This window comes from Rattus norvegicus, chromosome 8, assembly GCF_021556685.1.
Source record: "Rattus norvegicus strain SHRSP/BbbUtx chromosome 8, alternate assembly SHRSP_T2T, whole genome shotgun sequence".
Classification (NCBI taxonomy): Eukaryota; Metazoa; Chordata; class Mammalia; order Rodentia; family Muridae; genus Rattus; species Rattus norvegicus.
In genome coordinates this window covers 61,953,543-62,025,631 of record NC_141541.1, presented here as the reverse complement: position 1 = coordinate 62,025,631, position 72,089 = coordinate 61,953,543, and the positions used below count along the sequence as shown (strand labels likewise).

The 72,089-nt window shown below is 43.5% G+C and overlaps 1 protein-coding gene and 2 long non-coding RNA genes across 5 annotated transcripts; 1 reads left to right on the top strand and 2 right to left on the bottom strand.

Moving 5' to 3' along the window:
- Positions 1–22,143: 22,143 nt before the first annotated feature.
- LOC120094163 (uncharacterized) lies at positions 22,144–26,662 on the bottom strand. 3 transcript variants are annotated; one of them, XR_015628212.1, is made up of 3 exons: positions 26,327–26,635; positions 24,077–24,817; positions 22,144–22,860 (listed from the first exon to the last, which is right to left on the bottom strand). It is a non-coding gene; the product is annotated as an uncharacterized LOC120094163 (long non-coding RNA). The 3 variants fall into 3 exon arrangements; XR_015628213.1 differs by having other exon boundaries at positions 23,420–24,817; positions 26,327–26,631; XR_015628214.1 differs by lacking the exon at positions 24,077–24,817 and having other exon boundaries at positions 26,327–26,662.
- Positions 26,585–27,814, top strand: LOC120094162 (uncharacterized). Its single transcript, XR_015628211.1, has 3 exons — positions 26,585–26,814; positions 27,316–27,451; positions 27,648–27,814. It is a non-coding gene; the product is annotated as an uncharacterized LOC120094162 (long non-coding RNA).
- An 18,456-nt stretch (positions 27,815–46,270) lies between these two features.
- Sln (sarcolipin) lies at positions 46,271–50,511 on the bottom strand. Its single transcript, NM_001013247.1, has 2 exons — positions 50,489–50,511; positions 46,271–46,545 (listed from the first exon to the last, which is right to left on the bottom strand). The coding sequence occupies exon 2, from the start codon at positions 46,469–46,471 to the stop codon at positions 46,376–46,378; it is 96 nt and encodes a 31-aa protein (NP_001013265.1). The 5' UTR covers positions 46,472–46,545; positions 50,489–50,511; the 3' UTR covers positions 46,271–46,375.
- Between the last annotated feature and the right edge of the window lie 21,578 nt (positions 50,512–72,089).

Sequence of the window (72,089 nt, the reverse complement as noted above, 5' to 3'; positions counted from 1 at the left end):
ACCACACCCACTTCCACCCCTGCCTCCAGTCCCTAAGCCCTGGCAGCCCCTAATCTGTTCTCCTCATCTACTGTTTGATCATCTCAAGAGTCAAAAATGGTGTTACACAGTATGTATGGGGGGGGGGGGTTGTGTGTTCGTTATTTTAAATTATGAGTGTGTGTGTGTGTGTGTGTGTGTGTGTGTGTTATTTCCTTCCATGAAATATATGGTACCCATAATCCGAAGAAAATTATAGTTTCGTTTAAATAATAAAATGATACTCTCTAAGAGAGCAGGCATAGCCTTGGGAGTCTAAATTTACGCCTGTTCTTTGGCAAGGAAGAAACTGTCTTCAGCAATCAGGCTCAGGAGTGGGAGCCAAGCCTAAGGAGATCCCAGTAAAAGTCTTGGCAGACAGGAGCCCTAGGCGGGTGCTCACCCGGATCTGCCTTTGCCCAGCCATTTTCGTTAGCTCCAGCTTCTCAACATGGCTGACAGAGAGCGCTGGGTTTGCCTTGTTAGGTTTTGTTATTACTGTTATTTTTTTCAGTAATAATCTCAGGCAGCGAAGTGAAAATTCCGGAAAGTTCGTCCTCTGCCAGCACCTCATAAAGTGTCAGGATAATGACACCATGAATATGTATGACTTGAGATTGTCACTGCTTCCTGGAATGACAATTCGAGCTCAAGTGACTATATTATTCATTCCCCTCTCGCTGCTCAATCCCGCACATTCTGCTTTACTTCAACCCTGAACATCGAGCCGAGGTCCTCTCAGTGCTGAGTCCCACACACCCTAGAGCAGACTCGTTTGTGTCGCTATTGTGTAGGTGGGATATCCATCCAGGGGCAGTCCCCTGCTCCCGTGCCACAGAGATATGGGAAGCTAGTTATTGTTTCATCTACTTCTCAGTAAACCTTCACAAAGTTGTACCACGTACCAGGCATGGTGCCAGCTTACCTAGGTGAGTACAATGTATTTCTTGCCCTCAAGGCAAGTTGGAAGGTAGACGCGTGAACACGCCTAGCTGTGACTGAACCGTGGATGGTGTTGGGGAAGCCAATCTTGAGGACATGCACAATACCACAGAAGTGAGGAACAATGATCAGAGCAGAGTGTCACAAGCCATTCAAAGTCACCAGAGAAAAGGAGAGGAAGGGAGACAAGATAGCGATGGCCTACGGTGCATTGTGAGAGAGCTGGTAAACAGGAATGTTTGGGAGATTAATACTGCAGTGTGGTCCAGTCTACAGAGGCCCAAACTGGAAATGTGGAGCTGGCTGTGTAGAAAAAACAGATTTAGAAAATATGCCTAAGATTAAAAGGGAAGGAAATAGTGCGTGGTTGTCTTACCTTTCCATCCCCATGACAAAGCACCAGAACCAAGGCAACTTACACAGGAAAGAATTTAATTTGGGAGCTCATGGTTAGGGACAGTGAGGGTCCAAGATCATCATGGCGGGAAGCATGAGGCAGGCAGGCAGGCAGGCAGGCAGGCAGGAATAGCTCTAGCAATAGCTGAGATCTTACATCTTGATCCACAAGCTGGATGCAGAGTGACAAAGAGAAAAAACAAAACTGGGAATAGCACAAGGCCTTTGTGATCTCAAAATCTATCCCCAGTGATACACCTCCAACAAGGCCCATGCCTCCTAATCCTTCCCAAACAGTTCCCCAACTGGGGCCTACGCCTTCAAATACATGAGCTTTGTGGGATCATTCTCATTCAAACTGCAACAGTGATTACAGGAAGTGGGGTGTCTATTTGGAAGGGCGAGGGGAAGGTACTTGGGTATGAGCAGGAGTGAGAACCATTAAGAGATATTTTTCATGGATTGTTTTAGGAAATTTTCACCTGTTTAAATATGGCACCTTTCCATCCAGGCTCTGCTTGTTCCTCTTCAAATATCCAAGTCTTCTTGAGATCGCTTAATAAATTCAAGTCACTTTTATTCATGTGACTCTCCTAATTCTTAGATCAGTGCCTGTGGTTCTGGTTTTAGTTATTTTAACCTCCCTTGCTCCTTCTGTAAGTAGGCTCTTTCCATCTTGTTTTCCTTACCATTTGTATCAGTTAGGATCCTTTTATTGCAAAGGAAATAAAAAAAAAACAGCTTGGTTTAACAAATAATAGCACACATTTGAGCATTGATTGAAGGTGTCAATCTAAGTATTTGATATGCTCTAACCTCGAATTCCTTCAATCAGAAATAAATGATGTATCATCTCATGTGGCTTAAAAAAATTAGCCATATGTCTGCTTCATATAAGTAAATCTAGAGGCTCAAAGAAACGTCAGCTAGATTCAGTCAGTTTCCAAACTTTGACTCCACAGAAACCAATATAGTTTCTACTCTACATACTGTGAAATTTGTGGCCCAGCAAGGCAAGGGGGAGCCTACTTCAAACAAAGATTAAAGGGTCTTATTAGCCCAATTTGAGACACCCCCACCCCTAAACAATCATCACTGCTAGGAGAACATGATACTTTGACTAGCTAAACATCATTTTGAGATTTTTTTTTCCCGAACAACACAGGGAAAATTATGCACCACTAAAGAAATCGGGTTCCTATGAGGCAAATGGAACCGTGGTCACCAGACAAAGACTGGAAAGGTCAAGTGGCTTCAGACACCAGGTACCTCAGGATGGTAGGAGTTTCACCTACTCCAGACCTGGGCTCCTGTTCTGGAGCATGTGACCACGACCCCCTAAGGAAGATTGTGACCTCTAGTCACAGAACACAGTCCATCTCAATGAGGTATCTAGATGGGCCGAACCAGAGGATTTAGCCAATAAACTCCTGCTTTGCTGCCCATACATTCCTTCCTGAGAAAGCTATTTATAATCTCTGGTCCAGCCAGAGTTAGTGGTATGCACCAATTTTCCACGACTAACAGTGAGTAAACAGTATGGCCTAGCAAGTACTACCTCATCAAGGACTGCTGTGGGGGAAGCCTTCGTTGTACAGAATGTACGGAGCCCTGCTGTTTAAGGCCTCTCCCAGCTTCCAGTCACACTCGTCCCCTGAGCTAAGCCTTAAGTTCACCCTTTCCCTAACCCTACTCTCCTTCCCCTACCTGCGATGGCCCCTTGGCCTGATCTGACTTGACCTGGTTGCCAGCAGAGACTGGATGTCTGGGAGTTAGGGAATGCAAGCTCCAGTCTCAGCCTGTGTCGTTTCTCACCAGGGCTGCAATCCCCACCTTAGGCTGTGTTGTTCTCCCACCCCTAAGAGGTGCCCAGCACCCAGCGCCCGATGGCAGCATAAGGTGAAGGGCAGCCCAGTGCCTCCTGTTTCGACTGACCAGCGGAGTTCCCGCACCCCAACATGAACCTGTAGAGGGCCGCAATAACATTCACCACCGCTAGATGGCGCTGGCTTCCACTGCGCCCCACGTGGAAGGCCAGGATAGCCTCCGCCATTACAAGATGGCGCCAGCCTTCGCTGCGCCAGCCGACTCCCTTTCAGGAAGTTAACTGTGCGCATGTGCAAGAGTGCCTTCGTGCCAGGTCTTTGCCCACTCCGGGGCGTGCCTGATGAGATCATGGGTAAACAACCAATCAGGCGTGGACACGCCACATTAGGGTGTATATAAGCAGCGCCATTCTGGGACTCGCTCTCTCCTCTTCAAGATGTAATAAACGCTTTGCTGCAGAAGGATCCTGGTGTCCGCGCGTCGTTCTTGCTGGCGAGACGTTGGGCGCGTGACATTTGGTGCCGAAACCCGGGACAAATGCCACACCATTGCTGGCGCCGAGGAGAGCCTCCGCTGGCGGAGAGGGTCCAGAACTGCAGGTCGAGAGGTAAGCTCTGAGAGGCATGTTTGGTCTTGATACAGCATGTCAGAAACAGAGCGGGATGAAAGATTAAAGAGCTCAAAGAGAAAAGGTGCACATAAGAAAAAAGACCCTTCCAAGGACTTTAGATCTGAGGAAGCGAGAGATAGGGGAAAGGACGCCCCAGGAGAGAAACAGGGAAAGGAGGAGAAAGCCCCGAAAAGGAAAAGCCTTTATCCGGTAAAGGAGTTAGAGGCTTTGGGGCTTGATAGTTCAGAAACAGACGAGCTTAGCCCCTCTGAGGAAGAGGATTTAGAAGATGAGGCAGCTCGCTATGAAGAAGAAAGATATGGGCCTAGGTGGAGAGCCACTGTGAAGAAACCGAAAGTTATGGATCCTTTGTGGGCAAGGCTGGTAATTTTGTTGATTTTTTTCTTTGTGTGGGAAGCCATTACAGCTGTTAGGACAGGTCAGAGGGTCCTTACAGAACAACAAGAAAGTATGTCGGAGGGAGAAAAGGTCTCTAAAGAAAAAACGAAAAGAAAAGGAGATAAAAGGATCATAGTATTTTGGGAGAAAAACTTTGTCTTGGTGCTTATAAAAGGTGTAATTAAGCTCCCGCGCCGGCTCTGGGGACGCCGCGGCTTCCGTGCGCTGACACGACAGCTTTACAGAGTCATACTGATCAGATTGGATAGAGGTAGACCGCCTGAAAATTTATTCAGGAGAATCAAACAAAAGGACATCTCAGTGCCCGTGCACAGCCTGATGGAGTTAATGTAATTGGGTTGTGAGTAAAAATATTCAGGGAGGTGTTTCACTTCCATACCATTGGCGAATGTCGGTCGTACTGCTCAGATAATATATCTCAGTATCTTACAGAAATTGGGTTTCAACACGTTGGTGGACTAGTCCAGGAATTGAGACAATCCATCACCCATATCGACTCCACTCGAGTGGATAGTCGCGGTGAACACCATCTGGTTTTTTCCCTCTTTGTCTATTGTCTGTCCCTGGTGCACCAGGATGTCCCATGTCTGTCAGTGTATGTCTGTGGTTTTTATTTCTCGTTGTTTAAATGTTTTATGTTTCATGTTCAAAAGAAAAAATGGTAAAAACTTTATCTGCCGGTCGTTCACACCTTGACTTGGTTTTAACTCGTTTCAAGAAGGGAACAATGAATAAAAAGCAGTTTCAATTGGCTTTTGGAACCTACATCTGTAGCTAGAAGCCTAAGTCCGCTGGGCAAGCTCCCCAACGGGGCTGGCTAAATGTTTATACTAGCCGATCCTAAGGCACCAGGAGCTTCACAGCTTCTATGGTACTGAAACTGAGAGCTGTTTCTCTTAGAGAAATCCCTGACTTATTATTTGATTCAACAGGTGACAAGGTGCTTCTCTTAAAATCATTGCTAAAAAGGTAAAAATGGTGTTTGGTCTAAATATTAAAGATATGTATAGCCACTTCAATTTCTTTCTGATTGGTTTTAAATGTGTAAATATGCTCTACTTGCCTTGGTTATGGACTATTGGCTTTCAAGTTGTTGGATATGGTTAAAAAGGTATAATATTGGTAACAGAAAGTTGACATAAAGCTGGTAATTTGGATGGAGTCATTTCTAGACAACATGTGGCATGAGCCAACCTAGGGAAACAGATCTAAATTGAGATAATATTTTTATGGAATTCTTATCCTGGAAACCAGGCTTCTAAAAGAATTTAGGACAATGTCTCCTTGTTGAGGTATTGGAGACCGCACCATCGTGCGTTCATATGTAGGAATTGACAGTCAAACTTAGTAACATGAAGGATAGACTCAGTGTCTTAGAGATTTTAGAAGCTAGTTTGTTAGAAGTTGAGTTCTGCTTTCCAAAGTTGTGGTTTTCCCTGAAGCTATCTGTATTTTAATGCTAATCCCACTGCCCCAAGGACAGCTGCCTAATCACGTACTCAGAACTCAGGTGACCTTGTGGTTGTGCTCTGGTGTTACAAAGAGAACTTAAAGATTGTGATTAAGGATTGCCAGTGTTACATTGACAAACTCAAACTTATTTTTAATTAAGAAAAAAATCAAACAGGTAGAGATTGTTACAAGATTTACGAAGGATTGATGAGATTTTGGAACTTGTGAGAACATTACAGCCAGTTTACTTACTCCAACTGCCATTTCAAGATAGATTTAGAGGATTGATTTTGAGTTTTCATTTTGTGAGCGTGCTTATAATTTTAGAGAGCCCATAGAGTGATATCATTAAGAATGGCTAATAGCCTTATATTATGTAATTTTGTTGCTTCTTCGATGTAAGAAGTTAGAACCTTAAATCTTTCAATGTATATGGAAATTTTTACTACAAACCTTTGCTCTCAAAATGAGCTTTAATATTTGGGGAGTAGCTGTTGCACTACTCCAGAAAAGAATGTTTGAAGCTAATTTTAAGCTTCTAAGGATATGTTAATTAGCTAAGTACCTCACCCTACCAGAGGACTTAGGTCTTTGTTATACACATTGGAGATAAAGCTTCAGCTGTGTTAATACAGAATTGTAGACTAGAGTCATGGAAGTATTTTAAAAAGAAACCTGGTAGAACATATCTTATTCCAAACAACAGTTAATTGGTTATTACAAAATACTAATATTTGGCCTATTACATATACAAATTTTTCAGGCAAAATTGATAATTTTACTCTTTGCATGCTTTTGTATTTCCTGTAAACAAAATTACATGCTGTAGCCACTGTTTTTAAATGTTAAAAAATCAAGCTTTCAATTCATATACTGATAGCCAATGTGTGGCTTGTGGTTTACAATTGATTAAAAGGTTTTATCTTTTTAGATACTACTAGCCCTCAAATTTTACAATTACTTAATGCTTTATTAGAGGCAGGTTTTCTACATAAAATCAGTGAGTGATGATTTCAGTGTGAATTGTCTGACAATTCACTGTCCTTTCAATGCTCTGGCTCAGACAACTAAACAAAACCATAGACCCAGCTCCTTGAAAATGGTAATGGAGTTGATAACACACCCTCACGAAAAGAGGAAGACTCCATTTGCTTACTTTCAACGCCCAACCTCACCCTGCCAACTCAGGGATTTCTAAATAAGGCTAAAACTGGACCTTGTTACAGGATTTGGCATTTCTAATTAATGCTTATGTTTAGGTAAATAAAACTTGTGACGTGCTGGAGAGATGGCTTAGTGGTTAAGAGCACTAAGTACTGTTCCTTTATAGGCCATTTAAGAACTCAAACTAGATTGCCTGGACCCCTTAACGAGGGAGGACAATGATACTAGACAGTTTATATCTTAATAAATAAAAGGGGGAAATTATATCCCTGTATGCTATGTATGCTATACAATTATTTAATAATACTCCTTTTATTTCAATTTTAAAATTTGGATGCCAAAGTTTATGGCACCCTACAACTAGGCATACTTCTGCCTAGGTGAAATAGAGAGATCCACATATTGGCATGATCCTGTCCAGATATTTTATATGGGGAAGAGGGAATGTTTGTGTTTTTTCTACAGGATGCTACAAGAGTATGCCAGCTGCCAGAGTTGGTTGCTGAGACTTGCTGATCCTGGTTACATGAAGATTCAGCTCTTGTGATTCGGGTCCCTGGAGTCATTCCTCTGCCTTGAGAGGAAGATGGAAGATTCCCCCTCATCCTTTGTCTTCACAGAGATTTTGCCGTTGCTGCAGTCAGTGTTACCACTGCGTGTGTCCCGTCCCACTATGGCCTGCTCTCTGACCCTCTGTACACTGCTGCTTTCTGGAAAAGACTGGACTCCAGCCGTTGCTGCCCCCCCTTCATTTCCCTGGTGACTCTTGCTGCCTTAACTGGTCATTTTACAGACTGTAACTTTACAGGAATGCTACCTGCGTAAAGCTACAGTGGACTGGGGAACTCTGTCCTGGTTATACAGATCTCAGAAATGGTTCCATTGTCTGCTGGTTATGACTGATCCTGAACTGTCCTAGAAAAGACCTTAACACTTTCGCTGCTATTGTAGCAGCCATTACTGCTGCAGACATTGTGTCTGCAGTGTCTGGAGTTATCCTCCCCCTATCTATTGTTAGACAAGTACAGTGGGTGAACTTTCTGGAGTAGTTACTAACAATTGGGAATTCTAAATTTTATTATAGGAGCGGCTTGACTACGGCCCTTGGTGGTAACAGCTGAGGAGGACCAAATGAGGTGCCCATTACTTATTGGGAGTGGCTCTGTTTGGTGCAGCCCTATGCTGTGGATCAGTGTTCATACTATGGTTGGTTTGCAAACTCAGATCTCAACAGAAACATGACAAGGCCGTTATCACTCAAGCACTTGTGGCCATTGTACAAGGGGCCTCCCCTGGAATTTGGTTATCTATGCTCAGGAATTAGTCGGTATCTGAGTTCTCTGCTCCTGCACCCCATGGATCTGTGGATCCATTGCACTGGGAGGAGAGAGACTCTCTCTCAGTATCTGAGTTCTCTGCTCTTACACCCCATGGATCTGTGGATCCATTGCACTGGGATTGAGAGAGACTCAGTGATCCTTTGATCAGCCCTTGCACATCGCTGAGGTTTCCTCATTGCACGCGATAGGGTGATCATGATTTGTTATAAAATAATTGATTTGTTATAAAATAAATAAATAGGGGGAGATGTAGAGGGCCGCAATAACATTCGCCACCGCTAGATGGCGCTGGCTTCCACTGCGCCCCACGTGGAAGGCCAGGATAGCCTCCGCCATTACAAGATGGCGCCAGCCTTCGCTGCGCCAGCCGACTCCCTTTCAGGAAGTTAACTGTGCGCATGTGCAAGAGTGCCTTCGTGCCAGGTCTTTGCCCACTCCGGGGCATGCCTGATGAGATCATGGGTAAACAACCAATCAGGCGTGGACACGCCACATTAGGGTGTATATAAGCAGCGCCATTCTGGGACTCGCTCTCTTCTCTTCAAGATGTAATAAACGCTTTGCTGCAGAAGGATCCTGGTGTCCGCGCGTCATTCTTGCTGGCGAGACGTTGGGCGCGCGACATGAACCCACAGGTTTCTTTGCAAGAAATTGTAAAAATGGAAGGAAAGGGGCAAATGCCAAGAAAAAGTTACTTTTCACCTTATCGTTGGGTTAAAAACCACACACACACACACACACACGCACAGGTGTGCCATTAAAAACCAACCAGCTTAGATAGTTTTAACTTATTTTAACGTGCCTATTGTATTGTACCTGCAGTTGGTTGCCAGAGCCTGGGCTCAGCCATCAGCAGGTAATAGTGGAGGAAGAGAAGGAAGACTTACTCAGTGTGGCCACATTAAGAAGAGGGAACAAAGTTTGGAGTAGAGACTGAAGGAATGGACATTCAGAGCCTGTCCCTCCTGGGGATCCAGCCCAGATACATACAGCCACCACACCTAGACAATATTGCTGAAGCCAAGAAGTGCATACTGACAGGAGCCTGATATAGCTGTCTCCTGAGAGGCTCTGCAGGAGCATGACAAATACAGAGGCTAATGCTCGCAGCAAACCATTGAACTGAGAACGGGGTCCCCATTACAGGAGTTAGAGAAAGGTTGAAGGAGCTGAAGAAGTTTGCAACCCCATAAGAACAACAATACCAACCAACCAGAGCTCCCAGGCACTAAATCACTATCCAAAGAGAACACATGGACAGACCCATGGCTCCAGCTGCATATGCAGCAGAGGACTGCCTTGTTGGGCACCAATGGGAGGAGAAGCCCTTGGTCCTGCCAAGGCTGGACCCCCAGGTATAGAGGAATGTCAGGGTGGGGAGGTGGGAAGGGGGATGGTTGGCGAGGGGGAACACCCACATAGAAGAAGAGGGAGGGGAGAGGATAGGGGGGTTATGGATAGGAAACCAGGAAAGGGAATAACATTTGAAATATAAATAAAAAATATCCAATAAACAAAAGAGGAACAAATAAGGAGGTTCAGTCATTCTTCCCCCAAGGCTGTCTTTGGAGTTCTGACTTGAGCTTTGGGTTTAAATAGAGGACGATAAGTAAAAAGTCCTGGTCAAGTCTCCCTCTGTCTCCTCCTCCTCCCCCTCCACCTGCAAGCAATCACTGAGCCACCATTGTCTCAGCTCCAGATCTGCAAGGTAGCCAGACAATCTGAGAACTGTGGGGAGACAAGCAGACCCTCAGGCTGGCCACAGCCTTCATTCAGCCTTTCCCTTCTCCCAGGATGAGATTCCTGGGGGGAAGTCTACTTTCTCAGGGTCAGTTATCTCACAGTCTGAGAGGCAAAGGGAGGGACACAAATGTCTCTCCTTAAAATATCTTTGTTCCTACAGGATACTCGAGCGATTAGACCGTTCCCAAATTTCACACTTTCCTTTAATACAATCTCTGTACCCTTCCCACTGATTCTGGCCCTGCCCGGTGCCTTACTGTTGGCCGATAGACAAGATCTACTTGACACAGGCAAAGGCTTGAAGATGTCTTGAATATCCTGCTGTTCTTCTGCTTGAACTTGGCCACTGCCAGAAGAGCAAGCTTGATCTGGAAGACTAAAGATCATGCGGGGAAAGCCAAGTTGTGCATGCCAAAGCTCTCCCAGATCAACCAGCCCCCAGATGGTCTGTGAGCTAAGCACAGATGCTTGAGTAGGCCTTGCCAAGCTCAGCCCAGCCTGGCACAGAGCAGCAGAGTACCCAGCCATGGACTCATGAAAAGTTCTTACACCTGCAACCAGGTTTTTGAGTTTGAAAGGTATCAATCAGTATCTGAGGAAGACCAATAAAACAATCGCCAAAGGTAACTCTAGCTAAGATACTCACAGTTTGTTTTGTTGGTTGGAAGCAGAGCCAAAAACAAACATGTGGGTGCTGTTGAACTAGATTGCTGCAACAGGAACAGTGACAGCCTAAGGCTTTCAAGTGTTAAAAGTCAAAAGAAAGAAAGACAGTGGCTGGCAAATCAGAGCAATTGATCTTCAAGTTTCCTAACACACATTTATTAAAATACTGTTAGGTAGTGCACTGTGTCTGGGTAAAGATAACGGGAACAGAGCGAAGGAGGTTAACAACTAGGAATAGATGAAGCGTAGGGTTGGTGCTGGGGCTGAACAGTATAGCCCTAGCATGTGTGAGGCCCTAAGTTTGATCTCCAGCACCACTATATATACCAGGTGTGCTCGAGTATATAATACTATATGCATAGTTTGTGTTTGTATACACACAGGAAGCATAAGTATCCTTCTGATATGATCAAGTGTGTATTACAGCCATCCTCCTATATGATCAAGGGTGTGCTGATCATATAGATGATCATATGTGGTATGCAAGTGCTAAATGAGTTAGGAGCAAAGATGCAGGTATGGCAGGCTGAAAAAAAATGGAGAGACATCAAACTGGCTTGCTGCCTAGAAAGAATATAATTCTTAGACATTTGGAAGTTTGCGTGGTTTGCCAAAAATCTGAACAATGGTATACACTCTTTCTTAAAACCTTGAAGAAAAATCAGTTCGTTGGCTATGCAGTGGAATGAAAAGGCAGATTTTAATCGGTCAGTGGAGTTTTACTTCCACTTGGCTTGGACTTGGTCAGAAGTATTGGGGTCTTGGTTTCCTCGTCTTATGAAGTGAAGACATTAGTTAATCTCTGATATTTCCTCTGCTTCTGACATTCTCTAACTCCTTCTGTGAAAGAGAAGCCTTCCTTAAAGCGGAAACATAGCTGTTGGGGAATCCCACCTGCCTTTATTTGGGTCAGAGAATCCACTCCTCAGCAGGGAACTATCAGAGGAGAGGAAAAAGCAGAGAAGTATCATTTCCAAGCTAAGGACCAGTGCCTTCCATGCATCAGGGCTTCAGTTGCATGGTGAAAAGAATGCTCTCTGGGCTCTTAACTTTTTTCCAGAAATATTTCAAATCTTTCAAGAACAATGAGGTTGAAGACAACTTTTTTATACTGTGAGGAAATAAGTTATCATAGATTTTCTTTCCCTCAAAACAGAGAGCCTTGGGGTTTAAATAACTACTTGTTTGATGACATAGAAATGATACCTCTATATCAATGGTCATCTCTCTCTCTTGCTATACATATCAGACAAAGACATCCACAAGCTCCTAACGTCCACCACTATCCAAAGAGCACGCTCATCTTCTGATGGGGAAGTAACCTGCCTTCCACTGTGTGTCCAGGAAACCAGCTCCCTGATCTTCCTTCCCCATCCAAAACACATATATCACTAAGGTTGGCCAACAGGACACTCTCCAAACACTTTAAATTTGAGGTATTCTTTCTAGGTACTTCGAGCTAACTTTTTTCTTCCCCTAGTGTGATGCTTGTGGGTTTCCATGAATCCTACATGTTTCTAAAGCCTAGTGCTTCCATCTCAAATCTCTGTGGGCATGAGATCTCACTGGCATCAGTAAGAAGCCATCTTGCTTTTAAGTTATGGTTGGCAGAGGAAGGTCGGGACTGACAGACGCCCTGGCAGAACCAGTATCATGGATAAGTCAGGTAGGGATGCTCTTACTTCCCCTGACTGCTGCTTCCTCTGCACCATGCACCCTTTCTGCTCTTCATCACAACTCAAATGTGTGGTGCTATTTTTTAAGGCAGGGTCTAATGTAGCCCAGGCTACCCTTGATCTTCCTCTCTCTTTCTCCCAGGACCTGAAAGTACAGCTATGCTCCACTACTCCCAGTTCATGTTTTTCACTCCTTAAAATGGTACCAGCCTAAATCATATCTCATTGGCTCAATGTAGCTGTGGGAAAGTTTGGAGGTATATTTAGTTTGTATATTAAATATGAATCTTAGTTTGAGATTTCTGCTTTTAGCTTTTTTTTTTCCTGAGGACACATCAAAACTGGACTGAGATTGAAAACTTCATTTAATCAAACAATAAACTTTAATAAAGAGAGAGACAAAAAAGAAGGCGGTGGGGGTGTTGCATTGAGTGCTCAGGTGTATGTGTATATGCGTACATGGACATGCGCATGTGCCAGAGAAAGTGATAAAGTTTTAGGGTCACTCTAAAGTAAAGGAGTTTAGATTAATAGTTCTGCCTTATCTGCTCAAGCATGATGTCACAAATTAAGTACTTAGCATGCTTTGCCTTTCTGTGTAAAGAGTAAGTAAAGTTATGACTATTCAATGAATAATGGTGTCTGAGTGTGGTTTGAATAGCAATGGCCCCATAGGCTCGTATATTTGAATGTTTGGTATTATGGAGTAGCACTACTTGAGAGGGATTAAGGGGTGTGGCTTTGGTGGAGTAGGAGTGGCCTTGTTGGAGGAAGTGTGTCACTGAGGGTGGGCTCTGGGGTTTCCAAAGCCCAAGCCAGTCCCTTGTCTTTCTCTTCCTGCTACCTGAAGATCTAGATGTACAGTCCCTTGACTCTCTCTTCTATCCAGATGTGAAACTCTCAACTACTTCTCCAGTGCCATGGCTGCCTGCATGCTGCCATGTGCCCCGCCATGATGGTAATGGACTACCACTGGAATCATAAGCTAATCCCAATTAAGTGCTTTTTTTAAATAAAGTTGCTGTGGTCATGGGGTCTCTTCACAGCAAGATAACACTGACTAAGACTCTGAGAATAAGTGCTTAAGAAATTCAATAATGTATTGAATGAGACTTATGACCTTTATGTACCAATCACCTATGCCTATTACAATAACTTTTGGAATAGGCACAAGTGTACCCATTTTATATTTGAGTTAACTGAGGCTCAAAGAAGTTAAAGGCTTAAGTCTTACATCTAGTAACAGAGCAGGGTCAAATTCATGTCACTATCTGGCTGACTGTCTCAACTTAAGTTTATTTCCTTCAGTAAACCTTGATATCCCAAGTCTTTGTTGGGGGAGCCCTCTGCTCTGTTAGCTTTATCCAAGACCTGTCCCACCCAGCAATCTTACCAAACTTTAACTGTGCCTCTGGACTTCAAAGTGAGGACTCTTCTCTCGCCCAGATCTCAGAACGGAGTCCTCATTGCACACAAATGTGAGAGATGAATGACAAAGACAATAAAAAGACATAGGAGGTGAATCACAGCCACCATTACCTCTGGCTGACCTAGAGCCAGGCCTGAGTATCTTGTATTCAGATCACACAGAACAATGGAACCCCACAGTTAGTCAGATCCATCAAAGTGGGCAGCCGATCTAGGGAGTCAAATATCAAGGCCGCTGAGCCCAAAACACTGTCTGCACTTTCAGCCATGTAATCGACCTTCTAAGAAATTGGCATCTCGAGTATCACCTGAATGAATGGGGAGCTATATAAAGAAATACGTATTTAGTAATGCTTAAAGCTGAAGACAATCTAAATAGGCCCAAACTACAGAAGAATGATAAATGATGGTCTTCTGTATTATTGATAATAATAATATTCCTAGCAAAATGTAACGAGAGCTTTCACTACAGCATATGCCCTGTGAGGTGTAGCAATGACCCTAACAGCCCTCACAGCTACACATGAGGGAGGACTACCACCATCTCCTGTTTACACAGGAAGAAGCTGAGGCACAGGGCCTGCCTGGGTTTCCATTCCTGAGAAGAGACAGGGTGAAGAGTTAAATGTTTAATGAGGGAGGGGATTGTACTGGGAAAAGCAGTTACGCTCTTGTATTCAGTCTTCAACATGCTGGAGTTTGTTTTTGTTTTGTTTTGTTTTTTATTTGTTTGTTGGTTTGGTTTGGTTTGGTTTTTGTTTCCTTTTCCCCCTCTTCCTTTGCTAGAAAGATGGGGGCTTTGTCTCACTTTGTTTCTCCATCTCTGGTGGGATTTTCTGTCGCTGTGACAAATGTCTGTGATAATCTGAGGGGAAAGATTTATTTGCTCTCCCAGTTTCAGATGTCTTGGCCCACAGTTGAATGGTCCCATTGCCCGCCTCTGTAGCAGCTCAGAAGATCATGGCAGGATGCTGTGTGAAACATTCCTAAGGAGACAAGACAGAAAAGTCTATTTCGCCCCGGATAGGGAACAAAAAACAGACAACAGTAAGAATGGGAGAGGGGTTGCTCACAGAACGTAGGAGAAAGAGGTGCTTACAGTAACACGGGAGAGGGGGTGCTTACATGAGCACAGAAGGTATTGCTTACTGGAGAAGCAACCACTCAAAGGCAACCAAAGCCATGAAAAGCCCACCCCAACATGAGGGATCTACAGATGCTACCTTTGAGCCATCTGCCCACCTTGCAGGCAGTGGATAAGTCTGAGCATTTCCCTGGGCAACTGGTGAGTCAGAACCTCCTCCCTCAACAACTGTTTGTTCTTTCTATAACCTCGTGGAGGGGCTTGTGAATCCCCAGGGTGGTGTGTTTCAACTCAGGGAAAAACTGTCACTGTTATGTAAGGTGACTGACATAAGAGCTCATGACAAGGGAGGCTGCTGACCTCACAGTGGTCAGGAAACAGAGAAGGGACTGGATATGCCCACCCCCCAAATTCCAATGACCCAACTTGCTTCCCTTAGGCCTCATCTCCCTAAGACTACACCATTTCCCAACAGCACAGAAGGCTGATGAGGAAGACCTCAACTCAATAGCTCTTGGGGGGGACACTCCTGATCCAAACCATCACATTCCACAAACACAGCCCCCTCTGACAACTTTCTCCAGGAATGCACTCCATTTCACTGTGAAATTTGACCTATCGAAGGTGGAGCTCATTTTGTCATTTACTCTTGGTCAAAGCCTTCCTTGATTCCCTACAAGCTGTGTTTATTTTAAATAAAATACACACATAAAGACACAGCTTATGGACAGGAAACCAGGAAAGGGAATACCATTTGAAATGTAAGTAAATAAATATATCTAATAAAAATTTTTTAAAAAGAATAGAATAAAGGAATGTTAACAGTATGTACATATGGCAGAATGTGAGTTCAAGGAATAAACTTGTACAAAATAAACAAGGACACTTAAAAAATGATGATATTTACTGCAAAGCAGTTCTGTACTCTACATATAATGTTACCATTTACTAAAGGTAAAAGCAAATTTGAAAAAAGAAAAAAAGACAGCTTGGTTTTTGCAACACCACAAACCCAAGTCTTCCTAGGTTGATAGAAACAACATAGAAATGACATTTAAACATCTTCATTAGATGCATGTAATTGAACTCACATCTTTAAATTGTTGTGCAGAGGGGCTCAGTGGCAGTGGAGAATAGAGGATGAGGCCGTGACCACACTTGGTGTCTTAGTCACTGTTGTACTGCTGTGAAGAGACACCATGACCAAAGCAACTTCTATAAAAGAGAGCACTCAATTGGGGGGCTTACTTACAGTTTTAGAAGGTCAGTCCAGTATCATCATGATGGGAATCAGGATGCAGACAGGCAGACAGACAGACAGACAGACATGGAACTGCATAAATAGTTGAGAGTTTTACATATTGATTCACAAGTTGTAAACAGACAGAGAGAAAGAGGGAGGGGTGAGAAAGGAAGAGGGAGAGAGGCTCTGGTGGAAGTTTGTGAAACTTCAAAACCGATCCCAGGCAATATACTTCCTTCAACAAGGATGTGCCTCCTGATCTTCCTAATCCTTCTCAAGCAGTTCCACTTCTTAATGGCTAATCATTCAAATACATGAGCCTATGGAGACTGCTCTGATTCAAACCACCATATTTCACTCCCTGTCCTTCATAAGTTTATAGCCATATCATAATGCAAAATCCCTATAGTTTCTCACAGTTCAACACTGTTTAAGAGTTCAAAGTCTCCTCTAAGACTTAAGGCAGCCTCTTCATCATAACCTCTGTAACATCAAGGATACACACAGAGATGTGTGTACATTTGCCCATACATAAATCCCATAAAAACTCCAAACCAGGAGCCATAGCATAAGTATATGTGAAAGATCTGTAAGAAAAAAATGCCCATTGAAAGCATTACAAAACAAGCAAACAAAACTCCAAAAATAGCTTTGAGTTCATTCTGTGAGAGTCAACCACTACTGGGCATGGAGCCTGCCTTTGTGTGGTTTATATGCCCAGTGAGGCTCTATAGGAGAAGACTGAGTTTTTCCTTTTTGAACAATTATCAACTGGAATAGCTTCTGGGTGAAGGATGTTGGTTTGTCCACCTGTGCAGACATGTGCATGCAGTCTCTATGAGTTCATATGTGCACCATCCCTGTTGTGTCTAGAAGGCATGTTTCCTTGGTGTCCTCCATTCTCTCTGGCTCTTATAATCTGCTTGCTTTCTTTTCTAACCTGAGCCCTGAGAGGGGGGATTTGATGGACACACCCTGCTTAGGACTGAGTGTCCAAGGTCTCTCACTACCTATACATTATCTATATCTGTATCTACTACAGGAGGAAGCTACTCTGATGACAGCTAAGAAAGAAATTGACTTATGAGTATTGCATAGTAAACCTTCCTCCTACAAGGCCACACTTCCTCCAAAAAGGCCACACCTCCTAATCCTTCTCAAGCAGTTCCACTCCCTGGTGACTGAGCATTCGAACATAAGAGCCTGTAGGGATCATTCTCATCCAAACAACCACACCTGGCTAATTAGATGGGATAAATTATCGTAGCTTCTGCTCAAACCCCCATTCACAGACTGTTACAGCAGCTTCCCCAAATGAACTTTACCTTTAAACTTTCCTCCTTCCAAACCTTTTATGATGCCACTAACAGAGAAAGATCTTTCTAAAACACAAACCTATGTCATGATTTCAAGTGTTCCTGATTCTTATGGGATAAAGTCCAAACCTGGCATTCAGACTGTGATAACCCTGTGGTTTCTGACCTCAGTTGAAGAGTGTCCATGCTACTGTGTCTCCACTTCTCTCCACTCTCTACTCCACCCTTGCAACTTGGCTTTGTACCTCTTCCTGTCAAGGAGGGAGATCTATTTCCCTACCCTTTGAATTCAAGCTGTAGGTGGGGTTTCTTTGGCCAATAAGAAAAGGTAAAAACATCTCATTCTGGCAAACATTTTCCAGGAAACTTCCCATGCTCAAGAATAACTGCTGACACAGACAGTTCTTACCTGAAAATGTGGAGGCAGAACTGAGGCCAGAAAATCCCTTAAGTTCCAACCCTGATAGACTTTCCCTTCTCCACTTTATGCCCTACAAAACCTGAAGCCCCCAGTGCCACCACAGTCTGTTTCCTCAAGGAGACTGTAGCCCCTTCCATTATAAAAGAACAATCCTTCTTCCAGAGATGCCTGTCTTCTGTCTTTTAATTCTATGTTGCCTCTGTCAAATCCATTCTAACAAACAATATATGCCAGAAATGACTGAGTACCAAGTCCAAACCAAGGTTTCAAGAGGCCATGTCCAAATTCACTCACATCTACAGAACACATGCACATAAACAAGCCCAGGGAATCCAATTAGATGTTAAGAACCACACAGCCCAATCACCTCTATCCACCCAGCCAATTCCAACCAATCACTACACATCCTAGGCAAGCCAGCTTCTGGTCTAGCCCCTCCCTCCAGGCCTTCACGGATTTATGATCAAGCCTGACTAAAATCAGCCAAGTCTGGCCCTATCCATCAGAAAACTCGAGCTATTTTATACATCCCACACAATAATAAATGCTTATTGGTGGGGGCTGGAGAGATGGCTCAGCGGTTAAGAGCACTTACTGCTCTTCCAGAGGTCCTGAGTTCAATTCCCAGCAACCACATGGTGGCTCACAACCATCTGTAATGAGATCTGATGCCCTCTTCTGGTGTGTCAGAAGACAGCTTCAGTGTACTCATATATATTAAATAAACCTTTTTAAAAAAATAATTAAATGCCTATTGATAATCCTCTCCATTTGCAATGGTTTGTTATGTAATAATTGCTCTCTGAAATATCAGTGTATCTTCCCTACTTCCTTTTATTCAACTCAAGCTGCTTAATAGCTCCTGAGTCTCACAGTCATATTTCAGCACCTTGGCCTGCTGTACCCTCTACTGAGGAGGCTTGTTTCTCTTCCTTATCTTCAGTTTCTCTTCATCATTCAAGATCCATCAACATGATCACCCATTCGTCAGTTACATATTGAGATGTCAGAATTGAATATGGCATCCCCAGATAACTGGTGAAGGAAAGGCAACCAGTTAATGTTACTTTCCTCTTTCTCTCTCTAAGCACTGATTGTTTTCTCCCCCAACCCCAAGCATTTTGAGATCATCTTCCTATGTAGTCTTGGCTGGCCTGGAACTCATTATGTAAACCAGGCCAGCTTTGAACTCATGTAGATCCGTCTGCTTCTGCTTCCTGACTACAGAGTTTAAAGACATGTATCACTATGCCTGGCTCATATTGATTTTCTTATTTCTCCCTGAGCACTATAGTTCCTCAACTAAAATGTGTCTCAGCATGACTAAAGAATAGTACTAGTCTTAATTTATGAAGAGCAGATGAGATTATAAGGGCCAAGTACTAAACTTGGTGCCTTTTTAAAAAGCCGGATCATGTCAGGACTAGTCATGCCATAGGGCTCCTGTGTTATACCAGGGCGCCCTCTGCTGTGTGTGTCTGTCCATACTATTGGAGAATGAGTTTCCAGAATGGCTCATTCCAAGCAAACAGTGTCCTTAGGCATGGGTGTTCTGGGCCTCTCCCCTAATGCCATAGCCAGGGTCAGCTCCGTTCACAGCTGTCAGTAATGTGTATTTGTTTGTTGGTAGCAAGTAAAGCTGCTGTTTAGTGAGGAATGAGAGAGAGCTGTCCCAGCTGTCGTGGATTAAGGTGTCAGAGACACAACTAGCCAGTCTCTCACCACACACACACACTCTCATACACACTCTTGCACACTCACATACACACACTCTCTCTGTCTGTGTCTTTCTCTCTTTCTGTCTATCTCTGTCTCTCTGTCTCTGTCTCTGTCTCTGTGTCTCTCTCTGTCTCTTTTCCTCTCTCTCTCTCTCTCTCTCTCTCTCTCACACACACACACACACACACACACACACACACACAGAGTGGCAAGGCTTCTCCTTCTGGATCTAGCTTTTCAGTTGTCAGACTCTCTCATGGAGTTGTACAAAGTGACCTTGAGATGACCTGCAGTACCCAGAGCATGGAGCTGACAAGTGGGAAGAAAGTATACGAAGGTTCTTCTATCAGGGAAGGACAGGTCTAGACCCAGAGTTCACATGATCAGGACCAATCAGACAAAGCCCAAGAATGCTAGTCCCCAAAGTCACTATGCTGACTTCGACAAGGTCATATATTGACCCTATTTGTAATTTGAATCAACAAAATGTTCTGGTTTCGACTTTGTGTCTTGCTTATATCATAACTAATCCCTTCAGAAAGGAAGAAGATAGCTAGAAGCATTCTGACATGAAAAAATAGAACACCTGCCATGTTTGAAAGACAGGAAGTAACTACTCACAAAGGAGTTTAGCTCAGGAATCTGAGTGCAGTGTTTCAGTTGACAGAATAAAAATACTCGCAGATTACTGCATACAATTTTTCATAAGACAGAATGTATGCCATGATCACTAATCATATCACTGTTAAATATTAAAATAGCAAGAATGAAATATTGGCCTCTTAACTAATCAGAGTTGCTGTGATGGGCAGCCTTCGTGATAAGCCTGACTAGGTCTGAAATCACTAGAAGACACATCTCTGGGCACCACAGAGCTTTAACTGAGGCAAGCTCCACTGTTAGAATGAGTAACACTATCCCATGGGCCAGGCTTCAAAACCAAATAAAAAGAAGAAAGCAATTGGTTACGCAATCACTCGTCCCTCTCTGCTTCCTGGCTGTGGGCAAAATGTGAGTAACTACCTCCCTTCCTGAAGCCAGAATGGAAGCCGTTCTCCCACTACAGCTTTTTGTCATAAAGGGCTCTTGTTTTTCAAGCTATGATCCAGAATAAATCTGTCATTATGCTGTCACTCATGCAAGCAATGGAAAAAATAAGTATGGCACTGGGAACCATCACTGCTCAACCTGATTGCTGCCCATAGGCCTTTGGAACCAGTTTGTGTGAAGAAGACAGGAGAGCTTTCAGATGTAGATGAGAGCAATGGAGAACATTGTGAGCAGAGCTTAATTGCCCATTCTGCTGAGAGTTGGGAAGACCAGACTGTTGACAAAGTCAGACATCAGAGGCCCAGCTCGTGAGGCTCCAGAGGGAAATTGGACTGAGGTCATTCGTTTTATCCATTTTATCTTCTGGCAAAAAAAAAAATCTGACTACATTATGACTACATCGTAAACCACTTTAATGAGGCTGGATTTTAATTTCTCTGGCGGAGGAAATTTCAAGATAGACAGCATTCAAGCTACGGCATGGTTACTGTTCATTGCGTTTACTCGGATCGCATGAAGGGCGAAGAGGTGGAAAGGGTTCATATGGGCAAGGGAAGAAGAGAAAACAGGTCTAAAGACCTGAGTGAGAAAAAGTAGATACACTTTTTAAAAGCCTTAGTATCAATAAGGAGAAACCTTGTGTTCTGTACTGAAGCGATGGGAAAAGCTGCCCTGTGGGCAAAACTTAGCCTGTTAAAGGCCATAATCTATGAAAACGCAAACTATTTATGAAGAAGAGGGTCTGAACTGAGAATGCAGCCACAGGGATTCTCTCCTAAAAAAGTAACCACCTAGGGAAGTATTCTCCCTAGCAACATCAAAGATGCCACACAAGCCACCAAATCTGTGACAGATGGTGGGTATCCCAGGGCCAGACTATATTACAAAAGTGGCAGCAGACCTTGGCAACAGCATCCGCACAGTGCTGATTTTGCCTGCACGCAAAATGGAAGAGTTGAGGATTCATAGAGACCTGGGCCAACGTTCCAGAAAGCTTCTCAAGCCTGCAATGTAAGAGTCCTTGCAAGAAGGGCCTGAGAAGCCCTGGTATGAAACCCTGAAGGTACAATCTGGGTTACCGTGGAGACCTGCTGGATGCTGGAGTTGTCTTAGTCGGGGTCACTGTTGCTATGATGAAACACCATGACCACAGCAACCTGGGAAGGAAAGCGTTAATTTGGCTAAGCTTCCACATGGCTCAATGTTCATCACTGAAGGAAGTCAGGACGGGAACTGAAGCAGGACAGGGACCTGCAGGCAGGAGCTGATGCAGAGACCATGGAGGGATGCTGCTTCCTGGCTTGCTCCTCATGGCTTGTTCAGCCTTCTTTCTTATAGAACCCAGGACCCCCAGCCCGGGGATGGAACCACTCACAATGGACTGGGCCCTTCCCTGTCAATCACTAATTGAGGAAACACCCTACAGGTTTCCCTATAGCCAGATCTAACGGAAGCATTTTCTCAGTTGGGCTGCCTCCTCTCTGATGACTCTAGCTTCTACCAAGGAGACATAAAACTGATAAGCCAGTAGCAATGTCCACTGAGACTTGAGATAGGTCATGTGTATGCTAGTGTTATGCCAGAAAGTGTCTGTGAACCTCAAAAGACCACCAAGGAGCCGATTCTGATGCAATTGCACTAGGGTCTCTTTATTCAAGCTCGAGCTTGGACCACACCACCGTCTCTAATGCAGTAGAACGGGAGGGTGCAGCCCCGAGCCTAGCTTCAGGCAAGCATTTATAGAGGCAAGAAAGGGGGTATCTAGCCTGGCACACATCTGACTGGGCGGTGGGGGGAATATGGCCTTTAATATAACTGACTGGTGCTGGGAGCCAAGTCCTAAATCTCGTTTCTGCTTTCCTCCTGATTGGTGGTTGTTAGGAAGTGAAGTGTCAGGGGCAGGTTTGTAACCTGGAGGTGCAGATTTCTTGGGGGATAACCTGGAAACTGGTGCTAGACAGCGGCTTGTTAGCTAACTCGAGTTCAACCTTAGGTCAGGTTCTCTAAGGTGGAGTCTGAACCCAAAATCTAGTCTCTCGCTCCCCCTTTCTCCGGTGACTAGAGGGCCCAACCATGGGCTTGAAGCTATTATCATATTTTAGAGGGGCTCAAGGTTGTCATCACTTAATCCTCGTGGTGTCCCTGGGGTTTGGGTAGGGGCTCCAACTGTGGGAGACGGGAGAATCCTGAAGCTGAGTTTCCTTGGGCTAGTCGTGGTCGTCTTCAGCTGAAAACAGTCGATCTGGGCTGTAATCCTGTCGACCTTTAGGACAGTAGATGTGGTCAAGATGATAACACAGGGACCTTTTTAATGAGGCTCCAATGACCCCTAGCCAGAGGGGGATCTGTTTAATAAAGAACATAAAATTTAGGCCAAACATGTTTCCGAGCCCATTGGACACTTTTGAGATCGCCCCGTAATTCTCAGGTATGACCTCTACCTGTACGTAGTCCCAGCTAGTGAAGGGAGTTTCATACACAGTAGAGAGCGAAGGGAAGGAGAGTTATATATTCACTCATCACCAGTCTCTTAGATCAGTTCAGTCAAGGTCTCTTTTAGGGTCCTGTTTATCTTTCCTACCTGCCCTGAACTCTGGGGTCTACATGTACAATAAAGTTTCCAATATTGGCTAGTCCCTGTCCTGCCTGGGACATAAAACTGTCCACTGCCAGACCCTGTCATCTGGGGAAACCCACACTTGGCAGTATGTCCTCTAAGAGCTTCTTTGTCACCATGGATGTAGTCTTATGCTTAGTGGGGAAAACCTCAGTCCAACCTGGAAAGGTATCTATAGACATCAGTAAATATTTATATCTAAATTGTTCTGGTTTTTACCTCTGTGAAGTCTGTCTCCCAGTAGACACTAGGCCTTGTGTCCCACTGGCAGGCTTTACAGTTCTTACCAATCTCAGCTATCTTTGCGTTTGTTTAGCGTTGGCATCTCTAATCCTGATATTATGATGCCATATCAAATCCTGCATTCTCCGGATGCATGTGTGGGAAGAGCAGTGAATCTTCTGAAGTATGTGCCGTCCCATTTCTTCTGGCACAATGAGTTTGTAATCTGCTATTCTCCACTACCCCTCATCATACTGGGACGTGGGCAAATTTCTAGCCCAGATTACATCATCTTTCAAATACTTAGGGTGGTCAGGGAGCTTAAGATCCCCTGAATCCAGTGTGTCAGGCTGCTTCATCTGTCTTATTGTTGCCCTCTGAAACTGGGTCCTTCTCTCTCTCTGGTGTCCCAAACAATGGATGATGGCCACCTTCTTAGGTCCCCATAGACTCCTCAGTCAGGAGATGACTTCTTTCCTTCTGCCATCAGAAGGGCTCTCTTTATGTAAATACCGCGCCATGGACATGAGCAGTAGCAAAGGCATACCAGCTATCTGTGTCTCTTGTCTTCTCTCAGCTCTAATCCCTTGGTTAGAGCTACCATTGACGTTCTTGTTGGGAGTGGCTCCGCCCATATGATCTCAGTGTTTGAGACCACCGCTGTCCCAAGTGTACCTCTGTCCATCCTGAATGAAGCTGTTCCTATTGGTGCACCATGTTACCTCTGCATCCATCTGTATCCTGAAGATCTGGTCTGGTCCCATGGATGTGGGCCAAAATGTCCGAGCAGTCATCGAGGTCTGGTTTAGGCAGCAGGGAAGCTGGACTTAGGGCAGTTGGCACCTAAAAGGTTATTCTAGGGGGATTTAAGAGGAGAGACTGGTAATGAGTCATTTTGGCATTGGCAACGGTCAGGCTTTGACCCAGTGACACTTGGTCAGCATCCTTAACCAGAAGGGCCATGGCTGTGATAATGCACAAACAGGAGGGCCAGCTTCTGGCAACTGGATCTAATTTTTTTGACAGGTAGGCCAGTGGCTGGTGCCAGGGCCCAGGGTCCGAATCAAAACCCCTTTTGCTGTCTCTGATCTATCGTCCACGAAGACATGGAAGGGCTGAGTCACTTCTGGTAACCCCAAAGCTGGTGTAGAAATTCCTTTCTGGCCTTGGAGAACCACCTCTGACCTTCTCTTAGTATGTGTCTCCCAGATTTAGGAGGTCACCTGTGGTTGTCAGAGTAGGGTCTTCTTAGTGGAGGCTCTGTAGTCTAAATTTCCCAGGGCCTCCAAGAGGTCCTCGGTCCCCTCTAGGCTTTTGTTTAGTTTCTGCTGCCACCAGGAGGTCATTCGCCAACTGTAAGAGTCAGGTTAGGAGGCTGGGTTCTGTATTCACTTGGGTCTTCATGGAGGGCCTCATCGAAGATGGTAGGTGGCAGAAGGGTCCATATCAGCTAATCCCACGCTCTGGAGCAGGCCATTCAAGGCACCCAGGAGGAACAGCACCCAAGAGGATACAGAGATTAGGAACTGTTGGGTGGGTAATGTGAGGGTTGCCCTGCCCACTCCCAAGTCCACTGTTTTAGGGTAGTCCGTGAGAATTGTTTAATTCCTGTTGGAATTAAATCCTTGGACCCACGATTTCTTTGAAGAGACTTTAGCAAGGCTTCAGGCTTTAGCAAGACAGAACATTGAGCTCTACTAAATATAAGGAAACTGGTGACTTTCCCCTTTATTTTTCATATTGTTTTTTCCCAAGATGGACTGTTCTCAATCTTTAGGCCCCCTTCTTCCCCCCCTCCCCTTTCTCTAGAAGCCAGGAATCACTTTCCTGGTCTCTGTGGTGAAGAGAACCTGTAGGAGCTGTTAGCGATCATTGAAAGTGGGCTGGTGAGTGAAGAGGACTGCCTTCCAGAGACTCACTAAATCTCGAGGGTTGTGTGAAAGGGGGAGATTCTGAGCTCTCCAGTTAAAAGGATCACTGGTGGCAAAGAGCCAAGAGTAATGAGGTCAGTGTCTTTGGTGGTTGACTGGCCCAGCTGCATGCAAGGGCAATGCAGACAGACTCAGACTCAGGAGGCATTGTGTCCCTGCAGCAGGTGTCCCTGCAGCAGGTCCCCCTCCCCTGCCTACAGGGCTTTGCCTGTGGCCGAGGCACCTGCAGAGGCTGCTGCTCCACCTGAGGGGTTGAAGAAGGTGGGGGTGGAAAAATATAGCCAAGGCAAAAACTGCTGCCTGTTGCCTGGGGAGAAAAAGCTTAAGCCAAGAGGGTGGGTCCTCTTGAGGTCTCACCAGACTAACACATGAGGTATTTGGTCCAGGTGGCCAAATGTGAGGTTGAGAATGCCTTTCTTGATCCCCTGGACCAACCCCAGGTCACAGGATCCCTCCAGGGGTCAGCTAGTATTGCCAGTAGGGCCATTCTGGACTGCAAAGTGTGTTTAGCTTATCTTTCCTAATAATGACAGACAGATTCTGTCCCCTAGTTTTAACATTTTTAAGCAATTTTAGTGGCGTTAAAGACACCTGTCCCACCTGTCCCACGTTAAATGTCCATCAGAAAATTGCCCCATAACAAGAAACACAGACAACAAACACAAAACACAAGAAAAATGCAGCCATTGCTCTCTGTCAGACAGGAATGAGAAATAACCAGAGGGTGGCGCTCACACACAAGAAAAGAATTCGTCCTCTCTGTCAGGAAACAAAGGAAAGTAACCAGATCTGTGGGCCCCCAAGGCTCTCTGAGCCCACGCCCACCCCAATTGAGAAACTAAGTTCTTCAATCAGGGACCGGAATGTCTTTTAGCCCCTGTGTGATTGTGACTTTGCCGAGAGTTTGCCTAATCATTTTGACCACGAAATACAGATTATTATTTTTTTTTTTTAGACCTCTTCTCAAGATTTACAGACATGGCGCCACTCAGAGTTTATGAATAGACAAAGACACAGACAGTACAGACAGGAATTTCTTACCGGCTGGTATTGAAACCCTCCAGGTCGGTGGTCCTGGAAGTCTTGGAGTTCCCAGCCAATCCACGAAAATATTGTACCAAAAAGTGTCCGTGAACCCCCAAAGATCACCAAGGAGCCGATTCCAATGCAATCGCTCTAGGGTCTCTTTATTCAGTCTCGAGCTTGGACCACACCACCATCTCTAATACAGTAGAATGGGAGGGTACAGCCCTTAACCTAGTTTCAGACAAGCGTTGGTAGAGGCAAGAAGGGGATATCTAGCCTGGCAAACATCTAATTGGGGGTGGAGGTGGGGAGGCGGGCTCCATTATGACCTTTAACATAAAGGTTCAACCTTAGGTCAGGTTCTCTAAAGACGGAGTCCGAATTCCGAGGCAATCACAGTAGGCTCTTCATTCAAGCTCGAGCTTGGGCCACGTCATTGTCGGTGATGCAGCAGGACAGGAAGGTGAACGTCCTGGCCCTGTTTCGAGCAAACATTTATAGAGGCAAGTAAACGAACCAGGGGGTACCCAGCTTGGCACATATCTGATTGGGGGGCTATTATGGTACTTGTTGCCCTTTAAAATAATTGGCTGGTGCTGGGAGCCAAACCCTAAACTTTCCTAAGTAAATATCTTTAGATACAACTGTAACTTCTGCTTTCTTCCTGATTAGTGGTTGTAAGGGAGTGACCTGGAGACCAGTGGTAGGTACAGGCCTGGTGTTTAACTCCAGTTCAACCTTAGGTCGGGTTCTCTAATATGGAGCTTGAACCCAAGATGCAGTTGGTCCGGTCTCTCAGTCACATTCCTCCCTTTCAGAATGAGAGGGTTGGTTATTTGTTTTGTTTTGTTTTGGTTTGGTTTGGTTTGGTTTGGTTTGGCTTGGTTTTTTGTTTTTGTTTTTGCTTTGTTTTTGTTTTGTTTTGTTTTGTTTTTGCCATTGTATACTGGAAGAATACAACTGGTGTTTGATTTTACTAACGCACAGTTTGTCTTTAATCTCAGAAACGACTTTGGACTTTTGAGGGGTGCTGGGAGGAACTGTCAGAGACTACTTGGAGATAACGTGACTTGGATTATGAAATGACTATGAGACGGGCAGGAAAAGCTAAAGATAAAAGTCCTGGATTTAAATGTTTGGGTAAGTTGGGTGTGGTGATAGTGAACACCTTTAGTCCCACACTCAGGGGGCAGAGGCAAGAGAATTTCTGTGCATTCAAGGCTGGCCTGGCCTACATATCCAATTCCAGGCCATCCAGGGCTACCTAGTATCCCCGTCTCAAAAATAAATATGTAAGGGGGCTGGAGAGATGGCTAAGCACTGGTTGCTCTTCCAGAGGTCCTGAGTTCAACTCCCAGCAACCACATGGTGGCTCACAACCATCTGTGATGGGATGCAGTGCCCTCTTCTGGTGTGCCTGAAGACAGCTGCAGTGTGCCCACATACATCAAATAAATGAATCTTTTAAAGATAAAATAAAAATAAATAAATATGTAAATTGAATGTTTGTGAGTCAGGTTGACAAGGGGTGAACTTGTGATGGTGACTTTTCATCCTGCCCTTGACTGGTGAGAATCACCTAAAAAAACACATCAAGGGGCGTGGGGATGGTAACAGTGTTCTAGAGAGGTGTCCCTAGGGTGCTCCCGGTAATGGTCTGGGATCCCGGGCTGAATAAAGAGGAGAAAGTGTTCCAAGCACCAGCTTCACCTCTCTCTGCTTCCTGACTGCAGACAAAATGTGACCAGTCACACCACCCTGACTCCTGCCTCCACGGCTGGAGCCACTCCCATTACCACGCCTTCCTTCCATGATGAACTATACCTTCACATTGTGAGCCAAAAGAAATCTTTCTTTTATTGAGTATTTTGTTACAAGAAAAGTAACCTTTTGCTTAAAAAGAATGCATTGTTTCCTTATTAGCAGCTGCCACTGTACACTGTTGTGAGACAGGAAACGTGTGTGAGGGTAACTTGATTTTTGTTAAGATTTTATGGGTTTTGTTTCCGTGCTAATGAGGTGGCTCAGCAGGTAAAGGTCTTTGCCGCTGAGCTAGATGACCTGAGTTTAATCCTCAGGGCCCACATGGTAGAAAAAACAAAGCCCACTCCTACAAGTTGTCCTCTGAAAGCCATGTATAGCACATGTACATACACGCATATGACATAGGTCAATATATAAATACATTTTTAATGTTTTATTATATATAGAGTTCTGCCTGCATGTATGCCTGCAGGCCAGAAGAGGGTATATCTTATGGCCTCAGATGGTTGTGAGCCCCATGTGGTTACTGGGAATTGAACTCAGGACCTCTGGAAAAGCAGGCAGTGCTCTTAACCACTGAGCCATCTCTCCACTTCCATAAATACAATTTAAAATGTCAAAATCATATTCAAAGAACATTTCTCTGCAAAAGAAAAACAGGTGTTTATTAGATGCTGGCATTGTGCATGGCTTTTTTGATAATATAATTGATGGAATTTCAAAGCAACAATAGTAAGTTAGGCCCTCTGATTATGCTGTTCTTCTGGGAGTTTCTGTGTGCTTTGCTGGGCTACGAAGCTCCAGCCATCTCTTGAAACCTTCATCTAATGAGAGATTTTACATACTTCAATGTTGACTTCAGAGAATTCTGACCTTAGCTAAAACGAGTAAACTTGTCCCAACTTAATTCTTCCTCAGAACTCATAGAGCAACTGTTAGACTAGTGAGCTTCCTGTGTTTGTACTTTTCTATCCACATGTCCTAACGTAGACCATAGGGCAGCCCACACCCTGGCACTGCACATCAGGTATGGATGGTAAAGCTAAGGACAAACCCTCGTCTTCTGCCTTTAGTTCATTCTCAACCTCTTGGCTCTGCCTTGCGTTGACTCACAGAACTGTGGTAGCAGTGTCTAGTGACCTGCAGGCATCTAAACTCAGAGAGCAATTCTGGCATGGCAAAGGTTTTAAAAACCAAACCAATCTAGACCACTGCCCATGTCCCAGACTAGCCTGTTGGTGAAACACACTGTGTGTACCAAAGTAGCACTGCACTGTTGAAATGCTACACCAAAAGGTGAGCCTGGTGGCAAAGGACTATAATCCCAAATACCTGAAGTATGAGGGTCATGAGTTCAAGACCAACCTAAGTAAGCAAGCCCTTGTTTCAAATTAAAAGAGAAAACAGGGGAGTTTGTTCTGTTTGGGTTGTTTGTGGATTTGGGGGGTTTTGTTTTTTGGTTTTGGTTTTGGTTTTTGGTTTTGGTTTTGGTTTTTTTTGGGGGGGTATTTTTGTACTGTGGGTGTCGTTTTTTTTCCTGGTAATGCATTTGCCTATCATATGTTAGGCCCTGGAATCAGCCCTCAGCATCATGAAAAAGAAATTGGAAATAAAGTAATAGCCTGTCTGTGGCTGGAGAGCTGGCTCAGCGTTTAGAGGGCTTGCCGCTCAATCATGAGAACTGGAATTTGAAACCCAGCATCCATGGCAGGTGGCTCATAAACACCTGTCATGCCAGCTTCAAGGTCCAAATCTCTCTTTTGGCTTCCATGGGCACCTGCGCATGCACACACACACACACACACACACACACACACACACACGCACACGCACACGCACACGCACACGCACGCACGCACAAGTAAAATCAAATAATATAAAAATCTTTTTAATGGGCCGTCTTTGGATCTGAAGAACAGATCGGGATTTGTATCTGGGAATGTGGGCTCTTGTAACTAGGAGTCTTATAACACAGTCTTCAAAATGTCCAGGAAATAACTAAAATTGTCTTAACAGATAAAGAATTGGGCAAGTTATAGCAACTCTCGGTAGGAGAGACAGTTAACAGGCAGCCACCCACAGGTGGCCCTCTATCAACACTGTTAGACAAGAGCTTTAAGGCAGCCCTTCTGACATGTCCTGTGAAGAGAAGGGAACACACTAAGGAGATGGGCAAATGTGGCTGGGTAGACGGTAAGTGAATGAACACAGAAATGAATATATTATTAATGTCAAACTTGTCCTAAGCATTTTAAAAATAATAGAGGTCATTAATTTTGTAAAAGCAAAAAATTATAAACTAGAAATACCTCTAAAATATATGAGGTATTTTAAATAAAACATAAATTTTTATTGAAATTCTCCCTTTTGAGATTTGGGGGGGTTATTATATTTTATACGCAGGGGTGTTTTGCCTGCATATAGGAGTGTATATCACATGCACACGGTGACCACAGAGGTCATCGGAAACCCCTGGAACAGTTGTGAGTTGCCATGTGGGTAAGAGAAGGGAATTGAGCCAGATCCTCTGGGCGAGCAAAGGTGCTCTTAGCCACTGCACCAGCCCCGCCCACCCGGCTGCGTTTTGAGACAAGTTCTTACCATGTAGTCCTTTCTGGCCTAGAGCTCTTTGTGTAAACCCGTCTGGTTTCAAACACAGAGATCTGAGAACTTCTGCCTCCCATGTTTTGAGCTTAAAGGCATGCACCACCATGCTTAGTCTGAAGAGCTTGGTTTTTAAAAAGAACAGATTAGAAAATCTGGAGAAAATTAGAAAATATGGAGGGGAGGGGGTATCTGAGGTCTTGATAATTTCAGTTTTCTTTTTTAAAAGCTATTAACTATAAAGTTCATCCAGGAGGGTGAGTGTGCAGACTCCTTAGGGGGTGGTGCATGGGACAGGGCCAGCCGTGCTTGCTGGAGATTCCTCTCTTAGCAGCAGCTCTACTTTGACTCTCCTCTAGTCAGAAAAGGAGGAACAGGGTTGTGCCTGTTTACGTTGTTTAATAAGAATGTATTGGCATTTATTTTTATTTTTAAAATACATATACTTTAAAATGAATAAATAAAAGAAACTGGAAAATAGTTTTTAAAACGGTAACGTTGTAGTAAAAAGACAAGAACTGGCCGGGTGCTGGTGGCAGAAGTACATTGTTTTAATCCCAAATCTCCGGAGGCAGAGACAGGTGGATCTCTGTGCATTCAAAGCCAGCCTGGTCTACAGAGCAAGTTCCAGGACTGCCAGGGCTGTCTCAAAACAAAACAAAATAAAACAAAACAAAACAACAACAACAACAAAAAAGACTAAAACACCAATTTTTTTCTTTTCTCATCTAGCCCAACACACACACACACACACACACACACACACACACACACACACACACACATCAGTGTCACAGCTCTGGAGCTCCACTCTAGCCACCACACCTAAACTAAGCATTGTTTTGCAACAGAATCTGCTGCTTTGGGTTCTTTCCGTCTATTTTGTATATCTACTGTTTGTCCTTTCAGCCTCACTTTCTGAGGTAGGTACATCCGTACCATCATCTCCACCCTCAGAAGAGAAAAACTGACTGGGAGCTTTAATTTACTTATTCTGGGTCGGTCGCTACATGGCTAAGTCCGGATTAAAACTCAAGTCAACACTGCCAAAGCCTGTGCTTTTTCTGGTCCACCGCGGTCTCTCTTCTGAGGAAGAAGCTATGGAAAGAATCCCTCTGGCTCGTCTCGGGGAATGGGATACTGTGTCAGTAGGAGGATTTTCTAGCCAAAGTGTTTGTGCCTGTGATGATTCATATTTAGATCATGTTCCTTGAGAGTAGGGGAAGATATTTGTAAGCAGCTGGTTTTAACATCTGAGAGTTGTAAGTAAGATTCCAAAAGGAACCTGCCAACCAGATGGTAGGAATAGGAGAGGTCATGGCAACGCCTGTTTTCCACACAGCTAAAATGGCAACCCTTGATGAAATTTCCTTCCCACCGACCAGCCAGGCCCGGCAGCACGTGCCTCTTATTCCTATACTTGGAAGGCTGAGTGAGGTAGGAGTATCGTGAGTTCATGGCCAGCCTGGGCTTTAGGTTAGGTCCTGCCTTTAAAAAGAATAAATAAGGGGTTGGGGATTTAGCTCAGTGGTAGAGCGCTTGCCTAGGAAGCGCAAGGCCCTGGGTTCGATCCCCAGCTTCGGAAAAAAAAGAACCAAAAAAAAATAAATAAATAAATCTGAGAAATTCAGAATACTTATGATTCCAGTACCAATGATCCCCACACTGGTACTTTTCTGTATCGTGTGTGTGGAAGGCAGCCTGTGTGGGTGTGTATGCATTTGAATACGTTCATGGACTCGCCCTGTATGAATGTGTAGGTAAGAGGTTGATGTTGGGTGACTTCCTCATTCTTTAATAATGTGACTATCCACATTATTTCTTGAGACAGGGTCTCTCTCTGAACCTGAGCTCACAATTTCAGCTAGATCAGCTGGCCAGTGAACTGTGGGGATCTTGCCTCTTCTCACAACCCTACACACACACACACACACACACACACACACACACACATTTCTCCAATCTCAGCTTATGAACGGGGTCATGGATGCACAGCGCCATATATGGCTTTTGTGTGGCTGCTGGGGATTCAAACTTAGGTCCTCAAAACTGTGCGGTCAGCACTTGACCCACCACCCATCCATGTTCTCACCAACAGATTTCTAAGACACGGCCTATGACATTTCTTTGTTCTGTTACAATAAAAATCTTCCTGAAATGGGCTAAGGAAGTCAATCAGCAATAAAGAGCACCTCTTGCTTTTGCAGACAGAGTTCAATTCCCATCACCCATATGTAGCTTACGACTGTCTGTAACTCCAATCCCAGGATATTCAATGCCCTCTTCTGGCCCCAGTGGGCACCGGGTATGCAAACGTACACATACATAGATGAAGGCAAAACACTCATACACATAAAATGATATAAATAAATTTTAAAAGTAAATAAATAAATACAAAAGCTTCATGAACCTGGTATTTGGGATAACCTGAATCCATGTTCCCAGTCTATGGTCATTCTTACTGGCTCCAAAATAAACTACCTGACCTCATTCACCCTTGAGATTAGTACTGTGTTCACATGTCTGCCTGTCCTACCCCATAAAAACAGGAAGCCATATTCCACACTTCTCTTTTTCTCTCATCTTTTATCACGAACCCCAATCACATAGATGGATCACCAACTCCCCGATCTGAAACATTTTGTAGTTGTATAACACTAGAACAAAAACTCGTCAAACTTTACTAAGTTTTTGTTGACAGAAGAGCTAAGGATTATTTTATTAAACATGGTTAGGAGTTATTTTACTTAGGAAATTGGCTTAAAACTTCAGGGAAGCCAAGTTTAATAGCATATTCTGAGAATCCCAGAACCAAGAAGGCAGACGAAGTAGGGGGATTGCCATGAGTTCAAAGCCAGACTGGACTATATAGCAAGTTGCAGGTCAACCAGAGCCGCCTCACAGTGAGACCTTGGCTTGAAATGAGCACACAAACAACTTCATGCCTGGAGCTGGGCCCAGCAGTTTAGAGCAATAATTGCTCTCACAGGAGAACCTGGGTTCAGTTCCCAGCACACACATCAGGCAGCTCTCAATCTCCTGAAACTCCAGCTCCAGGGGACCTGACACCCTTCGCTCCAGCCTCTGTGGTCACACAAGCACATATACACTCACATATATAAAGTATTAATAAAATATTTTTTTATTTTTCAAAACCAGAACATTCAAGCCAAAGTGTTTCTGCTATTGCCTCCCCCACTGCCCTTCCCCTGCCCCCCAAGAAAATGTTAATTAATTTTTCTTATCTCAAAGCATGTAAGATATTATGATATAATGATTTATAGTTAAAAACAATATAACATAGAATAACTCATAATTGTTTAAGATTATTTAATCTTTAAACCACACATTGGGAGTGCAGTCCTTTAATCCCAGCATTCGGGAGGCAGAGGCCAGCAGGCCTCTGAGTTTGAGGCCAGCCTGGTCTACAGAGCTAGTTCAGGACAATTCAAAGCTACCTAGAGAAACCCTGTGTGTATGAATGCAGTGGTTTGTGTATATGAGTGCAGTGCCTCCTAAGGCCACAAGAGGGCCTCAGATCCCCTAGAGCTGGAGCTGGGGTTACAGGCAGTATGAGCGTCCCAGGGTGGATGATGGGAACCCAGTTCTGGTCCTCTGCAAGAGCAGTGGGGGTTCCGAGTGGCTGAGCCATCACTCCAAGCTTAGAACAACTTGTATTTCAGGACCAAGATTTTTTTTTTTTTGATTCATAGCCAGATGGAAAAAAGCTCTTAGCAATTTTTTTCAAGTCATCATAACTTGTATTCTAAAGAATATTTGCTAATTTTGAATTACAAATGAAAAATGAGCCTATCAAAATGTTTGTCCAGCCGCACACCACTCTCCCTGAAGAGCTAGTCCCGAGGTCTCATCCCCAGATGTGAGCGTCCACATGGCTTGAGTAAATAGGTCTGAAGACTTAGGCTTGTTTTAGTTTTACCAATTCCCTGCCGATATGAGGGGTATCTTTTTACTCTGAAGGACAAATTTACCCGTTAAATACAGCGTCCTCTGTATCAGCGAGATGACACCAAAACAAGTATCTCTGGGACACTAAAAATATGAGCAATGATGAGAAAGGTCGGGCACAAAATGTATATGCTCCACGCCACACCAAGATGCGCGATGGCTCTGAGGATAAGCATCAATCACATTAAAAATGAAAGACGTGATCTTTTATAATGACATTCAACGTGAACTGGTCCGAAATTGTCCTTAAAGTCGGCGGCATATGGCCTAATGTGTAATATATCTAAGATGGGCAGTCTCTCACACCACACAGGACTCTCTCATTCGCAAGCCAGGATTTATGGGAACCACCACGTGACCAAATCAACTCTTCAAGTCCAGCCTCACGCCTTTTCTGTTGCTCTGCGTTCTGAATGTGGCTCCTGTCATACAGATCTGCTGGGATAGGGTGGAAGAAATGGCTTCCAGGAAAGGTCTCTCATTGTCTTAGCTCTTACCTCTTCCATTGACTAAAAATCACTCTACTCTCCTCGATGGTTGTTGTTGTTATTGTTATTGTTATTTGCTTGCTTGCTTATTTTGTTATTGTGGTTTGCTTGCTTGCTTGTTTGACTGGTTGATTATATATATATATATATATATATATATATATATATATATATATATATATATGAGCTCATATATGGAGCTGGAAATTGCCTTGACCTTCTGACCCTCTTGCCTTGACCTCCTGTGTTTAGGGATTGCAGGAGTATACAACCACACTTAGTTTATGGTATATTGGGATATTGGGGATCTAACCCTGGGTTTCATGCGTGGAAGGCAAACACTCTATCAACTGAGCCCCACAGAGAAATCCTAAAATGGACTGTAAGACACTGGAAGTCCTTTCCGTTCTGAATGGATAGACAGCTCAAAGGGAATAAAGCAAAGGTGAGACAGCTTTCACAGTGATGTTTCTCATGACCACCTCTCAGAGAGTCTCTCAGAGTTTGACATTATGAAGACAAATTGGCCAGGGTCTAGTCAGATATGTGGTGATAAAATTGATATATTGATATATCTCAGTATATATATATATATATATATATATATATATATATATATATATATATATATATATATATATATAAAATCACCATTGACCAGAGAAATAGTCAGGATTTTTTGACTTTTTTGTTTTGTTTTGGTTTTTGGTTTTTGGTTTTTTATCTCCAGGCTTCTCAAGGCTATGTCAGAAAAAAATAAAGTGGAGGGGTGGGGTTGACAACTGACAGTCAGATCTGAGTCACAGGACTGGCTGGAGCTTGTGGGCACTGCCCTAGACCACGGTCACATGGTGCAGACTCCATGTGTGCTATGGAGGAAACCCACCTTTGTCTCACACTGTGTGAAAAGAGCACAGCTCTGAATTATAAGACCCTGAGCTCTAACCTTGGCAGAGATGCCCATCAGTGGGGAGGTGGAACCTGAAGAGACCACCTTCAGTAGCTAAATGGGGCCCCCAGTGGGGGACTGGGGACACCAACCCACCTTCAATATTTTTGACCCAGAGTTGCTCTTGTCTCAAAGAAATGCAGGGACAAAAATGGAGCAGAGACTGAAGGAATGGCAGACCAGTGACCGGTCTGATTTGGAATTCATCTCATGGGTGGGTGCCAAACCTGACACTATTACTAGTGCTATGTTGTGCTTGCAGACAGGAGCCTAGTATGGCTGCTCTCTGAGAGGCTCTACCAGCAGCTGATAGAGACAGATGCAGACACTTACACACAACCATTGGACTGAGGTCAGGGAACCCTATGGAAGACTTAGGGGAAGGATTGAAGGATCTGAAGGGAGTAGACCGAAAGTGTCAGCTAACTCGGACCCCTGGGAGCTTCCAGAGACTAAGCCACCAACCAAAGAGCATACACAGGCTGGTCCAAGGCCCCAGGCACATATGTAGCAGAGAGTGGTCTTGCCTGGCTTCATTGGGAGAGAATGTGCTTAATCCTGTATGCCCAAGGGAAGGAGGATGCCCAGGGCACAGGGGGAAGGGAGGGATGAAGAACTCTTGGAGGGAGGACCAGGATGGGGTGGGCAACATATGGGATGTAAATAAATTAAAAAAATTTTTTTTAAACCTGAGCTCTAAAGAGAAGGCTGTTCTGTGCTGTTTCTCCTTGGGTCTAATCTAGCTGTCAGATCAAAGGTTGGGGGTCAGGATCCTTCCGTGGCTCCCAGGAGTGGTGACCAGGATTTCACACCACAGCATGAGTGCTCCTTCCTCAAACCTTTAAAGCAGTGAAATGAAAAGAGAAATAAAGTGCAGAGGTGGGCCAAGGGAGGAATTGATGCTTGCTGTCTCTAAAGCTCTTAAAATCTGAATGACAGTTCCTTTGTGCTCTCTGAAGGGGAGTCAAAACGCGCTCTTTCATAACATGCCCTTAGGTTAAAACTATTACACTTGGCCAGGCAGTTCCCGGTTGCTGCCGTGCCCACTGCTGTCTTTGCAGTGTTCTAAATAAACCCGTTTTCTTTAAAAATAAATAAATAAATAAAACAAACAAAACCCCAAATCAAAAGCCGTTTTTAGTGTGTGCAGAGGGTATTTGCACAGCTGAATGCGTGTGCACCTCCAAGGGCAGGCAAGTGGAAGCCAGAGTCAACTGTCACATGTTTTCTTTGGTTTCTCTCCACCTTAGATTTTGAAACAGAGTCTCTCACTAAACCAGGGGCTCACCAGTTCAGCTATAGACTGGCAGACCATCGAGCCTCTAGGACCGGCCTATCCCTGCCTCATGCCCCACTCCCAGGTTATAACTGGGGCTAAGGGTGCCTATAAGCCTATAAGCCTATAAGCCTATAAGCCTATATGCCTGCCTATAAGCTTATATGCCTGCCCACAAGCCTATAAGCCTATATGCCTATAAGCCTATATGCCCTGCTTAACTTTTCCATGTGTGCTAGGGACCAGAACTCGGGTCCTCATATCCACTGAGCCATCTCTCCAGTCCACATTTTATTAATTCTATCTGTAGACACAGTCGAAATCTTCTGGCACAATGGGTCTGGAGTGTACCCATTGGGATTTTTAGAGTCTTGTCAACAAAGATGTGTACAAAGATGAGTGGATAGTTACAAAAGAAATAATTTATTAAGTGCAAATGCCCTTTCCAAGGGTGAAAGTGAGGCTGGAGGAAGGTCAAAGGCTGTGTGCCACCAAGCCAGGGGACCTGTGACTCTCTGCACAGCACTGTCCTTTGCCCACGTTTGCCCTGGTTTTCCCTCACGTTGGTTCTGCCGTGTATCTGTGGTCCTGGCTTCAGTAGGGATCTATTCTTTTTCTCTGTCTATTTTCTTCCCTGTGCTGGTTGTAAGGACTCTCTCCCTGCCCTACTTTCCTTCCACGGCACACAGTGAACCCCTCTGGGATTCACTATGAAGCAAGGTCGAGGATAGGAAGAGAGGTGGGAAAGACAAGAATGTGAATGTGTAGTTCAAGGGGACTGGATTAAACATGCAAGTCCTAAGGGCTGTGGTACCAGGATGCTGTGGATAATGGTCCTCAAACCTTAGCGAGTAGAAGGGTCACTCGGTAAGCTGTCTGGTGATGGATGTGGCACCCTTCTTAGAGAGTCCCTTCTGTCAGTCTGGGGTGTGTGCAGTAGTCTGCAACTAAGCAAGCTGTCCAGAAGCTGCCGTTCTAACAGCCCTTGTATCTGTGAGAACTGCTACATTCTCCTGAGCAAAGGAAACTGCAAGCCACCTCTTTCTGCTGTTTAAAGAAATTGTCAGCTTCTGCGAAGTGTTTCGTTATCCTAAAACAGCACTGAGGCAGGCACAGCAGTACCACCTCCTGTTCTGTGGCTTTCCCTGGGAGATGAGAGCAGTGTCCAATCACCACAGACCGAAGAAACACCACTAAATCCAGCCTGGTGGAGCACTGAGTTTGTTGGGGTTACTTCCAGGACCATGGCTGTCTCAGAGCAGGCCTAAGGACTTGAGAGTTAGACAGCCTCCCTGGTAGGCAGACAGGGAGAGGGGCCATGACCGTAATCTAGACACTGGACTTCCAAGATGACTGACTCTCCTGGAGGAGAGACTGGAGTTTTGACTCTCCACCCCCCAACCTCCCCTGCTTGTGGAGGGTCTTTTCCTCTGTGTGCCTACTGTGTGTGGGAGGGTCTTTTTCTCTGTGTGCCTACTGTGTGTGGGAGGGTCCTGTTCCTCTGTGTGCCTACTGTGTGTGTGTGTTTCCTAGCTCTCAGCAAAGGCCTTTCTTCAAGTGCTGATTCTGTCTGTTCCTGTGCATTGTGTTCAAGGTTTCTCCCTGACTACCTGTCAAAATTAAGATGTTTCCTGCCTTTTAGTTCTTTAATTGGCAGAGAAAATGAAGCCTATCAAGACCCCTAGATGGTAACAGTTACATCACTGTGTTAGTCAGGGTTCGTATTCCTGCACAAAACATCATGACCAAGAAGCGAGCTGGGGAGGAAAGGGTTTATTCAGCTTACACTTCCACATTGCTGTCCAACACCAAAGGAAGACAGGACAGGAATTCACACAGGGCAGGATCTTGGAGGCAGGAACTGGTGCAGAAGCCACAGAGGGATGCTGCTTACTGGCTTGCTTCCCCTGGTTTGCTCAGCTTGCTTTCTTCTAGAACCCAAGATCACCAGCCCAGGGATGGCACCACCCACAGTGGGGCTAGGTCCTCCCTCCTTGAATACTAATTGAGAAAATGTCTTACAGTTGGATCTCATAGAGGCATTTTTCAAGGGAGGCTCCTTTCTCTGTGATAACTCCAGCTTGTGTCAAATTGACACACACACACACACACACACACACACACACACACACACACACACACACAAACCAGCCAGTACGGTCACCAAAAAGCCATGTCACTGGACTCCTTCCCCTACCCTAGTCAACCTTCCACAGCCTATAAAATATAGCACCCCCATCCCAAGACCACATATGTAACTGATGTGCACATAGGGGTGGGATTTCAGATATGAGTCTGGCAACATTCACTCCCTTCAAGGTAGAAGTGTTAACAGCTTCCTTACTGTAAATAGAGCTGCTATTGGACTGTTTTTGTTTCATTGTGATGACTACAGGGCTGTGATCTTCCTGTGTTATCACCTAAGGCTTTCCCTCCCCAGCACTGGGATTACAAGCATGCATGATCATCTTAGCTTTTTATATGACTTCTGGGTGTTGAGGTTAGGTTTCCATGTTAGCAACACAAGCCCTTTGCCCACTAGGCTCTCTTTCCAGCTCCCTGCCCTTCTGTTTTTATAGCTAAGGAAAAGAAGGCTTACAGAAGTCAGAGTTTGTCTGGGGGCTACCTGTTATTTAGCCAAATGCAGCCTGTGAATCCAGAGACACTGCCTTTTCCCAGACCATTATTTTTAATGATCTAATGAGTAGGAGGTGAGAATTACCACCTGACAAACCCCTGCAGGTGTGCCTACCAGCAAATGCTAGAGGTGAGGCTGTCGTCTAACACAGGCACTGGAAATGGCTGGTCAACCATCAGCAGTCTTTCTTACCTATCATCTCCTACCCAGTTGAAAGAAAAGATGGTTCTAGGCTCTGCTTCTTGCAAAACAGAAAATCACATAAGTTACACATGCTATACGGCTGAGCTGTACAACAAGTAAGGTATTCGCCTAGGTTTATACTAACTCTGGAAGTTTCTCAAACAGCTTATGGGTGGAGTAGCCTGTCTAGGTGACTGACAGGACCATTTGGGCTAACCCTTGAGGAAAGAGTACATTGGGATGTCTCTGTTCTTTACAAAATCCTCCTCGTAGGTGGTGATCTTATGACATTTGGGCGGTTTGGAATGACATGTCTGCACCCAGGACAAGAGATCAAACTGAGATCCATTTTTTAACCAGTTAGCTTCTAGTTTTATAAGCCACTGGTTTTGAGGAAGGGGGTCCATCCTCAACAACTTCTAAACCTGCTGATTTCTCACTACCTGATATCCATGATTAGAAAGAGGTGTGGCTACCTTCTCTCAGAACTGGATAGAACTAGATTTATTTTTCTGTTCCGTCTCTTAGGGCTAAGTACATGCCTTTTCTGAGCACCCATCTTCTCAGTTTTAAGATAAAAACAAAAAACCTAATGTTTTATTAACTCTAGGTGCCCAGTATTGCATACCTGTGTAATTCCGAGACTCAAGTTAGATGACCTCTTGAATCCAGAGACCAGCCTAAACAACATAGTGTCTCAAAAAGCAAATAAAATAAACACCTCTAACTATAAAACAAGCTGGATGTAGTAATCTTAGCATTTGGGAAGCTGAGGCAGGGGATTGTGCGTTTGAAGCCAACCAGGGCTCTATAGTGACAATCTATTTTTTTCAAAAAAGATTTTTTTAAGATATAAAATTCAAATAGAAAAGAACGGATATTTTACACAATAAATTGATTAAATGAAATAAAATCCAAGAGCGTTCCTAACACACAGCAGACATCCACTGACTAGATACATAAAGTTCAACCCCAACTACACATGGCTTGAATAATGGAAATTTCTCCTGTTGGTAGACGAACTTGAAAATATGCTCAACACTTTGGGCTTTGATGAGTAATTCATAAACATTGTCAACTTGTTCAGGGTGGTGATAGTGATAGATCAAAAGAAGCAAGCATCATAAATATTTCACGAAGGAGCTAACGGCCTTTGAAAAGGTTGTTTCAACTGTATAAAGTTTCTTTTGGTTTTTCTTTTTTTTTTTAAGTTTAATTTGCTCATTCATATAGTAGAACTTTTAGAAGTAGACCAATTTTTTTCTCATGCCTTTAAAAAAAATAGAGCGAGGGGTGGGAGGTGAGCACAGGCCACATATTTAGTCACAGAAATGCTATTTATCTGTTCCAAAGCCTTACTATCTGGCCAGGCAGTCATAATGTCTTCAACAAACACTTAGCCAATGATGATGACAGATGGACCACTAGAAACTAAAATTAAGCACTGAAGGGTGACTGCACTAAGAAGAAGCCCACACGGGAGAGGCACAAACAAACCAACACACTGATAAGTGCTTTGAGACTGCAGGCAGGGACCCAGAGTGAAGGGAATTATCTGGGGACAGTTTCCAAGAGACAATAACACTTAACGGCATTCTTTGCAAATAAGCAGGAGTGAGCCAGGAAAAAAAGTGGGACATCCGGACAGTCTGAGAGCTCTGCAAGGTCGTGGAGAGAGAAGACAGAGGGCATGCTTGAAATTACAAATAGCAAGAAGTAGTTACAAATGAGAGCTGAAGATAGGCAGACAGGGCAGGCCAGCAAAGATAGACTGTAGGTGGCCATATTGGCTAAGAAAGGCCCTCTGTACGGAATGATGATGAGGAAGAGGAAGAGGAGGAGGAGGAAGAGGAGGAGGAGGAGGAGGAAGAGGAGGAGGAGGAAGAAGAGGAGGAGGAGGTAGTGGTGGTAGTAATTCTGAAACAATCAAAAATAATCAAATGCCTAGAAGTGTGGTTAAGATCAGAAGAAAACAGATCAGAAGTAGCTGGGTTTTTGTCACTGACTACTTTATGGCATGTCCTGAACATTCAGGACAGGATCCCAGGTAGTAATAGACACACCTACTTGCTGAAGAAAGCTTTGGGAGAAGACCCTTCAACAGAGTGGGCTATGCATTCCAGAGGTGGCCAAGATATAAAGATGAGTGAGGGGGAAAGCAGGGCTGAGTTCACCTGCCCACCTTTGCCCCTTGCTGATGTGTGCATCTACTGTGATGCTGCTACTGCTGTTGTCTCCCTTTGCTGAGACTGGAGCCCAGTACCAGCTCTATCAGCCTTCTAACACAGAAGAAATATTCTTCAGGAACCCTCTAGGCCCTCAACACCAAATTGGGACTACCACAGCCCCCCTCCCCAGTTTGATGAACTGAGCAGCCACTGGGTTCTCTACCTCTCCGTGCACAGAAAGTCACTGTTGGACAACCCAGACTGTGTCATGTAAGCCAACCTAGTATGTGCCTTTTTTGATATTCATTCTATCAGTTCTGCTTCTTTAGAGAACCTTGAGCAATTTCAGTAGATAAAAATGAGATGTTTCAAAGATGCGCAGTTTGGTGCAAGATTAGAAAACGACAGAAGTGAAATCTAACGAACACTACAAGCTGTCTCATGGTTATTTAGCATGATAATGTGAGCAACTCGGCTGTGATACTGAGGTCTCAGCATCCTGGGACTTAGGAGAACGTTACACCAGAGAGAACTGCTCAGTGGGTGAGATGGTGAGTGCGAAGCATTGGTCTGGCTTCTGTCAGTAAATATGACCAGGCAGTTCAAGGCCAGAGTCTAAGCTCAGCGTAAAATAAGCATGACTCTAACAACTGTGGGTGGTGAGGGATCCCTTCCTGTAGGCCAGGGATCCCAATGGCCATCCAACTTGGTGGTAAAAGAGATGTGGTCATAATCTGAGCTTGGCCTTCATATAGTGTAACTGCTTCCAGCCACACTGCATAGTGAGACGGGCACTCTTCCTTTCCACTCTGCACATCTTTTCAGTTTCCAGAATCTGCTGTGCTTTCTGCTCTTCACCGGTCCTTTTGCCCAGACTATCCTCCATGCTATCCTTCTCCTGCCAAAACACTCATTACAGCATTCTAACTTCCCCTAAATCATTACAGCTTCCTCCCCTAAATCATGAGCTCCAAGAGGATGGGACTTACTTGTTTCACTGATATTCTTTCCAGTGGTTAGTGCAATGTTCAACACATAGCAGTTTCGGAATAAGTATTTGAATGAGTGAATGAATCAATGAATGGATGGGTGAGCCAAAAAGAAACAAATCAGAATGGGCTGAGGCCTACGGGCTGAACTTTAGTCAGCATCTGGAAGTCAGTTCTCTCTGTTCTACAGGAGATCAACCATCACGTTTGGGATAGCCAAGCCTGTTTTGAGAGCCTGAGACCAACGCTGGGGGACAACAAAAGTTCTGTGGTGATTCAGAGTGCCCGAAAGACCAAGAAAAGTCACACATAAAAACAGACCTTGAAGTGAAGTTGTAGTTTAGCTCTAAAGATGAAGACTTCCATGTGGAAGGTACTAGATGTCATTTCTAGCTCCTCACTGGACTTGTTAGTGGCTGTCCTTATCCCCAGGAAGGTGATCCCATGATGTGTCCTGAGACTCTAGTCCTGTACATTTAAGCAATCTTCCTATGTGTTAAGGAGGGAAATGGGGTGAGGATCAATAAGTAAAGAGAAATCATGTAGAGGTTTGCAATGTCACCTTTATCTAATTACGCCAGTACTTCAGGAGCATCGGTCTGGCTGCTGCTATTAAATACGGCCAGGCATTTCAAGGCCAGAGGCTAAGCGCTATGTAGCTTGAAACATCATCAGTGGTTTGAAGATCTACAATAAAGCTGTCACCGGCAAAGATTAAGGAGATACAATTGTCTTCATCTTAGATGTGTAGCTTAACCACTGACCCCTGGTTAGTGAGGTCTCCAAGCTTAGGTCCCATGGCTGCTCATGGTGTGATATATGCACAGAACCTCAGAGCTAACATGCAATGGGTTCACCAAGTGGTCCCTGTTGTGAGTGTGGCACTGGGACCCAGGCTTCAGGGAACAAGAAGAATAAGGTCCAGTGTCTGCAGGGTCTGCGTGTCTCTCCACGTGCCCATTCCTCTCCTGTTCATAGCACACATAGCTTCTCAAACATGCACAAACATCAGTAGGTCCTCAGAGGGGTTCTTCAGGTAAAGGACATTCTGCTAATCATCTGCCGAGGACCCTCCAGACCTCTGAGGTGTGTACCACACAATGAATTATTAAAGACACACATCCACCCAGTTGACCTATCTCCAAAATTAGAGCTAAGGCATCAGGGGCCATGTTTTGTCAAAATGCAGTTTGTCAAAAATATATCAGTTCTCAGTGCCTCTGCACATTAGAATTGTCAGGAGATCTCCTTTCAAGAAACAACACCCACATGCCAGTCTGGGCAGGAATGGTTGGCTCTGAACTCTCAACCCTTGCTACATCCTGAGGCCATCTGGAGAATGCTGTGCTGTTCTTCTCATGTTGTGTCCATTGTTTTAATGCTTAGGCTCCGCCACTGAAATTTCCATTTAATTAGTCTGGAAAGAATGCATTGCCAATAGCTTGAAAAAAAATCTTCCCCTGCTTTATTGATTTCTTTTAATGCAGTCAGGGCTAAGAGGCAGGGTGCTATGTGGTATTGCCTTGACAGATCAGATTCTTAGCAAGAAATACCTTTGTGGAGGGTGTTGTGAAAGAGGAGGTTTAAAATCTCCCTTTCCTGTGTTCACAACAAAACTGGCAGAGAGAACAGATGTGGTCTGTCTAGTATGGGGTGTACTAGCAACACATCATGCTTGTCTTGTGAACATGTATGCAGATGTGCATTTTCTACTTTTCCCTTCTTGAAATTGTCCTTGAGTCTAGCTCTATTTGCATTAGGACAATGACTAAACTGGAATATGCTATTCATAGGGACATGATTCATGCTCCAGTTTTACTTAGGGATTAACTATTCTAAGTATGTACATGCAGACAGACAGGGCAGTGTGAGTAGAAATCTGTTTCTTGTTCTGCTTTCGGTGTGTGAGTGAATGGGCATATATGTATGGGTGTGAATGTGCTTTGTACATGTGTCAATGTTTGTACATTTGTGTGCCTGTTTGGGGAGGTATACTTGTATATATAGGTGTATGCATACACATCTGTGCACATATATGTGAAGGTCAGAGAACAACATCAAGTGTCATTCCTTGCCTGCCTCCAATCTTTTTTTAAAGAGGGGGGTCTCTCATGGCACGAAGCTTTGCCAAGTAGGCTAGGCTGGGCAGCCAGTAAGTTTCCAGGATCTGTCTTCCTGTATCTGCCTCCCATCTCACCATCACTGAAATTACCACTCTGCTGGGTTTTCACATGGCTTTGAGGATCCAAACTCGGATCTTTGAACTGACAAGGTAAGGACTTCACCGACTGAATCTATTGACCTCCTGAGTCCATTTCTTGTGAAAGCTATGGATAAAGACGTTTTCAGAGGAATTCTGTACTTCTAGTGGACACTCTGTGCTGACCCATCACTTCTGCAGGATGGAGCTATTCTCCCTGGCCACAGGATTCTCGAAGGAGAGGTTTGAGAAGAAATGGAATAATTTAAGATGTGACACTCTGACTTGTCTTTCAGATCCTAGGCAGCTGGAGCATGTTGGCTAATCTCAAAAGCTAGAAATAATGTGCTATTTGTCACTTTGGTCCCAGCCAAGGGGGTCACATTGAAGCTAAAATAAATTCTAAACGCCGTTTTTATGAGTGGCTTAATTTTATTCACATGGAACTCAAGGGACTGGCAAAGACGTCCTCCTACATTTCTTCCGAAGGGTTGGATGGGTCTGATGGCAGACAGCAAGTTGGGGGATGTGTGTAGACATAAACCAGCGGCTTGTTGTTACTCTGCATCATAAAAATCCAGTTTATTTTTAACCTGGTGGCTTGAATAGTACATTTGCTAGGGAACAAACCTCAGGCTCACCGGCTGGCAAGCTTTGGACAGCCTACAAGAGCAGCATCTTTATAAAAACCCTCCAAGGACCTAGTGCAGCGGTGTGACAGGCATTGTGAGTGTGAATCAGAGGTGCTGGAGGAGCCAAGAGCAGCATCCCATGTCAACAGAGCAGTGGAAGCTCAGGGCACACAGCAGTCACTCCCGGGAGTGTGGCATGGCCCCTCAGTATTGGTAGGACCTCACGAGGAGCCACATGAGGAGCACAGTGATCAGGACAACTGTGAAGTTGATAAACAGCTCCTGGGTAGACCGCTCCATCTTCAGAAGGTCTGGGTGAGAACTCCAGGAGGACTTCTGAGTGCACACCAAGGACACTGGCTCGTCTTCACGTCCTAACAGAGAGAGATAGCATGAGAGATAGGTGAATGTTCCTGGAAGATGTTAAGTCTCTCTTCAAAGGAAATAGAAATTATGGAAGAGGAGAGCTTTTGTGCTGACTTCCCAACCTTTCCCTCCAAACTTATCATTGAAACCTTGATCCCCAATGTCTAAGAATATGACTGGGTTTGGAGATAGGATCGTCCAAGAGGTCAGTAAGCTAATATGAGGTCACTGATATAAATAGCTTCAGCATCAACTTGGTATAAACCTGGGGTCACCTGGGAAGAAGGACCTTGTGATGGTTTGAATAGGTATGGCCCTCATAGTCTCATGTGTTTAAATGTTTGGCCCATAGGGAATGACACTATTAGGAAGTATAGCCTTGTTACAAAAGGTTTGGCCTTGTTGGAAGGAGTGTGTCACTGTGGGGGTGGGATTTGAGGTCTTCTATGCTCAAACTATACCCGGTGTAATACTGTCTCTCCTTGCTGCCTGTATATCAAGATGTAGAACTCTCAGCTCCCTCTCCAGCACCACTTCTGCCTGCACACTGCCAGGTTTCCCACCATGATGATAATGCGATAAACCTCTGAGACTGTAAGCCAGACTCCGTGAAATGTTTTCTTTTATGAGAGTTTCTGTTGGTCATGGTGTCTCTTCACAGCAATAAAACCTGAAGACAGCCTCAACTGAGTAAGTCCTTCCACACTGGGAGGCCAACAACTGCCTAGAACTCTAGTTCTGGCAGGATCTGGCACCTTTGACCTCCTTGGGTGCCTACATTCATGGACACATACCCCAACACAAACACATATATATAATTTAAAATAATAAAAATAAATATTAAATAATAAAAATAATCCTTAAAAACCCAGAAATGTAGTTGAACAAGCCAGGGAAGTAAGTTAGCAACCAGCGTTCATGGTCTCTATTTCAGTTTCTGCCTCTAGGTTTCTACCTTGAATTACTGCCATGGCTTTTCTCCATGAAGAACTATACTGTAAACTAAAGGTAAATCCTTAAGTTGCTTTGTGTCCATGTTTTATCGCAGAAAGAAGCAAACAAGATCAGTTACTATAGCAAGCCCTGATTCCATATGACTGGTGTTTTAAGAAGGTCAGAACACAGACATTATAGAGAGAAGACAGTGTGGAAACACAGAAACTATGGACATTGTTGGGCCAAAGAGAATGTTATAAAGGAAACAGCCTTGCTGATGCCCTGGTCTCCAACATCTGAGCTCAGATTTTATTTGAAGTTGAGCTGCCACTCCTTGCTGGGGCTGCAGCCTGCTGGCAGCTTACCTTGAAAATCTTGGACTTGCCAACATCCACAATGTCATGAACCAATTTCTCGAACACACACACATACACACACACACACACACAGAGAGAGAGAGAGAGAGAGAGAGAGAGAGAGAGAGAGAGAGAGAGAGAGCTGTGTTTCTTTCTTTGGAGAGTATGGATGAACAGAAGCAGCCTAGTTTCTCTTTCTGCTGTCATCCTAAGACCAATATTTTTTTTACCCTGTGTTAATTACATTGTTTCGGGTAAAAAATCAAATGTTGCATCTTTCTCTCTTCATCTTCTGCATGTTTAAATACACACATTAACTTGGCAGCTTGCAATATCTGCAAGCAGAGACACCAAACCAGAAGCAAACCTTAAAGTTTAGCATTGCCCTTTCTTTGGATCACATTTAGGAGCGGGATAACATCATCTTTCGGATTTAAAGCTGCCTTAGGTCTTCATCCAACCCTGGTGAAAGCATAAAGAAGCTCCAACAGCTGCACGGCTTTGTACAAGCCTATCCTGGCACAAAACCTGCAGAGGTCAACCAGAAGTCCCTCGCACAACCGGTATTCAGTCCAAAGAACAAGTGTTAACCTCATGAGCATTTCTGTTTCAACAGGGGCTTGTGCCAGCTATTTTTAGTCAAGCTCAGGATGTGCCTAGATTGTAAACATTTTAGACAGCACAGAAGGCATCTTCACCGTGCATACGGATCGTACATGCAGGAAAGTGTCCTCCAAGAGGGCAGGTGATGCTGTCAATCAGGTTACTCATTTTTGGTAAAGTAGTAAACTGATGCTTGGTTTATATAATCAAATTAAAATTTAAATCTTCTGTATCTTAAATGATTTAAGCAGATACTATTACTGTAGGACAAGACTATAGCACAGAAGAAAAATTCAGCTGGAAAGAATACTGGTTTGCAAAAAGTCAAAGTTTAAGGGCAACAGCTTTGTAGCAACTTTTGGCCTGACTGAATTAACTGTACCTGTTGTATTTGTTGCATCATCAATGGACCAAATTATTAATTGCATAGATACCAGCGGAATAATCAGCTTTTATTACATAATTTTGAGTATAATAAGCAGGTTTGTTCCACATTATAGAATCTCATTTTAAATATAGCCAATGAAGATTGATTTATGGCTCCTTTCCCTTTCATTCTTGATTTTTATTGTGTTTATTTATGTATGCAGCTGGTGCAGGAGACACTTGTGTGTCACAGTACACATGCAGAGATCAGAGAACAAGTTTCAGGAGTTAGTTCTCTCTTTCCACCCTGGGGGACTTGGAGATTGAACTCGGGTTATCAAGCTTGTCAGCCATGCCTTTTCTGTTATGCAATCTTGCCAGCCCCTCCCCCTTTTAATTCTTATCTCTCTTTCGGCCCTTAGCATGATGGACATTGTCAATTACTAGTGAAAACTTTAACAGACAGTTGTCTGGAAGAGACAGTAAGCAGAAGAAAATTAGTGGGTAGCAAAAGGGAAGAGAATGCTCGTGAGCGTTCAGAGGAGAGGGGGAGGCTGTTAGGTGAAGTGCTCACAGCAAAGGAATCCTGAACATGAACCCCCAAGACTACATATTGGAAAGCTCTGGCCACCAGCAGTAGAATGGGTAATCATGGCATTCACATTCATTTGAATATTGTGGAGTAAAGAAAATATATGATCTACTCTAGCTATACAGGGCAAGATGGAAGGATCTCACACCATACCTGTGGGATGAAAAGAGGATTTACAAGAGGAGCTGAGAATGTGACCCCATTTACACAAGGGCAGGCACCAGGAGCTTAATCGTGTTGCTTAGGAACACAAACACGGTGGTAAAAGTTCAAAACAAGGAAGGACAGACAAGCTCCACGCTTGGAGACAGAAGGCAGAAGGGAAATGATTTGGAATGGACTTCTGGGGTGCCGCCAACGATCTGTTTCTTGGTAAATGGTAGTGAGGCTGGTGTTTCTTATAATTTGTGTTTCAGCTGCTTGAATCTTTTCTACTCTTCATGTTTTTCATCCCCTCTGACTATAGGCTGAGCACCACACTTCTCTTTCCTCTGGCTTAACCTCTGCTATTTCTTTTACTTTGATGGAAACCTTAAATATTTATATATATATATATATATATATATATATATATATATATATATATGAACAGAACTCCAGTCTGATGAATTCCCAATGGGTGCAATTCTATCAAAGTCTATGGCAATGCAGTCTGGGATCTTACTTTCACACACATCCACACCCTTTGAGAGGAATGAGCAGAATTAGGCAGTCATTCGATCACCCATATTCTATGTCTCTGCTATGAGCCCACACACGTGCTCTGGCTTCCTATTTTGCCTTCTCTGTGAGTCAAAATGGCCGTCCTGTGCATGGGCCAAAGTCTTACAAACTAGCACCAAATTGTACAAGGAATTTGACATTGGTTTTTTTTTTCTGGGGTGTAGGGAAAATATAAAATTAGAAAAAGAGAAAATGTATATCAAAGAAAAGCAGGAATCAATATTCAGTTCGCGCTCAAAAAATGCACTCTGTGGTGATTACCTGTTCCCCTGGGAAATAAAAGCATCAGTTAACATTTTTATTTGAAAATTGCACACGGTGAGAGACAGAGACAGAGACAGGAAGAGATTGCTAAGTACAAAGATTTGCTGTTACCTGAAGAGAAGCAAAGACACACCCAGGCTGCCGTGGACCTCAATCTCTCCAACTCCAGCTGTCTCCCCGGCTGTCTGAGCTCCTGGACTCTGGGCAGGGCCTAATGTAGTCTGAGGGAGGTGACAATCACTGTGATGTCACTGGAGAGACATCTCAAAGGGACAAGCTCCAAGGGTTCCAGCCTATTTGTATTCAGGGGGACATGGAACTATGGTAGCCAAGGCTCTGCTCCTTGGGCTGCCAATTTAAATTAACAACACAGGGGTGTGAAGACTCTTGTTCCCAGCCTACTTTGGGTGCAGTGATGTGGGATTGAAATCCATCTTTTCCCACTTTATAAATGTCCCAATCATATGTTCAGAACACCAGAAAGCAAGAGCGATAGACCAGCTTTAACAAATAAGCTGTCTTCACCACTGGACACAGGAAGCTATAAAAATGTAATTTCACGTCATCACCTGAGTCATTAGCTGTTTGAAATGTAGAGAATTCTCTACCTTGTTCCCACATTCTCACACCGAGCTCCAGAATCCCTTAAGTCTCCTTCGAGGCTGATTTTTATCCTAGCGATAGAAGTTATCCCCCTTCCCAACCCCATCACCTGCTGCACATAACTTTCCACCGAAGCAATGCACAGTGAGGTTACATGTTCAGCCGATCTCTCCTGAAACAGCCATGGGAGCCATGGCTTGTATCCGTGTCAGTTAAACTAGCACAGCAGTGAAACAGACAGCAAAACCCAGGCCTTTGGCTAAATGGGGGTTAGAAGTAAACCTGGTCAAAACTAGTGGGAATGTGAGTTCTAGATTAGATAGAAATATCTAGAATATATCATTTTTATTTCCTTTGTGTTGTAGTTTGTGTTTATATGACTATTTTACCTGAAGGTAAGTGTGTGTGTGAACCCACATGTGTACAGTGACCTGGGAGGCTGGAGGGGGCATCGTCCAGTTCCAAACAATTGTGAGCCCCTGTGTGGGTACCAGGATTCAAATCCTAGACCAATGGGGAAATACCAAGTGCTCTTAACCACTGAGCATCCTCACCAGCCCGTAGAGTTAAAGAAATGAAGTGACATCATTTTCAACAGCGAACACTGGCGCAAATCAGACAAGGATGAGTTTGTAACAAATCAGGTTAGAGGAAGTAAGTGAAGCCTTTAACGTGTTTAAATGGATTTGAAAGCCATCAATTGAGGAATTTAAATATGACTCCCATAACTGTGCTCCTCAGTAAATCTCATCTTTAAGAATAATAGGTTAAATCTCCCCTAATAGTCCCCAGTTAGGGTTAATAAAAATAAGTCATTCCCAGAAGGCAGGGGTGAACACAATTCTCTGCGTGTTTGTATCCATGGTCAAGCCTTTCTCGCCATCCCTACCTCCCCAGGGGCGCCAATAAAAGAAGGATTTTCCATTGCATTGCTTTATTTCAACATGAGCCCATCGAAGGGTAGTCTAATTACAACATTCTGTCACCACTTGTCTTGTAAAACGATAGCTTGCTGAAGTGACAGAGAATATTAATTATAGCACAATCGAACATTGACTGTCATCTGTTGCCATCTGGCAAAGTCCATAACTGTAGTCAGATTTCTGTCTTTTACCTCCCTCCAAGCTCTTGCCAGCTTGTTTCAAATGCTTGGGAATGTTTTCCTAGTCACCAAGCCACAGCTGTCCTTTTTCTATCTATTCGAAATTAGTATTTGTCCATTAAAAAGCAATTCTTTCAGTGCAACATATTTAAAAACATAAATGTGCAAGAAATGTTGATTCCCACTAACGTGAATTGGAGAGTGCAGACAGGTGGGTGCTGCCAAGCCTGACGACCCAAGTTCAACCCCAAGGTCTACATAGTAGAAGGAGAGAACTGACTCTCACGTGCCCATACACATATTCACACGTATGGTTTTTAAAATTAAATAAATAAATGTAAAGTAATTTTTAAGAAAAATTAACATGAATGTCACTCTAAAAACCAGTCAAGTCAATGTGATAATCCTTCTTTCGTGACACCTCCCCTTTCCTTTTTATGACTTACTGACATTCCTCACATATCAGCATCTTCGTCGGGTGCTGCTCTGCCTGTCAGTAGTAGGACATAAGTAAACCTCTTTGACATTACTTCTCTGCCTGCTAATCTACAGTTTTGTCAAGGTTCAGAAATGGAAGCATTCACCTAGATGGTGGCATTGAAGCTGAGGTTAGTACTTGTCTGCCTCACCATCATTACCATGGGCGTGTTCTGCAATAAAATATACCCCTTGGGATTCAACACCGAGCTGTTGTGCCTGGTTAGCTGTTAACTGGTTTTGTTTACTTCCCACTTCTCTCCAGACTTCTGCAAGATGAAGAAGTACATCAGCCCTGCAATCCTACAGGACCACTGGTCAATGGGGAGACGCACCAAGGCATTGATCGATAGGGAGAATACTATGAGAACAGTGGTCGATAGGGAGATGCTACAAGACCTTGGGGAGTGGCAATGAGTTCCTCGCACATTGTCATGGTGAGCACCTCCAGCATGTGCCCCTCACGCCTTCGCCTTTTCCTCTCCAGCTGCCCTTGAAGCTGCTGAGTAAGAAAAGCAGCCATCCTATACGACTCCCTCCCCCTAAGGAATGAGGACAAGCGCAGAGAAAACGGAAACCCACTCCTCAAAGACTCCTCCAAGGCTCTGTTGCCACAATCATCTGGGCACAATCACCTGGGTACTCTTTGGGCACAGGGATTCCCAAGCAAGGGTCATGAAGATGATCTAATGAGCACTTCCGTAGTCTAGGCAGAACTGTTAAGTCAAACACACTGACTAAGCATTCTAGGGGAAGCCACCATCATAAGGGATTGTGTGGTGAAGTAGAAAACACAGGGTGAGGAAAGTCACAAAACCCTGTGTCCATATCCTGAATGTCCTGCTTACTAAGTAACATTAGTAAAATTACCCTGGAGTTCAGGAAGATGCCTCAGCATATAAGGGTGCCTGCTGACAAAACCAATGACCTATTGAATCCGTGGGGCCCACAGAATGGTAAAAAAAAGAACCAGCTCACTAGTTGTCCTCTGACCTCCACGTGCATGCCACAGTACTTGTATAAATAAACAAGTAAATAAGTAAGTGCAATGTAAAACTTGATAATTCTCTTCTAAAATGTTCGTGCATCTAGAATTCACTTGATAAGTTGGATAAAATCTCCTGTTTTGTTCCCTGCACCATGAAGACTTAATGCTGTGCCACTGTGTATGAAGCTAGCACAGAGCTGCCAGTCTGTAATTTAAGGGGTGGGTATTTAAAATTGAGTGACGGGCTGGAGAGATGGCTCAGCGGTTAAGAGCACCCGACTGCTCTTCCAGAGGTCATGAGTTCAGTTCCCGGCGGCCACGTGGTGGCTCACAACCATCTGTGAAGAGATCCGATGCCCTCTTCTGGTGTGTCTGAGGACAGCTACAGTGTACTTATATATAATAAATAAATAAATCTTTAAAATTGAGTGACACGGAACTCCTCTCTTGAAGCATTACAACACTTCTCCTTTCCCTATAGCCAGCAGAGAACAGGAAGTATCGTTTAGTGTATGTGAGGTTAACATGTACTGCCAACTGGCCTGTATTTGAAATCATCTAGGAAATAGATCACTGGGAATGTCTGAACGTGTGTTCTCAGAAAGGCTTGACTAAGGAGAGAAGACACAGTTCCTATCAGGGCAGAACAGAGAAAGTGCACAAGAATGCTCAGCCAGTACCAAGTGAACACCACTGCATACAAAAAAAAAAAAATTCTAAGAACAAATAACAGTACAGAATAAGGCCGATGTCGTGGAGAAAAGATAGTCAGGAAAGGACTACTTACAATAACCAAATTATGGAATCCTAAGTCTTCATCAACAGACAAATGGATAAAGAAGATATGATACCTTGCACAATGGAAGACTATACAGCTTTAAAAAGACCTAGAGAACTCTATCGTTTGTGACAACTGGAGAACATTGTGCTAAATGAAGTAAGTTGAGCAGAGAAAAACAAGAATGCGTGTGGAACCCCAGCCAAGTCCCCACAAATGGACTCATAAAGTAGGGAAGAATAGTGATCACAGAGGCTTCAGAGTGTGGAACAGACAGAACATGTGTGGTCTACTGTGAGTGTCTCAGATCTAACTATATAGCATCATACAGCATCATACAACAGCATACAGCAGCGTACAGCATCATACAGCAGCGTACAGCATCACACAGCATCATATGGCATCATACATCATCATATGACAACATACAGCATCACACAGCAACATACATCATCATACAGCAGCTTACAGCATCATATGGCAACATACATCATCACAGAGGCCTACAGTATCACACAGCTTCATACAGAAGCACTCAGCATCATACAGCATCATACAGCATCATATAGCATCATACAGCATTATGGCTATGGTAAGGATATGATTACAAAACCACTGCAAGTGTGTGTTAGGGTCTTCTTGAGAAACAGAACCAATTATATACAGATATAGGTACATAAATCCACATAAACATTAGGTAGGTAGGTAGGTAGGTAGGTAGGTACGTACGTACGTACGTACGTACATACATACAAAGAAATGGATTGGCTTATGCTAACTGCCTAGAAGCTCCCTAGGGACTCAGTGATGATAAGTTCACATCGGAAGGCTGAAAAAGCTGGAGTCTGCTGACCACAGGTGAGAGCACTGATGCCCACACTCATTCAGGAAGAATAGAGACTGCAGTGTTCACTGGTTTGCTTGTCCCCAGCATTTTTTTCAACCAGGCTCCCAACCCACAAGTCTGTACCACTCACCTTTAGAATGTATCTTTCCCACCCCTGCCACTAATCCTCATGGATCCTCTTTGACATGCCCTCTACAGACACACCCATAGGTGTATTTCGCCAATCCTAGCGTCCCTCAATCCAGTCAAAGCAGCAATCAAGACCAACGGTCACAAAGAGGAAGTTTCAATTGTTCTTACTACAAAAGGGCACTTTTTGGAGTTGGGTATAGTGAAACACATCTTTAGCCACAGCCCTTGGCAGATCTCTGAGTTCAAGGCCAGCCCTGAAGGTTCTGGATCCAGAGGCTTCATTCTAGGAGATGAGGTCTTGCATAAGAGATGGGAGCAAGAACCATAAAACTATGCATGAGTCCTCTTGATAATAACTTAAGTTGGTGGCTTAACATCATTTGACTTAGAACCAGTTAAGTTTCTTTTGTCTAGAGCAAGTATAGTTTTGCTCTGTAATAAATTATGCAAACAAATGGCTTTCTCTTAGTGCATGGGTAAAAAGCAGCCAAAATATATTTACTACTAAGCTGAGACCATCTGCCCTCCAAACTCTCCTGCACCTCAGATTGCTTTATTATTTTTCTGATGGAAAACAAGAATGCATCAGGGCTTCGGTGTGCTGTGATTGGCCAGTTCCTGGAGGCTCTAGCCAGACACATCTACTGGAAACATCCCTTCTTTATGGAATTTGATCCACAAAAATTTACGGACCCCCTTCTGAAAATCTGTCGGACAGAATAAACAATGAGCCAGGGATCAGACAAAACTGCTTGTTGTTTCTGTGGAAGAGTCCCTTTGGCTTTCACCTTCAGCTGTTAAGGCAGAGAGAGCACTCATGCCAAGCCAGGAAGATCTCTGCTCTCTAAAGGTAAGAAGAAATCAAAAAGCCCTCTCACAAAGCTGCAGAAGAAAGTTTTCTGGATACAAGCTACAGGCCACATTTCCTTTTGGCTTGGGGATAGGCCATCTCTGAGAGCAACAGGACACATGCTCAACAGGCCAGAGAGTAACTTAACCCGTGTGTGTGTGTGTGTGTGTGTGTGTGTGTGTGTGTGTACATACACGCATACTCAGGAGTGCCCATGACTGTACCCTCTCATTTTCCTTATGAGTAAACTGAGCCCCAGAAAATGCCAAAAACCTGCCCCGGGGCTCTGAGACATGGGAGAAGGATAAAGGACTGGAACTGGGGCCCAAGGCTAGGGCTGAGTTCTTAACCTACACTTTTACAGTAAGAGCAAACACAGAGTGGTTACCAGCTACTAAAGAATTTGGGAAGTTTATCCTAGGAAGTTGGGTCAGACATATTCTAGCTTGCATTTATTTCACTGATTCTTTTTTTTTTTTTTTTGGCTCTTTTTTTCGGAGCTGGGGACCGAACCCAGGGCCTTGTGCTTCCTAGGTAAGCGCTCTACCACTGAGCTAAATCCCCAGCCCCTATTTCACTGATTCTTGCTTCTGTTTTCCTTGTCAAGGAGAACCCACCAATAAACAGACACAGACACAGACACAGACACACACACACACACACACACACACACACACACACACACACACACCACGCACACACACAGAAGCCACTAATTATGGGAGTCCACTGTTTGCACTGACAAACTTCAAATCAGCTAACAGTGTCTTCTTCTCTTCCTAGTTTCTCACTTGCTGGATGATACAGTGTTTGGAAGGTGTTTGGACTCATCCTTCAGCTCTGCCTCTCCCTTCACAGACTAATGTGCACATCAGCCCACCCCCGTGCCCGTCTGTGGACAGATACATGTGTCAAGCACATGCCTACACAGTGTCCTTCCTCAGGTTTCTCCTGTGCTGGGTCCCAGAGCTTAGGAACAGTGGGGTTATCTGAGGTACCGTTACTTTTGGACATCCTGGGGAGGTGGGGGTAGGGACCCATTGCTGTACTCTATGTGGCAGATTAGTCAGGTTCTGTAGGAGGCCACCGATGGCTATGAGGCAGTTTACAATCGGAGTTGGTTCCCATGACCCTAGAAAACAAATGATATCTCACAAGGTGCCACCTACAAGCTGAAGATGCGGAGAACTAGGAAAACTGGAGATGTGGTTTGGTCTGAGTCTGAGGGCCTGAGAACCAAAGAAACCAATGGCATAAGCCCTAGAGTCAAAAGGCCTGAGAATTAGAACATGCAGAGTCAGGAGAGAACAAGAATCACTTTTTCACTCTCCTGTTCCACTCAGGCTCCCCTCCCACTGTGGCCATGTACCCTGAAGAGGGCAGTCTTCTTACCCAGTTCACCTACTCAAAGATAGCTCTCTGCCAGAGGTCCTATCACAGATGCGTCCACAAGCCCTCTAGCCTGGCATATAGCCATCCTAGGTACTAAAAGACAACCTTGCCCTTGCCTGGGTCCATCCAGACATGCATGCAGTCATAAGGAAGTGCACCAGGTAATAGAATCCCTTTCCTTCTCTCAGGAAGAGCTCTCTTTACAGGGGTGTCTTCACTACCAAGGCTTATCAACTTCCATGGGGGTTATTCTGTTAGTACCTGAGACCTCACACCAGACTCAAGCTGAGAGCCCATCACATCGGCATTCCTGCACAAACCATGAAGCCCATCGTGTGTTCTGCCAGCTCACTTTTATCCAGGTTCAGATAGAAACCTGGTTTTTTTTTTCCATCTGGTTTCCAGATGAAAAGCATCCTGTTTCTTTTATTTTAAGATTTATTTATGTATGTGAGTACACTGTCCATGTCTTCAGACACACCAGTAGAGGGCATCGGATCAGATCAGCGATGGTTATGAGCCACCATGTAGTTGCTGGGAATTGAACTCAGGACCTCTGGAAGAGCAATCAGTGCTCTTAACCGCTGAGCCATCTCTCCAGCCCCAAACATCCTATTTCTTGTTTGGTTTCTCCTAGCTTTCAGATTAGGTTCAAGATCCTTCGGAGACAAGATTCTCTATACTAACCTACTTCTAGCTTCATGGCCCTCCTCTCTGGTATCATAAACTTGTCCTTTCTCAGACTTCATTTTCACTTTTGATTCCACTCTGTTTGGTGAGAACAACTTCCTGTTTGTTCAGCAGCCCCCATGCTGGCTTGATGATTAGCAATAAAACTTGATTTCGGATGTCACACTCCTGACCACTGGAGCCAGGAGGGACAGTCCTCTGTGCTCTATGCAGCTCTGAAGACCACTGAGGTAACCATAGAAGTAGCACCAATATTTCTGCTATCACCCCTTCCTATACAGGGACTGTGTCTCTTACCCCTGCATGTAGTCATGTAGTATTCGGTGTGTGGTAAATGGCCCATAAGTTTGCTACATAAATACATATACAAAAATAATTCATTAGCAATTATTCAACTCTAGGGAGTTTAGTTCTTGTATAAAATATTACAAGCTGCATATGGTGATTCATGCCTGAAATCCCAGCACTCAGAAGGTGGAGGCTGGAGGATCAGGATTTGAAAAACAGCCTCAACTACATGGTGAGTGTAAGGGCAGTTTGGAATATATGAGACCCTATTGCAAAAAAAAAGAAAAGAAAAAGAGAAAGAAAAAGAAAAAAGCAAGGGGTGGGGTTGAAATAAAAGATAAAATGATGGTGATATTTACAAGAGCTATAGTAACTTGGATGACTCAGGATCTCTTGGTCTAAGAATAGTACATTCTAGGCATCCCACCGCTCACCAGCTCTGACAGCTGTTTGTGAGGTTGGCACATAATGTGCATGGCTCTCTCTGCTCCCAAAGCCGAGCAGCAAGACGTGTCCATTGTCTTTGTTTAAAAACGAACACGTTATAAACAGTTGTTAAAAATATAATCAAAATATTCCTAGCACACACAATTAGCAATGTAGCATTCCATGGCTCTGTCTTTCCTCAAATAAAAGCTAAAATATTCAAGATAAAGCTGGAGTCTATGCTTCTTCCCACCTCACTACATATGAGCTCAGTGAATAATCCAAGTTCCAGTAATTAACCCCTTGACGCCTGCCATCCAGGCCAGGGCAGCCTAATACATGGGCTTTCCTCTTTCTTCTCTGAAAGAGTTATAAAAGAAATTTTATCTGTGTTTTATGTTTTGTTTTGTACAATTGGACCAGTAAACTATAAAGGTCTTCAGGCAGTATGCCAGAGGAGTTTTTATTTTATCGTGCTATTTTGCCTGCGTGTCTGAGTGTGCACCACGTATGTGCCTGGTGCTTGTGGAGTTCAGAAGGGGGTGCTGGGTCCCCTGGAGGTGGAGTTAGAGATGGTTGTGAGCCACCATGTGGGTGCCCTTAACCACTGAGCCTCTTAACTCACTGCAGCCCCAGAAGAACTTTTAAAGATGTATTTATTTATTTATTTACCCACTTACTTAGTGTGTGTGTGTGTATGTGTGCGCGTGCGCGCGCACGCGCACGCGCATGCCCATAGGGTTTCAGAAGAGGGTGTTGATGCTCTGGAACCGGAGGGCTGCCGTGTGAACGCTGGGAACAGAACCCTGGTCCTCTATAAGTATATCAACTGCTCTTAATTATGGAGCGATCTCCTTAGCCTTGCAATTTAATAGTTTTGAATAGATTTACGTTGAGTTAACTTTTGTAGCACCCATAAATATTTAGTGAACAGTAGTAAATATATTGTGTTCATAGTTAGGCTGAGATGGGCATCAATAAAGAATCACAGTCCCGTGGGTTGGGGATTTAGCTCAGCGGTAGAGCGCTTGCCTAGCGAGCACAAGGCCCTGGGTTCGGTCCCCAGCTCCAAAAAGAAAAAAAAAAAGAAAAAAAAAAAAAGAATCACAGTCCTTGGGGGTTGGGGATTTAGCTCAGTGGTAGAGCGCTTGCCTAGCAAGCGCAAGGCCCTGGGTTCGGTCCTTAGCTAAAAAAAAGAAAAGAGAGAATCACAGGCCTTGGTAACAACATCTTGACCTCAAGATGTGAAACATCTCCTACTAAAATCTCGTCAACAATATGACATCACGAAACTCTATCTGAACTTCTCAAAGATTAGGCTAGGCTTGACACAATCTGATTATGGTAAAATCCAAAATGGAACATTCAGCAGGAACACAGATAAATATCCTCCTGATAGTAAAAATTTCAGGGCAGCAGGTTGCTAATTTTCTACGTGACAGGGTTTCTAAGACGTATCATCAGAAAGTCCCAGCGGTTTTAGAAGCCTTTAGCAACCCCTGTCTTCATTTAGAATTTAGTAGGCAGCCAGCATGGAATATTCTAATGCAAGCAATAGATAAGAACATATTTCATATTTCTATTCACTCAGCTTGTTCCATAAATCATTTTCCTTCTTTAAATGCTTAGTTTTTTGTACTAAGGAGGATTTATTCATAGGAATGCAACTGTATGAACCCAGGGTCAGGCATATTAAAGTAGATAAATGTGCCCACATCCATTCACTCACTTCAAGCTTGGCAATTTCCTCGCATGGACCTCTGAGTCTGTTGCCCTGTGAATCTTGGCTCTGTATGTCCACCTACTGTGTATACTCTGCTCTTTATAGAAACTCTTTCTTTTATGCTATGCATAACTACGTAGACTATTTACTCACAGAATCGCACACTGAAACAGTGCTCTGTGTGGTCAACACCAGGGATCTCAAGAGTACTTTAGTGTGTACTCTATTTTTATTTGCGTACCCGCTCTCCAGATTAACCCCCATCATGTGACCCCTACCGCAATAAGCTGTTCTGATGAAATTTCAGTACCTAAGCTTAGACAAATTACAGCTGTTTTAAGTCTCTGGGCCTGCAGCTGTGTTCACTTGGAGTCTGAGGGCGAGTCTTAAGGAATCACAGAACCCTGGAGAGACGCCAGGATGGCGGGTGATAGGGAATTTGCATGCAAATTTCATAATGTCATTTTTCCTAACAGCTGAGTAATAGTCCACTGTGTAAATGTACCTCATCTTCTTTATCCATTCCCCAGTTGAGGGCTGTCTCAGTTGTTCCCCATTTCTGGCTATTATGAATAAAGCCTCAGTGAACGTGGTTGAGCAAGGGCTCTTGTTTTTTTGTTTGTTTGTTTGTTTGTTTTTTCTTTTTTTTCTTTTATTTTCGGAGCTGGGGACTGAACCCAGGGCCTTCTGCTTGCTAGGCAAGCGCTCTACCACTGAGCTAAATCCCCAACCCGGGCTCTTGTTTTAGGATAGAGCGGATTTTGTTGTTGTTTTTGGTTGGTTTGGGGGTTTTGTTGGGGGGCAGGTATGTGTCCATGAGTGGTATAGGTGAGTCTTGAGGTAAATCGATTCCCAGTTTTCTAAGGAGCTGCCATATTGACATCCGTAGTAGTTCTATGAGTTTGCATTTCCATCAGCCATGGAAAAGTGTTCCCCTTGCTCCGCCTTGTCACTGGCATGAGCTGTCATTTGTGCTGCTGTGACAGATGTAAGATGAAAACTCAAATTAGTTTTGATTTGCATTTCCCTGACAGCTAAGGATGGTGAACATTTATTTAAGTGCTTCTCAGCCATCTCAGTTTCCTCTAATGAGAATCCTCTGTGTAGGTCTGCACCCCGTGTTTCTGAGTGGATCGTTTGCCTTGTTGATATCCAGTTTCTTGAGCTTTTAATATGTTTAGAATGTTAGCTCTCTATCAGATGTGGAGTTGGTGAAACTTTTTATCCCATTCTGTAGACTGCCATTTTGTCCTATTGACAGCGTCCCTTGCCTTACAGATCTTTTCAGTTTCACTAGGTCTCATTTATTAATTATAGATCTTAGTGCTCTGTTTAGGAAATTGTCTCCAATGCCAAGGAGCTCAAGGCTGTTCCCTGCTTTCTCTTCTAGCAGATTCCGTGTCTGGTTTTATGTGGAGGTCTTGGATCCACTTGGACTTGAGTTTTGTGGAGGGTGATAAATATGGATCTAATTATACTCTACATGCAGATATCCAGTTAAACCAGCACTATTTCTTCTTCTTCTTTTTTTTTTCCTTTTTTTTTCAGAGCTGGGGACCGAACCCAGGGCCTTGTGCTTGCTAGGCAAGCGCTCTACCACTGAGCTAAATCCCCAACCCCACTATTTCTTAAAGATGCTTTCTTTGTTCCATTGTGCATTTCTGCCTTCTTTGTAAAAAATCAGATGTCTATAGGTGTGTGGATTTATGGGGGTTTATACCTGGGTCTCCAATTCAATTCCATTGATCAACTTCTCTATTTGTATGGCAGTACCATGTGGTTCTCATTACTATCACTCTGCAGTGTAGCTCGAAATCAGGAATGGTGATACATCCAGAATTGCTTTTATTCTTCAGGATTGTTTAATCTCTCCTGGATTTTTTTGCTTTTCCATATGAGTTGAGTATTTCCTTTCAAGGTCTGTAAAGAATTTTGTTGGAATTTTGGTAGGGGTTGTGTTGAATCTATAGACTTCTTTTAGGAGGGTAGCCATTCTTACTCTGTTAATTCTACCAATCCACGAGCATGGGGGAGCTTCTGGATTGCATGGTCTATTTCCCTATGATCTTATTCGACTTACCCCTTCTCTTTAGTATTACCCATAAAATGTTCGTTAGTGCTGTTTAATTGCACTTTTCTGTTTCATTAGCATACATTAATTATACATGGCAATACATCTCCTGACATGGAGCACCAAGGGCAAGGGACCAGAGCTGTGACCTTGCTGTCTAGCCATTTAACTTGGCTTTGTTGCTTCCAATATAAAGTGGAGGTTGGACAAGATAATTGCTAAAGTCACCTACAGAGCTACAGATTCGTGAAAACTTAAGGCAGGAAGAATTCCATAAAGTTAAAAATAAAGATAATAGATTCATTTTCCTTTTAACCTAAATTATGTAGTTTTATCACTAATTTATTCTTTACATATATCATCATGAATAAGTGAACCATCCTCTCTCCCTGCTCAACCTGTCTACATGAACAGTTCTTTTTAAGATTTATGTATTTTTAAATTTTAACTATGTGTGTTGGTGTATGTGTACAGTTAACTAGGGCGTGTGTGTGTGTGGGGTAACAGAAATGTCTGGTCCCAGTGGAGCTGGAGTTAGAAGCAATTGTGAGCCGTCCAACAGGAATGCTGGGAGCTCAGCCCAGGTCGTCTGTAAGAACAACTTGTGCTCTAAACTGCTGAGCCACCTCTCCAGATTCCACATAGATGCTTCTTATTCACTCAGATATTTTTCTCTAATGGAACTTAATTTTTTCATTTCTCTGAATATAGGATATTACGCTATCAGAAAAAAATAGACTAGCAAGATGGGCCTGTGGTTATGTTGCAAACCTGAGTTCCATCTCTGAAAACCCGAGTGGTGGAAGGAGACAATAGACCCCAGGCAGTTGTCCTCTGACTGCCCCATGTATGCTGTGGCACACCTGCCCCCACCACACACACACAGCCTACACACAAAATGAATAATAAGTAAATTTTAAAAACTAAGTAATTTTAAAACTCATAAATGTATACAGATCAAGGAGACAAGTAACAAAATATTAATATTAATATACGTATTACTTTTGTAATTGGAAGTTCATGCTATGTTCAAGCCTGCACAGGTCTGCACCAGGTCCTCTGTGTGTGTGTGTGTGTGTGTGTGTGTGTGTGTGTGTGTGTATGTGTATATATATTATATACAGCTTCAGGTTTAGTGCTTTTATGGGTTCCTTGGTATGTGAACAAGTTGGTCTCTGATTCTTATGCCTTCTTTTGAACTCTTTTCCTTCTGTTGGTTCGTCTTGTCTGACTTAAGTGATAGTTTCTGTTTTATCTTTCTATGTTTTATTTTTTAAATGGATGGATGGATGGATGGATGGATGGATGAATACCTAGCCACTAGGGTAAAGGTTAATAACTGAACTCTCATTTATACCTAATGGGTGAAGGGGTTGGGGATTTAGCTCAGTTGTAGAGCGCTTGCCTAGCAAGTGCAAGGCCCTGAGTTCGGTCCCCAGCTCCGAAAAAAAAAGAAAAAAAATACCTACTGGGAAAGGGAAAATTAGTTTTCTCCAGTAGAGTAATCCTGGGTATGTTGACCACTCCAAGACAGGCCTCATGTTCAGGAGTAGTTGACCAACATATAATAGATTCCAGTGTGTGTGTATGTGTGTGTGTGTGTGTGTGTGTGTGTGTGTGTGTGTGTGTGTTATTTGGTTACAGTTTGGTGGGGGTTAGGGGGTCAAGGTTTGATTTTGTTTCTTGGTTTGAGAAATTATTGGGTTTTGTTTTGCTTTTTTCTTTTAGAAAAAGATAAAGTTGGGTGGGTAGGGAAGGGAGAGGATCTGGAGGGACTTGTTAGAAGAGAGAAACCCACTTGGTTAAAAAGCCTGTATGGAAATAGCTTCCACTGTAATCACAGTCTGCTGCACACATTACCCATGGAAATTTATTCTGCTAGTTATTCTGTTAAAAATATGACAGCCTGGCCCTGGGTCCGTCTCTGAAAACCATGTCAAATATTCATGAAAGGAAGCGCTGGCTTCTGTCAGCAAGGAGCTCTTGTCTGTAATGAGTCAAGGCACAAGTGCCTTTGAAAAAAGCTTTTCTCTCTAATATCTTTCAGTAATTAGTAGAATTGAGAGGTTTTTTTTTTCATCCTTTGAAGAGGGGTGTTAGATCTTCATTCTTGTCTGCTATTTTTTGTAACACTTTCTTTTCAGGGTTCTGACTTTTAAGGGTTCATAAGATCAGTAGGGTGTGTGTGTGTGTGTGTGTGTGTGTGTGTGTGTGTGTGTGTTTGTATTCCCATTGAGTGACCCATTTTGGTGGGGAAGTACAATAAATTGAATGATACATAATAAAGTTTTAGTAAGTTCATAAAAGGAAATGAGTGTATTGTTTATGAAAGAGGGAATTAGTTTGAATTTATGTTTTGGGAAGACATCTTATAAGAGGAAACACTGCACATGCCAAAGCCAAACCAAGTGACTCAGTAGCATCTATCTGCCTCTTAATCACTCAAAAGTTAGAGGCTAGCCTTGGCTACATGAGACTTTGACTCAAAAAATAAGTAAATAAAAACAGATCATGTCACAAAAATGATTATTTAAGAAACAAGAAATGGATTAGTCAAATAAGGTGATCACTAGAAGAGAGATCATAGTGAGGGCATGCTACTGTTGCTTATTATAGAGATATTAATGCCCCAAAAATATTGTATCTACAATATAAAGATCGAAACCAGGTTTTTTAAGAGTCTCCATGTAGCTCAGGCTAGCTTCAAACTCCAAATGCAGCCAAGGATGACCTGAGTTATTGATCCTCCTGGACCTCCCAAGTGCAAGGATTACAAGTATGCCCCACACCTAGAGACTTGAAGTGCCAGGGTTGGGGGATACAGGAGGACCCCGAACCGCTCAGAGGAGAAGGGTAGGGGGATGGGGGAAGGATTGTGGCGGGGAGTCACTGGGGAGAGGGCAGTGAGCTGGATGTGAAGTGAATAAGTAAAAAAAAAAATTAATGGAGTAGCCATTCTAATATCGAATAAAATCGACTTTCAACCAAAAGTTATCAAAAAAAAAAAAAAAAAGATAAGGAAGGACACTTCAGACTCATTAAAGGGAAAATCTACCAAGATGAACTCTCAATTCCAAACATCTATGTTCCAAATGCAAGGGCACCTACATTCATGAAAGAAACTTTACTAAAGCTCAAAGCATGAAAGGCAGCCTGGGACGGGACCCTGCTGGTCTCCATCTGCGACCAGAACTGGGGCTGTACCACAGCCCTTGGACACAAAACCTTCCCCTTGAAGAGCTGTTCTGCCAGGAGCCCTCTCCCTCCTAAGCCCAAAGCCCACTGGTAGGGCCCACTTTCTCTCCAATGACTATCCAAGGAGAGACATGCCAGGAGTGCATGGGGCAAGGGAACCGCATGGTAGCCTAGGACAGGAACCTTCTGGTTTCCATCTGTGACCAGAGCTAGGGCTGTCTCACACCTCTCAGACACAAAACCTGCCCTGAGAGAGCTAGTCTCCCAGGAGCCCTCTCACTCCTAAGATCACAGACTTACAGGCCCAAAGGAGGGACAAGCTCCAGTCAGAGACAGCAAGACTAACTAACATCAGAAATAACCAGGTGGCAAGAGGCAAGCACGAGAACCTAAACAACAGAACCCAAGACTGCTTGGTGTCATCAGAGCCCAGTTCTCCCGCCACAGCAAATACTGGATATCCCAGCACACCTGAAAAGTGTGTGGATTTAAAAGTGTTTGGATTTAAAATCACATCTCATGATGTTGATAGAGGACATTAAGGACATAAATAACTCCCTTAAATAAATACAGGAGAACATAAACAAGTAGAAGCCCTTAAAGTGCAAGCACAAAAATCCCTTAAAAACTTACAGGAAAACATTACAAAGCAGGTGAAGGAATTGAACAAAACCATTCAGGATCTAAAAATTGAAATAGAAACAATAAATAAATCACAAAGGGAGATAACCCTGGAAATAGAAAATCTAGGAAAGAGATCAGGATTCATAGATGCAAGCATCACCAACAGAATACAGGAGATTGAAGAGAGAATCTCAGGGGCAGAAGATATCATAGAAAACATTTACACAATACTCAAAGAAAATTTGAAAAGCAAAAAGCCCTAATCCATAACATCCAGGAAATCCAGGATACAATGAGAAGACCAAACCTAAGAATAATAGGTATAGAAGAGAACAAAGATTCCCAACATAAAGAGACAGTAAATATCTTCAAAAAAAATTATAGAAGAAAACTTCCCTAACCTAAAGAAAGAGGTGCCCATGAACATATAAGAAGCCTACAGAACTCCAAATAGACTGGGCCAGAAAAGAAATTCTTCCCATCACATAATAGTCACCAAATACACAAAACAAAACAAAAAAAATTAAAAGCAGCAAGGGAAAAAGGTCAAGTAACATATAAAGACAGAACTATCAGAGTTACACCAGACTTCTCAAGAGAGACTATGGAAGTCAGAAGATCCTGGACAGATGTCGTACAGACCCTAAGAGAACGCATATGCCAGCAAAACTCTCAATTAAAGTAGATGGAGAAACCAAGATATTCCATGACAAAACCAAATTTACACAATATCTCTCCACAAATCCAGCCCTACAAAGGATAATAAATGGAAAATGCCAACACAAGGAGGGAAACTAAACCCCAGAAAAAGCTAGAAAGTAATCTTCCTTCAACAAACCAAAAAGAAGAGAGACACAGAAACATAATTCCACTTCTAACAACAAAAATAACAAGAAACAGTCACTACTCTTTAATATCTCTTAACATCAAAGGACTCAATTCCCCAATAGAAAAGACAGACTAACATACTAGATATGTAAACAGCATCCAGCATTTTGCTGCATACAGCGACAAAGACGTACACTACCTGAGAATAAAAGGGTGGGGAAAATGGTCCAAGCAAACGGTTCCAAGAAACAAGCTGGAGAAGCCATTCTAATAACAAATGAAATAGACTTTCGACCAAAAGTTATCAAAAAAGATAAGGAAGGACACGTCATACTCATCGAAGGAAAACTCTACAAAGATGAACTCTCGATTCTGAACATCTATGCTCCAAATGCAAGGGCACCCACATTCATAAAAGAAACCTTACTAAAGCTCAAAGCACGCATTGCACCAGGAGACTTCAACACCCCACTCTCGTCAATGGACAGATCATGAAAACAGAAACTAAACAGAGAAACAGTGAAACTAAGAGAAGTTATGAACCAAATGGATTTAACAGACATCTATAGAATATTTCATCCTAAAACAAAAGAATATACCTTCTTCTCAGCACCTCATGGTACCTTCTCAAAAACTGACCATATAATTGGTCACAAAACAGGCCTCAATAGATACAAGGAGATTAAATAATCCCATGCATCCTATCAGATCACCATGGACTAGGGCTGGTCTTCAGTAACAACAAAGACAGGAAAAGCCCACACACACACATGGAAGCTGAACAATGCTCTACTCAATGACGACTTGCTCAAGGGAGAAATAAAGAAAGAAATTAAAGACTTTTTAGAATTTAATAAAAATGAAGGCACAACATACCCACACTTAAGGGATACAATGAAAGCAGTGCTAAAAGAGAAACTCATAGCTCTGAGCGCCTACAAAAAGAAACTGGAAACAGCATACACTAGCAGCTTGACAGCACACCTGAAAGCTCTAGAACAAAAAGCAAATTCACCCAGGAGGAGTAGACTGCAGGAAATAATGAATCTCAGAGCTGAAATCAACCAAGTAAAAACAAAAAGAACTATACAAAGAATCAACAAGACCAGGAGCTGGTTCTTTGAGAAAATCAACAAGATAGATAAACCCTTAGCCAGACTAACGAGAGGACACAGAGAGTGTGTCCAAATTAACAAAATCAGAAATGAAAAGGGAGACATGACAACAGAATCTGAGGAAATTAAAAAAATTATCAGATCCTACTACAAAAGCCTATATTCAACAAAACTGGAAAATCTGGATGAAATGGACAATTTTCTAGACAGATACCAGGTACCAAAGTTAAATCAGGTTCAGATAAACCATCTAAATAGTCCCATAACCCCCCAAAGAAATAGAAGCAGTCATTAGAAGTCTCCCAACTAAAAAAGCCCAGGACCGTTTACTGCAGAATTCTATCAGACCTTCAAAGAAGACCTAATACCAACATTCTTCAAACTATTCCACAAAATGGAAACTGAAGGAACACTACCCAATTTGTTCTTTGAAGCCACAATTACACTTATACCTAAACTACACAAAGACCCTACAAAGAAAGAAAACTTCAAACCAATTTTCCTCATGAATATCAATACACAAATACTCAATAAAATTCTCACAAACCGAATCCAAGAACACTTCAAAATGATCATTCACCATGATCAAGTAGGCTTCATCCCAGGGATGCAAGGATGGTTCAATACATGGAAATCTGGAAATCCATCAGTGTAATCCACTATATAAATAAACTCAAGGAAAAAACCCACATGATCATTTCATTAGATGCTGAGAAAGCATTTGACAAAATTCAACACCCCTTCATGATAAAAGTCCTGGAAAGATCAGGAATTCAAGGCCCATATCTAAACATAGTAAAAGCAACATACAGCAAACCAGTAGCCAACATGAAACTAAATGGAGAGAAACTTGAAGCAATCCCACTAAAATCAGGGAGTAGACAAGGCTCCCCACTCTCTCCCTACCTATTCAATATAGTTCTCAAAATCCTAGTCAGAGTAATCAGACAACAAAAGGAGGTCAAATGGATACAAATTGGAAAGGAAGAGTCAAAAAAATATCACTATTTGCAGATGATATGATAGTATACTTAAGTGACCCCAAAAATTCCACCAGAGAACTCCTAAACCTGATAACTTCAGCAAAGTGGCTGGATATAAAATCAACTGAAACAAATCAGTAGCCTTCCTTTACTCAGAGGAAAAACAGGGTGAGAAAGAAATTAGGGAAATGACACCCTTCGCAATAGCCACAAATAATATAAAATACCTCGGTGTGACTCTAACCGAACAAGTAAAAGATCTGTATGACAAGAACTTCAAGTCTCTGAAGAAAGAAATTAAGAAAGATCTCAGAAGATGGAAAGGTCTCCCATGCTCATGGGTTGGCAGGATTAATATAGTAAAAGGCAATCTTGTTGAAAGCAACCTACAGATTCAATGCAATCCCCATCAAGATTCCAACTCAATTCTCATAGAATTAGAAAGAGTAATTTGCAAATTACTTTGGAAAAGCAAAAAACCCAGGATAGCACAAACTATTCTTAACAATAAAAGAACTTCTGGGGGAATCACCATCCCCAACCTCAAGCAGTATTACAGAGCTATCGTGATAAAAACTGCATGGTATTGGTACAGAGACAGGCAGGTAGATAAATGGAATAGAATTGAAAACCCAGAAATGAACCCACACACCTGTGGTCACTTGATCTTTGACAAAGGAGCTAAAACCATCCAGTGGGAAAAAGACAGCATATTCAACAAATGGTGCTGGTTCAACTGGTGGTCAGCATGTAGAAGAATGCAAATTGATTCATTTTTATCTCCTTGTACAAAGCTCAAGTCCAAGTGGTTCAAGGACTTCCACATAAAACCGATACACTGAAACTAATAGAAGTGAAAGTGGGGAAGAGCCTGGAATACATGGGCACTGGGGAAATTTTCCTGAACAGAACACCAATGGCTTATGCCCTAAGATCAAGATTCGACAAATGGGACTTCATAAATTTGCAAAGCTTCTGTAAGTCAAAGGACACTGTCATTAGGACAAATCGGCAACCAACAGATTGGGGATAGGTCTTTACCAATCCTACATCTGATAGAGGGCTAATATCTAATATATACAAAGAACTCAAAAAGTTAGACTCCAGAGAATCAAATAATCCTATTAAAAATTGGGTACAGAGTTAAACAAAGAATTCTCAACTGAGGAATACCAAATGGCTGAGAAGCACCTAAAGAAATATTCAACATCCTTAATCATCAGGGAAAAGCAAATCAAAACAACCATGAGATTCCACCTCACACCAGTCAGAATGGCTAAGATCAAAAACACATGGTACCATTCCTCCATTGTTGGTAGGGTTGCAAACTGGTACAACCACTCTGTAAATCAGTCTGGAGGTCCCTCTTAAAATTGGACATAGTACTACCTGAGGACCCAGCTATACCACTCCTGAGAATACACCCAAAATGTGCTCCAACATACAACAAAGGCACATGCTCCACTATGTTCATAGCAGCCTTATTTATAACCAGAAGCTGGAAAGAACCCAGAAGTCCTTCAACAAAGGAACATATACAGAAAATGTGGTACATCTACACAATGTTGTACTACTCAGCTATCAAAAACAATGACTTCATGAAATTCTTAGGCAAATGGATGGAACTCGAAAATATCATTCTGAGTGAGGTAACCCAATCACAGAAAAACACACATGGTATGCACTCACTGATAAGTGGATATTAGTCCAAAAGCTTGCAATGCCTAAGAAAAAATTCACAGAACATATGAAGCCCAAGAAGAAGGAAAACCAAAATGTGAATGCTTCATTCCTTCTTGGAAGGGAGAGCAAAATATTCACGGGAGGAAATATAGGAACAAAAAGCAGAGCAGGGACTGAAGAAAAGGTCATCCAGAGACTGCCCCACCTGGGGATCCACCCCATATGCAGCCACCAAACCCAGTCACTACTGTTGATGCCAAGAAGTGCTTGGTGACAGGAGCCAGATATGGGTGTCTCCTGATAGGCTCTCACAGAGCCTTACTGATACAGATGAGGATGGTTCCAGCTAACCATTGGACTAAACAAGGGTACCCCAATGGAGGAGTTACATAAAAGACTGAAGGAGCTGAAGGGGTTTGCAACACCATAGGAACAACAACAATTTCAACCAACCAGACCCCACCAGAGCTCCCAGGAACAAAACCACCAACCAATGAGTACACATGGAGAGACCCATGTCTCCAACCACATATGTAGCAGAGGATGTCAATGTCCAGCATCAATAGGAGAAAATGCCCTTGGTCCTGTTTTCCCAATGTAGGGTCCTTGCTTGTTTTCCCAATGTAGGGGAATGCCAGGGCATTGAGGTGTGAGTGGGTGGGTGGGAATGGGAGCATCCTCATAGAAGCAGGGGGAGGGGAGGGAGTATGGGAGGGGTAAGAAAGGGGATAACGTGTGAAATGTAAATATATAAAATATCCAAGAAAAATACAATTTTTAAAAATTTAATTTTTTGGGGCTGGGGATTTAGCTCAGTGGTAGAGCGCTTACCTAGGAAGCGCAAGGCCCTGGGTTCGGTCCCCAGCTCCGAAAAAAAAAAAAAAAAAAAAAAGAACCAAAAAAAAAAAATTTAATTT

Excerpts from the sequence above, each read along its gene's own strand:
- Sln (NM_001013247.1), bottom strand. The coding sequence starts at position 46,471 with ATGGAGCGGTCTACCCAGGAGCTGTTTATCAACTTCACAGTTGTCCTG.